Source organism: Anolis carolinensis, chromosome 3 (genome assembly GCF_035594765.1).
Source record: "Anolis carolinensis isolate JA03-04 chromosome 3, rAnoCar3.1.pri, whole genome shotgun sequence".
In the NCBI taxonomy this organism is placed as follows: domain Eukaryota; kingdom Metazoa; phylum Chordata; class Lepidosauria; order Squamata; family Dactyloidae; genus Anolis; species Anolis carolinensis.
In genome coordinates, this window is record NC_085843.1 from 9,119 (window position 1) to 81,207 (window position 72,089).

At 43.5% G+C, this 72,089-nt stretch overlaps 4 protein-coding genes across 11 annotated transcripts; 2 read left to right on the plus strand and 2 right to left on the minus strand.

Moving 5' to 3' along the window:
• Positions 1-699: 699 nt before the first annotated feature.
• LOC100559626 (cytochrome b-c1 complex subunit 9) lies at positions 700-3,619 on the minus strand. The gene is made up of 2 exons (XM_003230396.4): positions 3,441-3,619; positions 700-843 (listed from the first exon to the last, which is right to left on the minus strand). The coding sequence occupies exons 1-2, from the start codon at positions 3,579-3,581 to the stop codon at positions 796-798; spliced, it is 189 nt and encodes a 62-aa protein (XP_003230444.1). The 5' UTR covers positions 3,582-3,619; the 3' UTR covers positions 700-795.
• A 221-nt stretch (positions 3,620-3,840) lies between these two features.
• On the plus strand, positions 3,841-6,221 carry zmat5 (zinc finger matrin-type 5). Its single transcript, XM_062974349.1, has 4 exons — positions 3,841-4,200; positions 4,689-4,751; positions 5,057-5,258; positions 5,916-6,221. The coding sequence occupies exons 1-4, from the start codon at positions 4,074-4,076 to the stop codon at positions 6,058-6,060; spliced, it is 537 nt and encodes a 178-aa protein (XP_062830419.1). The 5' UTR covers positions 3,841-4,073; the 3' UTR covers positions 6,061-6,221.
• Positions 6,222-10,131: 3,910 nt separating this feature from the next.
• Positions 10,132-33,939, minus strand: LOC100562466 (zinc finger protein 135). Of its 6 annotated transcripts, XR_010004919.1 has the most exons (4): positions 33,773-33,939; positions 32,911-33,078; positions 18,184-22,766; positions 10,132-18,119 (listed from the first exon to the last, which is right to left on the minus strand). XR_010004919.1 is itself a non-coding variant. In XM_062977033.1 (3 exons), the coding sequence occupies exon 3, from the start codon at positions 22,685-22,687 to the stop codon at positions 21,323-21,325; it is 1,365 nt and encodes a 454-aa protein (XP_062833103.1). In that variant the 5' UTR covers positions 22,688-22,766; positions 32,919-33,078; positions 33,773-33,939; the 3' UTR covers positions 10,132-21,322. The 6 variants fall into 6 exon arrangements, 5 of the variants coding, with proteins under 5 accessions (XP_062833103.1, XP_062833105.1, XP_062833102.1 ...); XM_062977033.1 differs by having other exon boundaries at positions 10,132-22,766; positions 32,919-33,078; XM_062977035.1 differs by having other exon boundaries at positions 10,132-22,766; positions 32,915-33,078.
• An 8,746-nt stretch (positions 33,940-42,685) lies between these two features.
• Positions 42,686-56,851, plus strand: LOC103281686 (zinc finger protein 420). Of its 3 annotated transcripts, none has more exons than XM_062977018.1 (3): positions 42,686-42,782; positions 43,380-43,450; positions 52,716-56,851. In XM_062977018.1, the coding sequence occupies exon 3, from the start codon at positions 53,005-53,007 to the stop codon at positions 54,748-54,750; it is 1,746 nt and encodes a 581-aa protein (XP_062833088.1). In that variant the 5' UTR covers positions 42,686-42,782; positions 43,380-43,450; positions 52,716-53,004; the 3' UTR covers positions 54,751-56,851. The 3 variants fall into 3 exon arrangements, with proteins under 3 accessions (XP_062833088.1, XP_062833089.1, XP_008121955.1); XM_062977019.1 differs by having other exon boundaries at positions 43,380-43,446; XM_008123748.3 differs by lacking the exon at positions 43,380-43,450.
• The last annotated feature ends 15,238 nt before the right edge of the window (positions 56,852-72,089 follow it).

Sequence of the window (72,089 nt, forward strand, 5' to 3'; positions counted from 1 at the left end):
CAGAGAGCACCACAACCCCCATGAATGACACACCGGGACCAAACTTGGCACACACAATGCCTATGACCCAGTCTACGTCCCAGTGAAGTCTGGAGGAGGACGGACCACAGATTATGGGATTTGCAGTACCATCAATCACTTGTAAACATCATTGCAACCTTCACAAATGACGGACCGGGACCTAACTTGGCACACAGACTCCCCAAGACCCAGTCTACGTCCCGGTGAAGTTTGGAGGGGGACGGACCATGGATGATGGGACTTGTAGTACCTTCACTCACTTCCTGAGACCACTGTGACTCCCACCGATGACTAATCAGTACCAAACTTGACACACACCGCCCCCATGACACACTCTCTCCCCCAGACTGTGGTGGAGGCTCCTTCTTTGGAAGCTTTTAAACAGAGGCTGGATGGCCATCTGTCGGGGGTGCTTTGAATGCGATTTCCTGCTTCTTGGCGGGGGGTTGGACTGGATGGCCCATGAGGTCTCTTCCAACTCTACTATTCTATGATTCTACTCCCTGAAGTGGTTTGGAAGAGTTTGGACCATGGATGATGGGACCTGCAGTACCTTCACTCCCTTCCAGAGAGCACCACGACCCTCACGAATGACGGACCGGGACCAGACTTGGGACACATAACCCTCATGACCCACTCTATGTCCTATCCAAGTTTCAAGAAGAACGTCTGCCATACTAGAGAGCAGGAAAGTGACATTTTATTGTTCACAGAGAGAGAGAGAGAGGGGACTCCTTTCTCTTCAGGTCCCGCCGTCTTGGGCGTCGTCCTCCATCACTCCTCAGGCGTCTCGTACTGGTGCTTGATGTGCTTCCACAGCTTCTGAAACACAACCGGGAACACACACAACAGCAGGTCAGTGTCATAATGACAAAGCCACAGACTCACGTATCAAGAGAGCTGGGCGGCCTTCCTCACAGCCCGGCCCGGGATATATCATTATATGTAATACATAATATGGTGATAGTAATAATAAAAAAGTATATTAATAATATAATTATATAAAATAATATACGATTAACAATAATAATACAATGGTATTATAATATATGAATAATATAGTAATAATATAATAGTATACTAATAATATCTATATATATAAAAGAGTGATGGCATCACGGCGACCCACAAAACAACTAAACTACAAGCCCCCCAACCTCAAAATTTGACAACACAACCCATCATCCACACCTCTAGGTTGATACAACAAAAAGCAAATAAAAATAAAGTCCTAATTAGAGGGAGAGAAATCATTGTTTTCATCCAGTTGCTGCCACTTAGAAGGCTAAGCTCTGCCCACTTGGTCTCCTAGCAGCCCAGTGTTAATAAAATAATAAAAAATAAAATAAATACAAATAATACAATAAAAATAATATAAAAACACTAAAAAAATTAATACAATAAAATACTATAACAAAATAACTAAAAACAATACGACAAAATAATAAAATATACTAAATAAAAAAGATACCGTATTTTTCGCTTTATAAGACGCACCTTTTTCCCCCCCGAAATAGAGGGAAAAAGTCAGTGCGTCTTATAAACGCAATATCTACATTCACCATACAATGCAGTTTGAAACTGCATTAGAGAGCAGTGTAGAGTGTGTGTCCCCCCTCCCCGAAACATTCCAAACAACGCGGGGAAAGCCAGTTCCTCCCTCATATCTCGCTGTCAAGAGGTCTCGAGCCCCCTCCCTCTTCCTCCTCCCCCTCCCCCTTTCCCTTATCGACGTGTGGAGACAGACTGGCCCTCTCGAAGGCTGGAGGAGGAGGCTGGGCCCTTCCTGGAGGCCTTTCCGTGCCTGAGGCGCCTGCGGGGAAGGGAAGAGGGAGGGAAGGAAGGAGTGGGGAGGCATGCCCGGCACGTCCCCAGCGCTGGCAGCAGGCGAAGCGGCTCGCCCTTGCGCCTCCTTGTAACACAACAAGCGACACCATGGCCGCAGACCCCCGAAAGCGGCGCCCCTGTGGAGGCTCCTTCTGCAGGAGGAGGCAAGATGGCTACCTTCTTGTGGCTCTGCCCGCCCAGGACGGAGCCCGGCCTCGCTAGGCGCCCTCTCCGCGTGGGACGGACGGGCAGCAGGACCGCTGGTGGGTGCCCTTCTCCCCCCTCAGATGTTATTTTATTAAAATGTTCTAGGTCATCTTTTAGTTCAAATTATTTTTCCCCATTTTCCTCCTCTGAAAACTAGGTGCGTCTTACCATCAGGTGCGTCTTATAAAGCGAAAAATACGGTAAGTTACAATAAAATTAATTTTAAAAAATACAAATAACGTCAAATAAAAATTCCACAACAACTTTTAACCAATACCACCACCACTTTGCTACAGCAACGCGTGGCCGGGCACAGCTAGTAATAATATAAAATAATATAGATAACAAAAATACAATGGAAGTATGATATAAAATAAAGCAATAATATATTATTAATATAATAATAATCCAGCAATAATATACTAATAGTATACTAATAATATAATATAAAAGAATAAAGAAATAACAATAATAATATAGCAACAATACAATAATAGTATACTGATAATATAATAATATAAAATAATATACAAGTAACAATAATACAATGGTATTATAATATAATAATTATATGGTAACAATATAATAAAATATACTAATAATATAATAATATAAAATAATATACAAATAACAATAATAAAATAGTATGATATAAAATAATGCAACAATATTTTAATAATATAATAATAATATAGCAATAATACAATAATGCTATACTAATAATATAATAATATAAAATAATATATAAATAGCAATAATAATACAATGGTAGTATGATATAAAATAATGCAACAATATATTAATAATAACAATATAGTAATAATACAATATACGGTAATAGTATACCAATAATATAAAATAAAATAATATACGAATAACATAACATAATAGTCCTATAATACAATATAATAATACAAAAATAATATAATATGCTAACGATAAAATAATAGAAAATAAAATGTTATATGAATAACATAACATAATAGTCCTACAATATAATAATACAATAATAATCATATAATATGGTATGATATAGTAATATAGTATAAAATAAAATAATATATGAATAAAATAACATAATAGTATTATAATGCAATATAATAATACTATAATATATAGTAATGATACAATAATATAATATAATATATGAATGACAGTATGTCGTATAATATAAAATGATAATACAATAATAACAAGGCAGAAAATAATATTATATAAATAACAATACAATAATATCACAATAAAATAACGTGATTCCCGCGAGGCCGTGGCCGGGTGAAAGCCGGGTGACCTTCCCCCTGTCCCGGCCTGTGATTCACGCGAGGCCCAGGCTCAACCCGAGGCCTAGGCCCGAAAAGCCGCGCCCTCGCGTAGCTGCGGCTCACCCCTCTGTTGAGGTGCTCGAAGAGCGCGTCCGCGCCCTGGTCGAAGGCCCGCTCGAAGACCAAGGCGCCCACGACGACCGAGAGCGCGAAGGTCGACGTCCGTCGGAAGAGCAGGTTATAGACTTGCCGGCCCAGCGCCATTTTGGATTTCTGTACTGCGCATGCTCGGGGAGAGGACTCAATGTCCTCCTTTCGCGCAATGCATCCTGGGTGGCGTAGTTTCCGCCCCGCTCTCGCTCCGCGCACACTGCCTAGCCGCGGTCAACAAATTGACTACACTTCCCAGGAAGGCTTGCGCTGTTGGGCCCCTCCTCTCTCACGTGCCTCTTTCGCCCAATTAGAAGTAGAAGCCTCCCTTTCGCGCTATGCATCCTGGGTGGCGTAGTCTCCGTCCCGCTCACATTGCCTATTTGCTGTCAACAAATTGACTACGCTTCCCAGGAAGCCTTGCGCGGTTAGGAGCCGCCCCTCCCGCGTTCCTCCTTCGCGATGCGCACTGGGAAATGCAGTCCGCCCTCCATTGCGGCTCATTGTACAGCTCCCTCACGGGACTACATTTCCCAGAAAGCTTTGCGAAGCGGTTCGGTTTGTATAGCTAAGGAAGGCCGAGCAGCGGTTTGAACGGAAAGCAAGATGGGGAAGCGGTACTTCTGCGACTACTGCGAGCGCTCCTTCCAGGACAACCTCCACAACCGGAAAAAACACCTCAACGGCGTCCAACACATCCGGGCCAGGAAGGCCTGGTATGACCGCTTCCGGGGTGAGAGAGCGAGAGGGGCGAAAGGAGCCGCTCTAGGAAGGGCTCCGGGGTCCTCCAATCCCACTCTATGGTACCCTCCTAGCAATAGAAGGAATAATATAAAGATATATTACAATTATAATATAATATTACTTTATAACATAATAATAATATATTGTAATATTGATATAATAATATTATAATAGCGATAATATGATAATATATGAATATAATAATAATATAAAATAAAATAATATTATAGTGTATAAAATAATATAATATAAAATATTTATAATATAATAGAATAATAATAATACTATGCTATATTAATGCAATAATATAATAGAGATAATGTAATATATGAATATAATAATAATATGAAATTGGTAATTATAATATAATAATAATAATAATAATGGTAGTGATAATAATGAGCATATTTGTCCTTGCCTTGGAACACACAATATGTTAATTTATTTAAATTAAGCTGCCCTTCTCTATTTGCATAGATGCAGCTGCCGTCCTGCAGGAAGAACAGAACAAGAAGCCCTGCAGGAAGTTCCTACAAACAGGTAGAGATTAAGCCATCCTCTCTTTCTATGTATATCTTTCTGAATATATTTTTCTGAATATTTTTCTAAATATATTTTTGGTAATATTTTTCTGAATATATTTTTCTGAATATTTTTACACATTATTTTGGTAATATCTTTATGAATATTTGTATGTATAATTTTGATAATATTTTTCTAAATATATTTTTCTGAATATCTTTACTTATTTTTGGGTTATATATATACATATATGAATATTTTAACATATATTTTGCATATATTTTTATGAATATATTTTTATGAATATCCGCTCCGCCTGGCAGGCCAGTGCGACTTCGGCCCCAATTGCCGCTTCTCTCACTTCTCGGAGGCCGACCTGCAGGCGCTGGAGGACCGCGCACGGGCGGAAGAGAGGCGGGCTGCGGGCCGACCGAGTGAGGATACCGAGAGGCCCCGGCCGCCGGGCTGCCTCGAGGACTGGCTGGAGAAGCGGGCCAAGCGGCTACGGGCCACCGAGAGCAACAGGTACAGAATCGCCATTTTGGGGGCCTCCAGGGCTGTGGGCCACGCTTCCCAACCCCTGGGAAGGGGATTTTTCTAAATATATTTTTGTGAATATGTTTACATATATTTTTGTGAATATTTTTGAAATATATTTTTGTAATATTTTTATGAATATTTTAACATATTTTTGTGAATATTTTTCTAAATATATTTTTGTGAATATTCTTACATACATTTTTCTCAATAGTTTTCTAAATATTTTTATTCTTTTTGTGAATATTTTTACATATTTGTGTGCATATTTTTCTAAATATATTTTTGTGAATATTTTTACATATATTTTTGTGATTATTTTTCTAAATATATTTAATGGATGTTATATATTTATGTGAATATTTTTTTTCAGAATATATTTACATATATTTTTGTGACTATTTTTCTAAATAATTTTTATGAATATTTATATATTTTATGAATATATTTACATATATTTTTCTAAACCTATTTTTATGAATATTTTAAATATCTTTTTATGAATATTTTACAAATATTTTTATATTTTTCTAAATATATTTTCTGACTATTTTACATGTTTGTATGAATATGTTTGCATATACTTTTACATACATTTTTGTGAATCTTTTCTAAATGTATTTCTTCTCCCCTCCTTCCACGCAGCTCCCTCCCGGAGGAAGAGGAGGAGGAGGAGGCCCCGCCCCCCCACCGCCCCCCGGGATGGCCCCCCGAACACGGCCTGCCCCCCTCGCTGAGAGCGCCCCCTCCTGGCGGGTGGGCCCTCCCCCGGGACCTCCACTGGGGATGACTCGCAATAGATCTCCCAGCTCGTTTCGCTGTTGATACATCGGACATTAATCATTTATTATCCCTTCCAATCAATTGATCAATCAGTCGATCGGTTTTTGGTCTCGGATCCATGCATCTCAATGGCAGAGAATAAACTTTCCTCCTCTCAATGGAGAAAAATGTGTGGGTGTCAATTCAGAAGGCAGCCTATCGTTGGTATTGAACTGTCAATCAATCGATGGATTGATCAATCAATTGGTTAATCAGAACCAGACGGGTCAAATTAACTGATATTAACTTAATTAAAAAGGCAAAGTATTAAAATGGATAGCGTCAATATTACACCATCAATTGATTGATTGATCGATCAATAGGTTAATCAGAGCCTACGGGAGGCATGGCTTAGAGGGGTGGGGCGTGGCTCCTGTTCAAGAGGGCAGGGCTGAGCCTCTCTAGTCCAAGATGCAGGGCTGCGAGGGGAGGTGGGCGGGGCCACAAATGGGCAGCCAGGACTGGGGTGGGCGGAGCTACAAGCTCTGAGGCAGGGCTGAGCTTCTATCCCTGTCCTGCGGTGCCTGCCAGGACACAGGGGGCGGGGCTAGAGGAGGGGGCGGGGCCTCTTCCCAAGTGCCTGATGGGCTTAACCTCTATGCCCTGCCCTCGTTCTAAGAAGCGCCTCAGGGAGGTAAACAGGCCCAGCCCTGTCTCGGGCTCTTGGGAAGAGGCCCCGCCCACTCCTCTAGCTCCACCCCCGTGTCCTAACAGGCACCTCAGGGGCTCAGCCCTGTCTCGGGCTCTTGGGAAGAGGCCCCGCCCACTCCTCTAGCTCCGCCCCCATGTCCTAACAGGCACCTCAGGGGCTCAGCCCTGTCTCGGGCTCTTGGGAAGAGGCCCCGCCCACTCCTCTAGCTCCGCCCCCGTGTCCTAACAGGCACCTCAGGGGCTCAGCCCTGTCTCGGGCTCTTGGGAAGAGGCCCCGCCCACTCCTCTAGCTCCGCCCCCGTGTCCTAACAGGCACCTCAGGGGCTCAGCCCTGTCTCAGGCTCTTGGAAAGAGGCCCCGCCCCCACCCCAGCCCCGCCTGTTAGTCCTAAAAGGCCTCTCAGGAGAGGTATAGAGGCTCAGCCCTGTCTCGGGCTCTTGGGAAGAGGCCCCACCCACTCCTCTAGCTCCGCCCCCGTGTCCTAACAGGCACCTCAGGGGCTCAGCCCTGTCTCGGGCTCTTGGGAAGAGGCCCCGCCCACTCCTCTAGCTCCGCCCCCGTGTCCTAACAGGCACCTCAGGGGCTCAGCCCTGTCTCGGGCTCTTGGGAAGAGGCCCCACCCACTCCTCTAGCTCCGCCCCCGTGTCCTAACAGGCACCTCAGGGGCTCAGCCCTGTCTCAGGCTCTTGGGAAGAGGCCCCGCCCCCACCCCAGCCCCGCCTGTTAGTCCTAAAAGGCCTCTCAGGAGAGGTATAGAGGCTCAGCCCTGTCTCGGGCTCTTGGGAAGAGGCCCCGCCCACTCCTCTAGCTCCGCCCCCGTGTCCTAACAGGCACCTCAGGGGCTCAGCCCTGTCTCACGCTCTTGGGAAGAGGCCCCGCCCCCACCCCAGCCCCGCCTGTTAGGCCTAAAAGGCCTCTCAGGAGAGGTATAGAGGCTCAGCCCTGTCTCGGGCTCTTGGGAAGAGGCCCCGCCCACTCCTCTAGCTCCGCCCCCGTGTCCTAACAGGCACCTCAGGGGCTCAGCCCTGTCTCGGGCTCTTGGGAAGAGGCCCCGCCCACTCCTCTAGCTCCGCCCCCGTGTCCTAACAGGCACCTCAGGGGCTCAGCCCTGTCTCGGGCTCTTGGGAAGAGGCCCCGCCCACTCCTCTAGCTCCGCCCCCGTGTCCTAACAGGCACCTCAGGGGCTCAGCCCTGTCTCGGGCTCTTGGGAAGAGGCCCCACCCACTCCTCTAGCTCCGCCCCCGTGTCCTAACAGGCACCTCAGGGGCTCAGCCCTGTCTCAGGCTCTTGGGAAGAGGCCCCGCCCCCACCCCAGCCCCGCCTGTTAGTCCTAAAAGGCCTCTCAGGAGAGGTATAGAGGCTCAGCCCTGTCTCGGGCTCTTGGGAAGAGGCCCCGCCCACTCCTCTAGCTCCGCCCCCGTGTCCTAACAGGCACCTCAGGGGCTCAGCCCTGTCTCACGCTCTTGGGAAGAGGCCCCGCCCCCACCCCAGCCCCGCCTGTTAGGCCTAAAAGGCCTCTCAGGAGAGGTATAGAGGCTCAGCCCTGTCTCGGGCTCTTGGGAAGAGGCCCCGCCCACTCCTCTAGCTCCGCCCCCGTGTCCTAACAGGCACCTCAGGGGCTCAGCCCTGTCTCAGGCTCTTGGGAAGAGGCCCCGCCCCCACCCCAGCCCCGCCTGTTAGTCCTAAAAGGCCTCTCAGGAGAGGTATAGAGGCTCAGCCCTGTCTCGGGCTCTTGGGAAGAGGCCCCGCCCACTCTAGCTCCGCCCCCGTGTCCTAACAGGCACCTCAGGGGCTCAGCCCTGTGACAGGCTCTTGGGAAGAGGCCCCGCCCCCACCCCAGCCCCGCCTGTTAGTCCTAAAAGGCCTCTCAGGAGAGGTATAGAGGCTCAGCCCTGTCTCGGGCTCTTGGGAAGAGGCCCCGCCCACTCCTCTAGCTCCACCCCCGTGTCCTAACAGGCACCTCAGGGGCTCAGCCCTGTCTCGGGCTCTTGGGAAGAGGCCCCGCCCACTCCTCTAGCTCCACCCCCGTGTCCTAACAGGCACCTCAGGGGCTCAGCCCTGTCTCAGGCTCTTGGGAAGAGGCCCCGCCCCCATGTCTAATAGGTGCCATCACCGCCCCCCTGGATCGCTGCAGTGCCCACCGGGGGGCAGTAGTGCCCACTTTGGGAATGGCTGGTGTCTGCTGTGGCAAAGCAGGATTCTGGTCACTTCTGGGGCCTCCTTGTTTGTTAGCCAAAGTAACTGTAGGTTGTTGTCAAGGGTGCCGGTGCCTGACCAAACCACAACTCCCCTGAGTCCATAGCATTGAGGCACGGCAGTTCAAGTGGTGTCAAACTGCATTTATTCTACAGTATAGACGCTCATCCTCACTCATCTAGGATCCTGTTCTTGAGGAAAATGTTTCCTATTTGACAGACAAGATACTCTCGGCGTCATAAATACTGTGGCCTGATCTAGTTTGCGTTTGCCTGAAAAAAACATACCCAATTACAGTATTATAGTGAAGACAGATGCGTGTGCATTTCAGTAAAATAAGCAAGACTCTGGTGAGTTTGCCGTTTTGTTCTCGTGTGTCTTTTCTGCCGCAATCACTTTCCTTCCCCAGGTACACACTCATCGATTTCACATGCAATGCTATGGAATCCTGGGAGTTGTAGTTTGATGAGGCACCATGCTCTCTGGCGGAGAAGGCTAAAGACCTGGCAAAACTACAACTCCCATGTTATTGCATAGAATCTGTTTGTCTAATGTTGTTTGTGTAAAAGTTCTGATTCGCCTAGATCAGGGGTCCCCAAACTAAGGCCCGGGGGCCGGATGCGGCCCTCCGAGGTCATTGACCTGGCCCCCGCCCTCAGTTTTATAATATAATCTATTGTATATACATATAATATTGATAATAATATTATAATGTAATACAATATAACACTAATAATAATACCATACAATAATACTAATTATATGTTCTATATTACATATAATATTACTAATAATATTACAATATAGTGGTATAGTTCAACATAGTAATATATAATGCTAATATTGTGCTATGCTAATAATATAATATATTGTATGTACATATAATTTGTAAGCCACTCTGAGTCCCCTTTGGGGTGAGAAGAGTGTGATACAAATGTAGTAAATAAATGCAGTAAATAATAAATAAATAAATTTTAGACTTAGGCTCACCCAAAGTCTGAAATGACTTGAAGGCACACAACAACAACAACCCTAATTAACTTGACTATCTCATTGGTCAGAAGCAGGACCACACTTTGAAATCCTGATAGGTTTATGTTGGTTAAAATTGCTTTTATTTTTAAATATTGTATTGTTCTTTCATTGTTCTTGTTGTTGTTGTTTTTGCACTACAAATAAGACATATGCAGTGTGCAGCGGAATTTGTTTGTATTTTTTTTCAAATGATAATCCGGCCCCTCAACAGTCTGAAGGATTGTGGACCCCTGGCCTAGAGCATCGTGGAGGGAGGGCGATTAATAAGTAATTAAATGATGATGAATGATGATGATGATATACCCTTCACACTGAAATTGCCATACAAAGAACTTATGCTTTAAAGTTATTGGAAAGTTATTCATAACACAGCAGTCCAGACGACTGTCCAGCATTCCTATGAAACAAAACTCTTGTCAATGTAAATTTAATATTTTTCTTCCAGCATCGAGTCCAATATTTCCGAGCCTTTCTTCAAAGACACGACAATACGATAAAAATATCCCAGTGCTGTGCTCTCATTTTTAGCATTAACGAGCATTGCCTTCTTGTGTCTTAGAGCAGAGGCTTCCAAACGGTGTGCCGTGACGCACAAGCATGCCGGTTGTCATCCACAGGCGCATCCCATGAACAACGCTTCCTGCCCCCAGTTGAAGGGGCCTCAAAGGGCATCCAGTCCATCCCCAGTCAGTCAGTCAGTCAGTCAGTCAGGAAGACACAGTCGAAGCATCCACGGAGGGCTATCCAGCCTCTGTTTAGAAACATTCAGAGAGGTTTAATCATCACAGAGGGGGATGCTGGTGTGTTCCAAGTGCAGCTTCTGTTATTACTTCTGTTACTTCCACAAATTGTTGATTAAGTTGCAGTATTTATTTATTTATTTATTTCAAATATTTCTATCCCGCCCTTCTCACCCGGAGGGACTCGGGCCGCGTACAATTGGCAACAATTCGATGCCGATACATCATTAAAAACAACAACATATAAAAAATACAACCAATTCAATACAGTATAAAATATAAAACATAAAACGTGTTTAAAATCCGTTTGTCCAATATCCTCCAACTTTATCCATTTAACAATCTGGGTCGTCTTTATCATTTATTCATTAAAAGCCTGGGCACAAAGCCATGTTTTTAAGGCTTTTCTAAAACTCAAAAGGGTTGGGGCTTGCCATATATCTCTGGGGAGGGTGTTCCATAGCCGGGGAGCCACCACCGAGAAGGCCCTGTCCCTCGTTCCCACCAGCCGTGCCTGTGAGGCAGGCGGGACCAAGAGCAGGGCCTCTCCAGATGACCTCAGGGATCTTCCTGGCTCATAGGAGGAGATACGTTCGGACAAGTAGATTGGGCCAGAACCGTTTAGGGCTTTATAGGTCAAAACCAGCACTTTGAATTGGGCTCGGTAGCATATCGGCAGCCAGTGGAGCTGGCTTAGCAGGGGGGTGGTACGCACCCTATAAGCCGCCCCAGTTATTAGTCTGGCTGCCGCCCGTTGTACTAGTTGGAGCTTCCGGGCCGTCTTCAGAGGCAACCCCACGTAGAGAGCGTTGCAGTAGTCCAAACGAGCTGTAACGAGAGCGTGGACCACCGTGGCCAAGTCAGACCTCCCAAGGAACGGGCGCAGCTGGCGCACAAGTCTTAGTTGTGCGAAGGCTCCCCTGGCCACTGCCGAGACCTGAGGCTCCAGGCTCAGCGATGAGTCCAGGAGAAGAACCCCCAGACTGCGCACCTGTGTCTTCAGGGGGAGTGCGACCCCGTCCAACACAGGCTGTAACTCTATTCCCTGTTCAGCCTTACGACTGACCAGGAGGACCTCTGTCTTGTCTGGATTCAATTTCAATTTGTTAGCCCTCATCCAGTCCGACACAGCGGCCAGACACTGGTTCAGGACCTGAACAGCCTCCTGAGTGACAGGTGGGAAGGAGTGACAGAGCTGGACATCATCTGCGTACAGATGACACCGCACCCCGGAACTCCGGATGATCTCTCCCAGCGGCTTCATGTATATGTTGAACAACATGGGGGACAGTACTGACCCCTGCAGGATCCCACAAGTCAATGGTTGTGGGGCCAAGCAGGTGTCCCCCAAGGACACCATCTGGGACCGACCCTCCAGGAAGGACCGGAGCCACTGCAGAACAGTACCTCCGAGACCCATCCCGGCAAGGCGCCCCAGAAGGATACCGTGATCAACGGTATCGAAGGCCGCTGAGAGGTCCAGCAGAACCAGCAGGGACACACTCCCCCTGTCCAGCTCGCGGTGTAGTAACAATCTATCTATCTATATATATATAAAAGAGTGATGGCATCAGGGCAGTGGACAAAACAACAAAAGTACAGGCCCCCCAACCTCAAAATTTGACAACACAACCCATCATCCATGCCTCCAGGTTGATACAACAAAAAGAAAAGAAAAATAAAGTCCTAATTAGAGGGAGAGCAATAATTTTTCTTATCCAATTGCTGACAGTTTAGAGGGCTAATCTCTGCCTACTTGGTTGCCTAGCAACCAGCCAAGGGACAGCCAGGCTTCAGTTAGGGGACAGGCAAATTTAGGCCTCACTTAGGCTTCTTCCACAGATTATCTGATTTTAACTGGATTATATGGCAGTGTAGACTCAAGGCCCTTCTATACAGCTCTATAACCCATTTATAATCTTACATTATCTGCTTTGCACTGGATTATCTTGACTCCACACTGCCATATAATCCACTTCAGTGTGCATTTTATACAGCTGTGAAGAAGGGGCCTCATATAATCCAGTTCTAAGCAGATAATTTAAGATTATCAATATACAGTAGAGTCTCACTTATCCAACATAAACAGGCCGGCAGGATAAGTGAATATGTTGGATAATAAGAAGGGATTCAGGAAAAGCCGATTAAACATCAAATTAGGTAATCGTTTTACAAATTAAGCACCAAAACATCATATTATACAACAAATTTGACAGAAAAAGTAGTTCCATGCGCAGTAATGCTATGTAGTAATTACAGTAGAGTCTCACTTATCCAACACTCGCTTATCCAATGTTCTGGATTATCCAATGCATTTTTGTAGTCAATGTTTTCAATATATTGTGATATTTTGGTGCTAAATTCATAAATACAGTAATTACTACATAGCATTACTGTGTATTGAACTACTTTTTCTGCCAAATTTGTTGTCTAAGATGATATTTTGGTGCTTCATTTGTAAAATCATAACTTAATTTGATGTTTAATAGGCTCATCCTTAATTCCTCATTATCCAACATATTCGCTTATCCAATATTCTGCCAGCCTGTTTATGTTGGATAAGTGAGACTCTACTGTACTGTATTTACAAATTTACCACTACAATATCACAATGAATTTAAAACACTGACTACAAAAACATTGATTATGAAAAGGCAGACTGCGTTGGATAATCCAGAACATTATATAAGTGAATGTTGGATAAGTGAGATTCTACTTTAATATGAAATAATTACTGGGATAGAATAATGCAGAACAATATAATCTCTAAAACCAGGACAGTAAATAAACAGGGGAATTCCACACAGGAAACAATCAGGGCCAGCTAACACCTCCCAACAAAGTATTCCCATCATCAAAGTCTGGCAAATCCTCTGTTTTCTCAGGGCCACAGACAGTAGACGCACATAAAATATTGCAAACAACACCACTCTGAAAACAAGGGAATTCCAGACAGGAAAGAATCAGGGCCAGCTAACACCTCCCAACAAAAAATTCACTCAGGGAGGAAGCAGCCAGGCTTTAAAGCTGCAAGGCCATTACATCCTAATCATTTTTCCTAATTGCAGCATTCATACTTGACTCCAACAGACAAAAAAAACCAATCAGAAATATTGTATATTCACAACCTTTAGGAAATAATATCCCCTGATGGCGCAGCGTGTTAAAGCGCTGAGCTGCTGAACTTCTGGACTGAAAGGCTGCAGGTTTGAATTGGGGGAGCGGAGAGAGCCCCCACTGTTAGCTCCAGCTTCTGCCAACCCAGAAGTTCAAAAACATGCAAATGTGAGTGCATCAATAGGTACTGCTCTGGCGGGAAGGTAACGCTGCTCTATGCAGTCATCCCACATGACCTTGGAGGAGTCTACGGACAACGCTGGCTCTTCGGCTTAGAAATGGAGATGAGCACCAACACTCTGAGTCAGACATGACTGGACTTAATGTCAGGGGAAAACGTTTACCCTTTACCTTAACTACCACCAATTCCTCAATACTTTATTTCCCATACCACCATATTTTGCCACAGCAACGCGTGGCCGGGCACAGCTAGTATATACATAAAAGAGTGATGGCATCACGGCAGCGGACAAAACAAAAAAACTACAGGCCCCCCAACCTCGAAATTTGACAACACAACCCATCATCCGCGGCTCTAGGTTGATACAACAAAAAAGAAAAAGAAAAATAAAGTCCTAATTAGAGGGAGAGGAATAATAGTTTTTATCCAATTGCTGCCAGTTAGAAGGCTGGCAGCCACTTGGCCTCCTAGCAACCTACTCAGCCCAGGGGACAGGCACAGTTAGGCCTCACTTAGGCCTCTTCCACAGATTATCAGATTTTAACTGGATTATATGGCAGTGTAGACTCAAGGCCCTTCCACACAGCTATATAACCCATTTAGAATCTTATATTATCTGCTTTGAACTGGATTATCTTGACTCCACACTCCCATATAATCCACTCAGTGTGCACACTAAACATAAAGACAACCATACAACAGACATTCAATACCACCACTACCTCAACAATTTCTCACCAACACCACCAGACAACGCCACAGCAACGCGTGGCCGGGCACAGCTAGTATCTATATATATAAAATGATAAAGTTGTTTGCGCAGTGACTATAACAACAAAACTAAACATCCCAGAAATACGAAATTTGGCAACACAATGCAAAAGGCTTGCCTCCAGGTTACAACAACACAACCACACCACAAAACCACAATCCAGACCCACAAAACTCACAACAACGCATCATGCAATAACAACACAACTAAACGCCCCAGAAATACAAAACTTGGCAACACAATGCAAAAGCCTTGCCTCCCAGTTGTAACAACACAACCACACCACAAAACCACACAGGACCCACAAAACTCACAACAACGCATCGTGACTATAACAACACAACTAAACGCCCCGTAAATACAAAACTTGGCAACACAACGCAAAAGCCTTCCCTCCAGGTTGTAACAACACAACCACACCACAAAACCACAATCCAGACCCATAAAACTCACAACAACGCATCGTGACTATAACAACACAACTAAATGTCCCAGAAATACGAAACTTGGCACACAACTAAACGCCCCAGAAATATAAAACTTCGCAACACAGCACAAAAGCCTTGCCTCTCAGTTGTAACAACACAACCACACCACAAAACCACAATCCAGACTCACAAAACTCACAACAATGCATCATGACTATAACAACACAACTAAACGCCCCAGAAATACAAAACTTGGCACACAACTAAACGCCCCAGAAATACAAAACTTGGCAACACAACGCAAAAACCTTGCCTCCCGGTTGTAACAACACAACCATACCACAAAACCACAATCCGGACCCACAAAACTCACAACAATGCATCGTGACTATAACAACACAACTAAACGCCCCAGAAATACAAAACTTGGCACACAACTAAACGCCCCAGAAATACAAAACTTGGCAACACAACGCAAAAACCTTGCCTCCCGGTTGTAACAACACAACCATATCACAAAACCACAATCCGGACCCACAAAACTCACAACAATGCATCGTGACTATAACAACACAACTAAACGCCCCAGAAATACAAAACTTGGCACACAACTAAACGCCCCAGAAATACAAAACTTCACAACACAACACAAAAGCCTTGCCTCTCAGTTGTAACAACACAACCACACCACAAAACCACAATCCAGACCCACAAAACTCACAACAACGCATTGTGACTATAACAAATACAACATTTGACAACACAACTCATCCACCTCCCCAATCCCTACATTTACACTTGGCCTCCAAAAAAACAATTACAATAATAACAATGACAACAACAACAACAACAAGAATCAACACCATCACAGGCAAGAAACAGCCAGGCACTGAGGCTGAGAGGCCAGTCAGTGCTACACTGGGCCTCCAAAAAACAATTCAGTAGCATCTAACTTATCCAACCTTCATAATCACTACAACAACAATAATAATAAACACCTACACAGGCAAAACAAAAAAAGGACTATTGTACCACAATAAAAATATAAACCGCACTCAGCAGAATCAGACATTACAATTAACAACAAACCAAAGACAACAGGGATCTCAAGCAATTATCAATCAACACAAAAATTGAAGAAGGTAACATACTTCAAATACTACTACTAATGTGAGTATAAAGAAGGGTGGAGGTCACAGCATAAATACAACCTAATGTAGACTGACCAACACCACCAGACTAAGCCACAGCAACGCGTGGCCGGGCACAGCTAGTATATATATATATATATATAATGTAATGTACATTTGTAGGACTGAGTAAACAACAAAACCACTGGGCCAAATCACACCAAATTTGGATACAATACACCAACACATACGAGGTATGTCCTTCACTCAACCCCGCCCCCCCCAAAAAAACAGATTCCCCTAGGTATAACACAGCCAGGCATTGAAGCTGCATGGCTATTCAGTGCAATTCAACCAGACAAAAGATTAACCTTGGGAGAAGGCGGCCAGGCTTTGAAGCAGTGATACTATTCTGTACTTTTGAAGCTGGCCAACTAAAGATTCCCCTAGGTAACAAACAGCCAGGCTTTGAAGCAGTGGGGCTTTTCATTACAATTATAGCAGCCCAAAAAACCATTCCCCTAGAACGCAAGTACACAGCCTTCCAAGCATCAAGCCTATTCCGTTGTGTTCCAGCTCATCAAACAAGGATTCCCATAAGAAGAAAACGGCCAGGCTTTGAGGCTGCAAGGCTATTCAATGCTATTCCACCTGGCCAACAAAGGATTCTCCTAAGTCACAGCAACATCTGGCCGGGCACAGCTAGTTACTACTAAAATTGATTAGGAAATAAAACCAGATGATAATTATGTTTGTAATGAACCACATGGAGCAGCTATAGAGGAAACTACACAAGAATTGTTTATACAGTAAGTCTTACATGAAACCCATCTCTATATATTATTATATCATATTATATTACACTATATTGAAAATCTGACATGGGGTTGGTTTAACCTCCAGTTTGCTAGTTAAACTGATTCATCATGTCACGAAAGGATGCATGTCTAAAAAGTGTGTCCTCAACATGAAATGTTTGGAAAGCTCTGCCTTAAAGAGATTCTCTAGGGCAGTGGTTCTCAACCTGTGGGTTCCTCCCCAGTTGTTTTGGTCCTCAACTCCCAGAAATCCTAACAGCTGGTAAACTGGCTGGGATTTCTGGGAGTTGAGGCCAAAGCATCTGGGGACCCACAGGTTGAGAACCACTGCTCTAGGGTTAAATACCACTGTTCTCTCCAGCGTGGATTCTATTATGTCTACAGAGCTGGGAACTCTGTGCATAGCTTTTCCCATACTCTAGGCTGTCAAGGTAATTATTATTATTATTATTATTATTATTATTATTATTATTATTATAATTTTATTCTTATACCCCGCCTCCATCTCCCCGCAGGGACTCGGGGTGGTTAAATGTAGTGAAATGTTTAATCTATTGTTTCTATGTAAGTTTGCTTCAGTTAGCAATGTAGTACTGAAGTAGTTAATCGCATAGAGCAATGATTTACAGCCTAGAGAGAAAGGAATGCTACTTCCACTGTTGCAAACGTAGAAGGAAGATATGTCACAGACAATGGAATTTGGGAGGAATTATTCTTCACTGATAAGAGTTCTTTTCTGTCACTATATTACCCACAACCACAGGGAACTGCCAAAAGGCTAAATGGAGGGCTGCACAAACACAGCAAGGACCAATTACCGAGAGCACAATAATCCCAAATAAACAGCTCAAGGGGAGGTCACATGTCTTTACATTAATGCAGAGCATGGGAAATAAGCAAGACGAACTCCAGCTTTTAGCACAGCACCACACGTACGATGTCATAGGCATCACTGAAACCTGGTGGGATGACTCCCATCACTGGAATGTAGCCATTGAGGGCTATAACCTCTTTCACTGAAACCTGGTGGGATGACTCCCATCACTGGAATGTAGCCATTGAGGGCTATAACCTCTTTCACAGAAATAGAACAAAGGGGAGAGGAGGGGGAGTAGCTTTATATGTCAAAAACAGTTATGTTGCAAAAGAAATGCAGGACTGTAATCTGGGAAACCAGCTTGAAAGCATCTGGATAAGAATCAAGGGAACCAGGACTCAAAAAGATCTCGTCGTGGGTGTCTACTACAGACCTCCGAACCAGGATATAGAACTTGATGAAGCCTTTTGTCAACAGCTGACCAAACAGGCACAAAGAAGAGATGTAGTAGTCATGGGCGACTTCAATTATCCCTGATATCTGCTGGAAAACAAACTCGGCCAAGAGCACAAAGTCCAACAAATTCCTCACTTGCCTTGCAGACAATTTTATGGTCCAGAGGGTAGAGGAGGCAACAAGGGGATCAGCAACTCTTGATCTAATCTTAACAAATGTGGAAGACCTGATCAATACAGTAGAAGTCGTCGGATCCTTAGGGGCAAGTGACCATGTGCTCCTGCAGTTTGTGATACAATGGAAGGCTGAAACTAAGACAAGTCAAACACGCATTCTGGACTTTAAGAGAGCTGACTTCCAAAAAATGAAGGAAATACTGAGCAGCATTCCATGGACGCCAATATTAAAAGACAAGGGAGTTAACGATGGATGGGAGTTTTTTAAAAGTGAAATATTCAAGGCGCAAATGCAAACAGTGCCAACAAAGAAAAAAAATATGGCACATGCGAAGAAGCCAGAATGGATGTCCAAAGAACTTCTAACTGAGCTAAAGCTCAAAAGTGACATGCACAAGAAGTGGAAAAGGGGAGAAATCACCAAAGAAGAATTCAAACGTATAGCCAACACCTGTAGGGAAAAGGTTCGCAAGGCTAAAGCGCAAAATGAGCTCAGGCTTGCCAGGGACATAAAAAACAACAAAAAAGGCTTTTTTGCTTACGTTGGTAGAAAAAGGAAAAAAAAGGAGGCGATAGGGCCACTGTGAGGAGAAGATGGGGTGATGGCGACAGGGGACAGGGAAAAGGCAGAACTGCTTAATGCCTTCTTTGCCTCGGTCTTCTCACAAAAAGAAAGCCATCTTCAACCTCAGCAACATGAAATGGACGAAGGATTTGGGGAAATCCAACCCCAAATAGGGAAACAAGTTGTCCAGGAACACCTGGCCACTCTAAACGAATTCAAGTCCCCAGGGCCAGATCAGCTCCATCCAAGAGTACTGAAGGAACTAGCGGAAGTTATTTCAGAACCACTGGCGATCATATTTGAGAGTTCTTGGAGAACGGGAGAAGTCCCAGCAGATTGGAGGAGGGCGAATGTGGTCCCTATCTTCAAGAAGGGAAAAAAGAACGACCCAAACAATTACCGCCAGCCTCACGTCGATACCAGGCAAGATTCTGGAAAAGATCATTAAGGAAGTGGTCTGCGAACACTTAGAAACAAATGCGGTCATTGCTAATAGTCAACACGGATTTACCAAAAACAAGTCATGCCAGACTAATCTGATCGCTTTTTTCAACAGAGTTACGAGTTGGGTCGATACAGGGAATGCTGTGGATGTAGCGTACCTGGATTTCAGTAAGGCCTTCGACAAAGTCCCCCACGACCTTCTGGCAAACAAACTAGTAAAATGTGGGCTAGACAAAACTACGGTTAGGTGGATCTGTAATTGGCTAAGCGAACGAACCCAAAGGGTGCTCACCAATGCGTCGTCTTCATCATGGAAAGAAGTGACAAGTGGAGTGCCGCAGGGCTCCGTCCTGGGCCCGGTTCTGTTCAACATCTTTATTAACGACGTAGACGAAGGGTTAGAAGACACGATCATCAAGTTTGCAGACGACACAAAACTGGGAGGGATAGCTAACACTCCAGAAGACAGGAGCAGAATTCAAAACGATCTTGACAGACTAGAGAGATGGGCCAAAACTAACAAAATGAAGTTCAACAGGGACAAATGCAAGATACTTCACTTTGGCAGAAAAAATGGAAATCAAAGATACAGAATGGGGGACAAGGCCTGGCTAGACAGCAGTGTGTGCGAAAAAGACCTTGGAGTCCTTGTGGGGAACAAGTTAAACATGAGCCAGAAATGTGATGCGGCTGCTAAAAAAGCCAATGGGATTCTGGCCTCATCAATAGGGGAATAGCGTCTAGATCCAGGGAAGTCCTGCTCCCCTTATTCTATTCTGCCTTGGTCAGACCACACCTGGAATCACACTGTGTCCAATTTTGGGCACCACAGTTGAAGGGAGATGTTGACAAGCTGGAAAGCGTCCAGAGGAGGGCGACTAAAATGATTAAGGGTCTGGAGAACAAGCCCTATGAGGAGCGGCTTAAAGAGCTGGGCATGTTTAGCCTGCAGAAGAGAAGGCTGAGAGGAGACATGATAGCCATGTACAAATATGTGAGGGGAAGTCATAGGGAGGAGGGAGCAAGCTTGTTTTCTGCTGCCCTGCAGACTAGGACGCAAGGGAACAATGGCTTCAAACTACAGGAAAGGAGATTCCACCTGAACATCAGGAAGAACTTCCTCACGGTGAGGGCTGTTCGGCAGTGGAACTCTCTCCCCAGGGCCGTGGTGGAGGCTCCTTCTTTGGAGGCTTTTAAACAGAGGCTGGATGGCCATCTGTCGGGGGTGCTATGAATGCGATTTCCTGCTTCTTGGCAGGGGGTTGGACTGGATGGCCCATGAGGTCTCTTCCAACTCTACTATTCTATGATTCTATGACCATTAATGTAGCTGTCGGAGAAACATGTGTGCAAGGAGCTCTGACTGCTGTCTATGTAAATATCTGTGTAAATAAACTAATTACCGCCGGGATCGGCTGACAGCTATGCAGTTTTGTTTGTGCTACTAAGCAGATGCTGAGTGGTCGAGTGGAGGGGACAATTGAGACAGATGGCTGTTAGTATCTCAATTTATCCACCTTAGATCCATCACCCACATCAACATAGGCTTTTGGAGCCTGCCAGAAGCAACTCCGGTTGCTCCTGACACACACACACACAAAAAATCAACATAGGCATATATAGGGTTTCTCTCCAATATGAATCCTTCAATGTGAACATAGGCTTAAACGATGAGTGAAGCTATTCCACACTCCGGGCTTCTCCCTAGGTGTGAATCTTTTCATGTTGCTGCAGAGTAGCCTTCCGAGTGAAGCACTTTCCACACTCCAGGCATTTAAAGGGTTTCTCCCCAGTGTGAGTCCTTTGATGTCTCTGTAGGTGTGCACACAAAGTGAAGCTCTTTCCACACTCCAGGCATTTATAGGGTTTTTCCCCAGTGTGAATCCTTTGGTGTGAACGAAGACCTGAATTATGAGCGAAGCTCTGTCCACACTCCAGGCATTTATAGGGTTTCTCTCCAGTGTGAGTCCTTTGATGTGAATGTAAATTTGCACTGACAGTGAAGCACTTTCCACACTCCAGGCATGTATAGGGTTTATACCCAGTGTGAGTCCTTTGATGTGAACGTAGTCCTGAACTATGAGTAAAGCTCTGTCCACAATCCATGCATTTAAATGGTTTCTCTCCAGTGTGAGTCCTTTGATGTGACTGTAGGTGTACGATCTGAGTGAAGCTCTTTCCACACTCCGTGCATGTGTAGGGTTTCTCCCCAGTGTGAGTCCTTCGATGTAAACGTAGACTGGATCTATCACTAAAGCTACGTTCACATTCTAGGCATTTATAGGGTTTCTCCCCAGTGTGAGTCCTTTGATGTAAACTTAGACTTCCATTATTACTGAAGACCTTTCCACACACTATGCATTCATAGGGCTTCTCCCCAGTGTGAATCCTTTCATGTTGCTGTAGATGATCCCTCCGAGTGAAACTCTTTCCACACTCCAGGCATGTATAGGGTTTCTCCCCAGTGTGAGTCTTTTTATGTGAATGTAGATTTGAACTGTCAGTAAAGCTCCGTCCACACTCCAGGCATTTATAGGGTTTTTCCCCAGTGTGAATCCTTTGATGTGCATGTAGATTTGAACTCTGGCTGAAGCTCTTTCCACACTCCAAGCACGTATAGGGTTTCTCTCCTGTGTGAGTCCTTTGATGTGTATGTAGATTTACTATCTGAGTAAAGCTCCTTCCACACTTCTTGCATGTGTAGGGTTTCTCCCCAGTGTGAGTCCGTTGATGTGAACGTAGACTTCCATTCTCAGTGAAGCTCTGTCCGCACTCCAGGCATTTATAAGGTTTCTCCCCAATGTGAGTCCTTTGATGTCTGCATAGATCTCCACTTTTAATGAAGCTCTTTCCACACTTTATGCATTCATAGGGCTTCTCTCCAGTGTGAATCCTTTCATGTTGCTGCAGATGATCCCTTCGAGCAAAACTCTTTCCACACTCTAGGCATTTATGTGCTTTCTCCTTCATGTCAACAGTGATAGGAGTGCTTAATTGCAATACGGATACTTGACTCTTCTTTTTGTCCTTTCTTATCTGTAAGTGAGGTGAAGAATTCAGCAAGATCATCAGTTGAGAGGATTTCTTCTTCCTATATTATTCTTTCCTTTCTTCATCCAGGAAGTGGCTCTACAGAATCCTCCTTTCCCTGGTCAAGAAAGAAGCAAAAGATCAGGGATGTAAGCCAGAAATCTTCTTTATCTCCAAGAATTTCCCGCTTTCCCTTCATGGGTCATGTGGAAAGTGGACATACAGTAGAGTCTCACTTATCTAAATCTATATCCATAATAAAAGTGAAAACCCGTATGTGTGTATGTGGCATGGGTGTCCGCTCACACAGACAGCCTCCAGCCTCCACAGACAGGCTCTAGTTCCCAGTGCTGAAGAGCCACCAAGTCACTCTTTTCCACTGACATTGCAGGTTACAGTGAGCGCCATGAACATGCAGCTCAACTCCTGCCAATGTCCTTCCCAAAAACTAAGGCCCACCACCCAAGGAATGCTTTCATTTGGGGACCATTTCATCCCAGATTTTGCATTGTCCTCCACCACAGGCAGGCATCCCAGGGTTCTCCATTGGTGTGGAATTGGCATGGCCCCACCCACTTCCCTTTCCTTTCAAATATGTCTGCATAACAAGCAGAGCAGAGGATGAGTTTGGGGGATTGACTCCACATGGTGGAAGCTGTCGTTCACCCTGCATCAAGTGATTCCTATTGACTCCTACTGGGGAATGGAGAGGAGTTGTAGTTCACCTACACCCAGAACACTATGAACCCAAACAATGATGGGTCTGGACCAAACTTGCACTGCATCCCTGATATGCCCAGATTTGAATATTGGTGGGTTTGGAGGGAAATTGGCCTGGACATTTGGGAGTCCACTGCCTATATCTCAGGCCCGCCTTGTGGGAACAAGGGAGAGGGCCTTTTCTGCTGTGGCCCCCCGTTTGTGGAACTCACTGCGCATTGAAATCAGGCAAGCCCCCACCCTTTTCGCCTTTAGGAAACATTTAAAAACATGGCTCTTCCGGTGTGCTTTCGGAGAGTAACTGTTCCTTTGTTACTCCCCCAAACATTTATCCTCTAGAATGTTTCACTAACTGATGCCCTGTCCCCCGAGGTTTTTATTCTTATCCCTTTCTCACCCCGAGTTTTAACTTAATGTTTATGTGGCCCGCCCTTGTTATATTGCTTTCTTGACTTTGTGTTGTACTGTACATTATTATCTATTGTATTGTTTAATTGTATTATATGTTGTTTTTATATTTTGTTATATTGTATTGTCCTGGCCATGGCCCCATGTAAGCCGCCCCAAGTCCCCGTTGGGGAGATGGTGGCGGGGTATAAATAAAGTATTATTATTATTATTATTATTATTATTGGGATTTATAGTTCACCTGCAATGAATGAGCATTCCGAACCCCACCGGTGATGGACCAGGACCACACTTGGCACACAGAGCCCCCATAACCAATAGAACATGTTGGACAAGTTTGGGGGAAAGGGAGTTATGGTTCACCTGCATCCAGAGAAACTGACCCACACCAAAAATGGACCAGGACCACACTTCGCACAGAGAAACCTCATGACGAACATACTGCGGGGGTTTGTGGAAATGGGCTTTGATTTTGGGAGTTGTAGTTCACCCACATCCAAAGAGCACTGAACCCAGCCAACGACAGATCTGGACCACACTTGGTACAAATACCCAAAATGGCCAACTTTCAATACTGGCAGGGTTTGGGGAGGATTGAACCACGATTCTGGGAATTGTAGTTCACCCACTCCAAACAGAATGCCTAACATTCAAAAACAATTCATGCCTTTTTCAAATAACCGGGTCCCCAAGCTAGTCCAAGATAAACGGGCCAGTAGAACATTTGATAAGCAAAAATGTTGGATAATAAGGAGGGATTAATAAAAAAAGCCTATTAAACAAAAATTACATTATGGTTTTACAAATTAAGCACCAAAACATGTTTTACAAGAAATTGACAGAAAAAGCAGTTCAATACACAGTAATGTTATGTAGGAATTACTGTATTTACGAATTTAGCACCAAAACATTGCAACATTGTCCAGGCTGCCTTCATTCCCAGAAAGAGGGTCCAGAGCAGCGTTTCTCAACCTGGGGGTCAAGACCCCTGGGGGTCGGGAGGGCGAGTCAGAGGCGTCACCAAAGACTCTCCAGAGGTAGGTGAACTGCATCTCCCAGTATTTTCTGTTGGTTGTGGGAGTTCTGTGTGATAAGTTTGGTTCAATTCCATCATTGATGGAGTTCAGATTATAGGTGAACTATAAATCCCAGCAACTACAACTCCCAAATGTCACGGTCTATTCCCCCCCCCCCCCCAAATCCCCCCGTGTTCACATTTGGGCACACTGAATATTCCTGCCAAGTTTGATCCAGATCCATCATTGTTTGAGTCCACAGCGGTCTCTGGATATAGGTGAACTACAACTCCCAAACCCAAGGTCAATGCCTACCAAACCCTTCCAACAGTTTTTTCTGTCAATCATGGGGGCTCTGTGTGCCAAGTTTAGTTCAATTACATCGTTGGCGGAGCTCAGCGTGCTCTCTGATTGTAGGTGAACTACAAATCCCAGCAACTACAACTCCCAAATGACAAAATCAATCACTTCCCCAACCCCACCAGTATTCAAATTTGTGGAGAAGTTATAGTTATTGTGTTTAATTTTGACTATTGGAGAATGTATTTGTGTTCATTTGACACTGGCTGAAACAGAAGCCATTTTGTTTCATTCCAGAGTAGTGCGGTTACCTAGGAAACGAAGCTGGCTAGCTCATGAGAGGGAGAAGTGGGCGGAGCCAAGGAAGACAGGAAAAAAGAGCAGTTTTAAAAAGAGAAGCCTGAGAGGAGAGGAGAGTGTGAGGTGTGTGTGCGTGGCTGGAGGCTGTTCAGTCAGAAAGCGCTGAAGAGACAGGCCTGGCCAAGAAATCTTTAGTCAGGGAAGACTAAAGGGAGCCTAATTGAGATCCCTAGTTAAGAAAAGACGAGTGATCAGGGATTTGATCGGTATTGGATCAAATTAAAGGCTATTGTAGTTGAACATTGTTCACTCGGCTGAGGTTAGAGTTCGCTACAATTTATAACATCAGGAGGAGAGTGAGATAAGATTTACACCAGAGACTACTGTTGGATAGTTATAAGAGTTATTAAACCACTAGTTTGTTTAAAGTTCCATAAGAAAATCAATCAACCTGCAACCATAAGCTTTGTACCAATAAACTTGTTATTGTGTTGTCGAAGGCTTTCATGGCCAGGATCACAGGGTTGTTGTGTGTCTTTCGGGCTGTGTGGCCATGTTCCAGAAGCATTCTCTCCTGACATTTCGCCCACATCTATGGCAGGCATCCTCAGAGGTTGTGAGGAAGATGCCTGCCATAGATGTGGGTGAAACGTCAGGAGAGAATGCTTCTGGAACATGGCCACACAGCCCGAAAGACACACAACAACCCTGTGAAACTTGTTATTATTTGTTAACAACTGACTCATTTCATCTTGTCTGCGTTTGTGGAGCCAGATTTCATCAGTAATAATTTAAAAGGCTCACGTTGGTGGCAGTTACTTTAATAAATCACCTAATTGGGGAAGAGTAAGGGTCACATTTACCTCAGGAAAGGGAACCACCACACAGAAATCCCTAATCTCCTGAGACAGAGGCTGGGATCTTGGAATAAAGATCACCCCCTGTAATCCTTCCCCTCATATAAAGGTGATAGATGTATAAAGGAGAGGGATCAAAAGACTCAAAAACTATTCAGCATCATTTACCATTTCCCTCACCTCACACCATTATATTACATTTTGGTGGCAGCGGCGGAATTCAAAAGGATTCCATCCCTGTCACATCATCTATCAATCACACATCTCTGTTCAGGGTGTATTGGGTATTTGTGCCAGATTTGGTCCAGTGAATGGAAATACACCCCCTGCCTATCAGATATCGACAGTATGATTAATAACAGGAGCAAAATGAGAGTTACTGTTGGGTTATCTAGCAATCCTGCAGGCATTTTCAATGTGGGATGGTTTGTGTAGTTAGCTTGTTTGTCCCTTAGTAACCTGAGCCAAAGCTGCATTCCAGAGTTTATGGCACCAATTTAGGGGTTTGCATGTGAAGTGGGCAAAATACTTTTATTCCTTTACTTTTGTGGTCTCTGATGCTTACTTTATGCGCAGGACTCTTTAAAGGGAAATGGAGGCTGGCTATTGGGTTTTCTTTACCTTTGCTCACATAAACCCTGGCCTTCTCTGGTTTTGCTATTCTTCTCCAATACCTAACCATATTGGTATCAAAATCCTGACAGGTTATGACCATATTCCTAATTTGTAAAATCATAACCTAATTTGATATTTAATAGGCTTTTCCTTAATCCCTCCTTATTATCCAAGATATTCACTTATCCAAGGTTCTGCCGGCCCGTTTAGCTTGGATAAGTGAGACTCTATTGTATTATACATTATTATACTGTGTTATTATTAGTCTTACATTGTATTGTATTATATTACTATTAATATTATATGTATATACTGTGTATTATTAGCACAGTGTTCTATATTAGTGTTCTATATTATTATATTGTACTATACCACTATACTGCAACATGATTAGTAATTTTACATGTAATATATAATATACAATTAGCCTATTATTGCATGTTATTACAGTAGAGTCACACTTATCCAACATAAACGGGCCAGCAGAATGTTGGATAAGCGAATATGTTGGATAATAAGAAGGGATTAGGGAAAAGCCTATTAAACATCAAATTACATTATGATTTTACAAATTAAGCACCAAAACATCATGTTTTACAACAAATTTGACAGAAAAAGCAGTTCAATACACAGCAATGTTATGTAGTAATTACTGTATTTACGAATTTAGCACCAAAACATCACAGTGTATTGAAAAGATTGGTTACAAAAGCATTTACTAAAAGGCAGGCTGCGTTGGATAATCCAGAACATTGGATAAGCGAATGTTGGATAAGTGAGACTTTACTGTATATGGTACTATATTATTATACCACAATATATAATAATAATAATAATAATAATAATAATAATAATAATAATAATAACTTTATTTTTATACCCCGCCTCTATCTCCACAAAGGGGACTCAGGGCGGCTTACATGGGGCCAAGCCCGAATAAAAACAATAGCAATATAAAACACAACAATAGACAAAAAACATGCACAATTATAAAAATTTAAACATTAGCCAGTAAAAACAAATGACAAGAGCTAATAAAAACATGGATTCAAATGGAGAGGTTGTAAAAGTAGACTGGGTAAGGTGCACCATATAAATATTGTAAACACGAGGTGACTGATAAAGTGCTGCAAATTCTTGGAAGTGCAAATTGGGATGGGAATAGACCCTGTGTCTATATCAAGTTGACATGGGTAAAAAGTGTGAACCGGTACAGGAATGGTCACAGATACAGATTGCTTTAACTAAAGGCCTGAGTAAAGAGCCAGGTTTTCAAGCTCTTTCTGAATGCTACCAGGGTGGGGGCTTGCCTGATTTCCCTGGGGAGCGAGTTCCAGAGCCGGGGGGCAACCAGTATATTATACTATACCAGTATATTATATTATACTAGCTGTGCCCGGCCACGCGTTGCTGTGGCGAAGAATGGTGGTATGGGAAATAAAGTATTGAGGAATTGGTGGTAGTTAAGGTAAAGGGTAAACGTTTTCCCCTGACGTTAAGTCCAGTCATGTCTGATTCTGGGGGTTGGTGCTCATCTCCATTTCTAAGCCGAAGAGCCGGCGTTGTCCGTAGACTCCTCCAAGGTCATGTGGGATGACTGCATGGAGCGGCGTTACCTTCCCACCGGAGCAGTACCTATTGATGCACTCACATTTACATGTTTTTGAACTTCTGGGTTGGCAGAAGCTGGGGCTAACAGTGGGGGCTCTGTCAGTTCCCCCAATTCAAACCTGTGGCCTTTCGGTCCAGAAGTTCAGCAGCTCAGCGCTTTAACATGCTGTGCCATCAGGAGACATTATTTCCTAAAGGTTGTGAATATACAATATTTCTGATTGTTTTGGTTTTTTTTGTTTTGTTTGTTGGAGGCAAGTATGAATGCTGCAATTAGGAAAAATGATTAGGATGTAATGGCCTTGCAGATTTAAAGCCTAGCTGTTTCCTCCCTGAGTGATTTTTTTGTTGGGAGGTGTTAGCTGGCCCTGATTGTTTCCTGTCTGGAATTACCTTGTTTTCAGAGTGGTGTTGTTTGCAATATTTTATATGCTTCTACTGTCTGTGGCCCTGAGAAAACAGAGGATTGGCCAGGCTTTGATGATGGGAATCCTTTGTTGGGAGGTGTTAGCTGGCCCTGATTGTGTGGAATTCCCCTATTTTCAGAGTGTTGTTCTTTATTTAGTGTTCTGATTTTAGAGATTGTATTGTTCTGTTTTATTATACCACATTAATTTTTATATATTCTGATTTTAGTGTTTTTGAATACTTGGAGCCAGATTGTATTCATTTTCACGGTTGACCGCAACACAATAATAATAATAATAATAATAATAATAATAATAATAATAATAATAGTAAGGATAGTAATGATAGTAATAATAATGACTTTGGTAATACATAGTGCTTCACTGCCTTCTCAGCTTCCTTTCTGGAAGAATCCTTTCTTGGGAGGTGTTAGCTGGCCCTGATTGTTTCCTTTGTGGAATTTCCAATTTCCTTGCTTTATTTACTTTCTTTATTTCTTTATTACTGTCCTGGTTTTAGAAATTATATTGTTCTGCATTATTCTATCCTAGAAATTATTTCATATCAAAGTAGAATCTCACTTATCCAACATTCGCTTATACAATGTTCTGGATTATCCAACACAGTCTGCCTTTTCATAATCAATGTTTTTGTAGTCAGTGTTTCAAATTCATTGTGATATTTTACTGGTAAATTTGTAAATACAGTACAGTAGAGTCTCACTTATCCAACATAAGTGGGCTGGCAAAATGTTGGATAACCGAATATGTTGGATAATAAGGAGGCGTTAAGGAAAAGCCTATTAAATATCAAATTAGGTTATGATTTTACAAATGAAACACCAAAACATCATGTTAGACAACAAATTTGGCAGAAAAAGTAGTTCAATACGCAGTAATGCTATGTAGTAATTACTGTATTTATTAATTTAGCACCAAAATATCACGATATATTGAAAACATTGACTACAAAAATGCGTTGGATAATCCAGAACGTTGGATAAGCGAGTGTTGGATAAGTGAGACTCTACTGTAATTACTACATAGCATTACTGCGCATGGAACTACCTTTTCTGTCAAATTTGTTGTATAATATGATGTTTTGGTGCTTAATTTGTATAACGATTACCTAATTTGATGTTTAATCAGCTTTTCCTGAATCCCTTCTTATTATCCAATATATTTACTTATCCTGCCGGCCTGTTTATGTTGGATAAGTGAGAGTCTACTGTATATTGATCATCTTATATTATCTGCTTAGAACTGGATTATATGAGGCCCCTTCTTCACAGTTGTATAAAATGCACACTGAAGTGGATTATATGGCAGTGTGGAGTCAAGATAATCCAGTGCAAAGCAGATAATATAAGATTATAAATGGGTTATATAGCTGTGTGGAAGGACCTTGAGTCTACACTGCCATATAATCCAGTTAAAATCAGATAATCTGTGGAAGAAGCCTAAGTGAGGCCTAAATTTGCCTGTCCCCTAACTGAAACCTGGCTGTCCCTTGGTTGCTAGGCAACGAAGTGGGCAGAGATTAGCCCTCTAAACTGGCAGCAATTGGATAAAAACAATTATTGCTCTCCCTCTAATTAGGACTTTATTTTTCTTTTCTTTTTGTTGTATCAACCTAGAGGCGTGGATGATGGGTTGTGTTGTCAAATTTCGAGGTTGGGGGGCCTGTAGTTTTGTTGTTTTGTCCACTGCCCTGATGCCATCACTCTTTTATAAATATAGATTATATTATATTATATATACTATACCAGTATATTATACTATTAGTATTATATACAATATTATACAATATCATTACAGTCGAGTCTCACTTATCCAAGACTCACTTATCCAAGGTTCTGGATTATCCAAGGCATTTTTGTAGTTAATGTTTTCAATATACAGTAGAGGCTCACTTATCCAAGCTAAACGGGCCAGCAGAAGCTTGGATAAGCGAATATCTTTGATAATAAGGAGGGATTAAGGAAAAACCTATTAAACATAAAATTAGGTTATGATTTTTCAAATTAAGCACCAAAACATCATGTTAGACAACAAATTGGACAGAAAAAGTAGTTCAATACGCAGTAATGTTATGTTGTAATTACTGTATTTACGAATTTACCACCAAAATATCATGATATATTGAAACATTGACTACAAAAATGGCTTGGATAATCCAGAAACTTGGATAAGCGAGGCTTGGATAAGTGAGACTCTACTGTATTGTGATATTTTGGTGCTAAATTTGTAAATACAGTAATTACAACATAGGCTTTTCCTTAATCCCTCCGGGCCTCTCGGGGATGGCTTGCAACAAACGCATTAATACATATACGTACCTTTCTGTTTAATTGCATTAATTTTTTTTAAAAAAATTAATTTCCAGGGGGCGCTGAGTTATATTTTTTCTGGAAAGGGGGCGGTAGGCCAAATAAGTTTAGGATCCACTGATTTAAACTGTTTTGTTTATTCACATCATGATCTGATCCCCAGGCTCAATACCATAGAGTCTCACTTATCCAAGATAAACGGGCCGGCAGGACCTTGGATAAGCGAAAATGTTGGATAATAAGGAGGGATTAAGAAAAAGTTTATTTATTTATTTTTTTCAATTATTTATACCCCGCCCTTCTCACCCGAGGGGACTCAGGGCGGCTTACAATTGATAATTGATGCCGTTACACCGTTAGACAATGAACTAAAACGTTAAAACAGTCATAAAAGACAATATACAGTAGAGTCTCACTTATCCAACATAAATGGGCCGGCAGATCGTTGGATAAGCGAATATGTTGGAGATATATATATATATATATATATATATATTTCGTGTCAAAAGCACTGCATAATAAATACATTTTTAAATGATGGGGAAAAAAAAGGAAATCACAAGCAACTAAATAGTTTTAGACCAAAAGCGGGCAACAGCAACTGCATTGTCCGTAGCTTTAAACAACAACTCCTCCGTGCAATATGTTGGATAATAAGGAGAGATTAAGAAAAAAGCCTATTAAACATCAAAATAGGTTATGATTTTACAAATTAAGCACCAAAACATCATGTTAGACAACAAATTTGACAAAAAAGCAGTTCATTACACATTAATGCTATGTAGTAATTACTGTATTTACAAATTTAGCACCAAAATATCACAATGCATTGAAAACATTGACTACAAAAATGCGTTGGATAATCCAGAACGTTGGATAAGTGACTCTACAGTACCAAGAAATGCAGACTTCAAGGCTACCGCACATACACAGATACAAGCAAAGAGAATAACTGATTCATAAGAGAGAAGGGAATAAATATAGAAAAAGGAAGAAAAGAATGGAGGGAGAGAGAGATTGAAGAAAAGAATGAATGATAAAAGGAAGAAGGAGGAGCTCCTTCTCATTACTGGAGCATCACGTTGATTTCATTGGGTCGAACACAAATACAGCAGAGTCTCACTTATCTAAGCTTCACTTACCCACGGTTCTGAATTATCCAACGCAGTCTGCCTTTTAGTAGTCAATGTTTTTGTAGTCAGTGTTTAAAACAATGCAAAGTGCTTTTGCCATTCATCCACCAGACCTTACACAATTCCAACGTCGTAAATTAGTTACATTTTCCTCCCCACTTTTATAAGTGGTACCTTATTTCCTACTTGATAGATGCAACTATCTTTCGGCTTGCTAAGTCAGCAATGAGCAGGGGCTATTTTTTTTTAATTGACGGGTGCTTATCCCACCACGGGCTGGCCTCGAACTCATGACGTCATGGTCAGAGTTGTGGTTTCCTCCATCCCAGTGGTCTTTTTTTTCTTTTTTCTTTGCAGACTCATATGTTATTTGAGTGATTATATTCCTTCTGCTTATGTGATTGTTTTAGTCAATTGTTATGTTTTGTTTTTGTTTTTAATTCTTATAGCGTTTTATAGTGTTTTCAGTGTTTTATTGTACAATGTTTTATGCTGATTTTATATTGGAAACCGCCCTGAGTCCCTTTCGGGAGAGAGGGCGGTATACAAATAAACTTTTACTTACTTACTTACTTGAACCCGGGCGGGCGGCCACCTGCATTCAGCTTAATCTGACCTGTGGCAGGGAGTTCCGCCGATCTGAAGGAGCCACGCAGAGATCAACCCGGCCATGCCTGCAGGCCCCAGCAGCAACTGGAGGTGTATTTTCTGCTCCTTCCCTGTGCCTTTCACACTTTTAAACATAAAATTACATGATGATTTTACAAATTAAGCATTATTATTATTATTATTATTATTAAACTTTATTTGTACCCCGCTAGCATCTCCCGAAGGACTCGATGCGGCTTACAAAGGCCAAGGCCTCAACACACAATATAACAATACAAAACAAAAAGCAAATTAAAAACAATTAAAACAGTATAAACCACAAGCAATAACAATACGCTAAAACACAATAGGACTGGGCCGGGCCAGAGTAATGGGTACAAGATTAAAAGTGCTGAAGTGACAGGTGATATATAAGGCTTCTAGGGCAAGTGCAGAGTGCGAGATGCGATCTTAGTTCTAATAAAGTGCTGATGGGACTTGGTGTTGGAGAGTTCCTATTAATCTGGGAAGGCACATTGGAACAGCCATTATGTAGTCATTACTGTAAGTACGAATTTAGCACCAAAAGATGGCAACACTGACTACAGAAACAATGACTACTGAAAGGCAGACTGCGTTGGATAATCCAGAACCTTGGAGAAGTGAAGGTTGGATAAGCGAGACCCTAACCCTGCCCCCCCCCCCCCCGCCCGCTCAGTATACAGGCCCACACACGCCAATCAAGGCATCTCCGGGCCTTTCCCCGTGACTGACACGACTGTGAGAGGAAAGCGGGAGGCAGTGGGAAGGGAGGGAAGGAGGGAGGGAGGGAGACTGACCTCGCCCTCGCTCTCTTTCTCGCTCTTTCTCGCTCTCTTCTCGCCTCACAAAGGAAAAAATGGCGGCGGGAGGGAAGGAGGGCGGGGCGGGCTCTGCTGAGGCCCAACCGAGAAGCCCCGCCCCTTCCGGCTCCTTCCCGGACACGCCCCTCGCCCCCCATTGGCTGCCTGCCAGCCTGCCACTCACTCGCTCTGGGGCGCATCTAGAGATAAAATCGCAGAATCACAGAGTTGTAGAGGCCTTGAGGGCCACCCGGTCCCACCCGCTTCTGCCTTCAGAGCCACCCAGGCTCCGCTTCCCAGGAAGGAGCCTCCACGGGACCCGTCTGTCGGGGGGCCTTGGACGTCATTTTCCTGCTTCTTGGCCGAGGGCGTCGGACTGGAGGGCCCGTGAGATGATTCTGTGGCGCAGGCGGGAGAGCAAGCCAGCTGCAATTAACTGCAATGAATCACCCTGACCAGGAGGTCATGAGTTCGAGGCCAGCTAGGAGCCCGCGTTTGTCTTGTCTTTGTTCTATGTCAAGGCATTGAATGTTTGCCTATATGTGTCATGTGATCCGCCCAGAGTCCCCTTCGGGGTGAGAAAGCAGGGCGGAATAGAAATGCTGTACATAAATAAATAAATTCTATACATGGAGCGAGAGCTGCCGGATGTCCAAGCTGGGTTCAGAAAAGGCCGAGGAACCAGAGACCCAATGGCCAACATCTGGATGCTGGATCACGGAGGAAGAAAAACATCTACCTCTGCTTTATTGGCTATTCCAAAGCCATCGACTGCATAGATCAGGGGTCCCCAAACTTTTAAAGTGGAGGGCCGATTCATGGTCCCTCAGATGGTTGAGGGGCCGAATTATCACTGGAAAAAAAAACCCGAACAAATTCCTATGCTCACTGCACGTCTTATTTGTAGTGTAAAAAAACAAAACCCAGCAACAATTACTTATTTATTTATTTACTACATTTATACCCCACCCTCTCCCATCCCAAAGGGGACTCAGAGCGGCTTACAAGTTGTATGTTCATACAATATATTATATTATTAGCATAGCACAATATTAGCATTATATATTACTATATTGTACTATACCATTATACCGTAATATTATTAGTAATATTACATTTAATATATAATATATAATTAATATTACTAGCTGTGCCCGGCCACGCGTTGCTGTGGCAAAGTGGTGGTGGTATTGGTTAAAAATTGTTGTGTAATTTTTATTTGACATTATTTGCATTTTTTTAATTAATTTTATTGTAAGTTATATTTTATTTATTATATTTTATTATTTTCTTGTATTATTTTTAGTTATTTTCTGTTATTATAGTATTTTATTGTATTAATTTTTAGTGTTTTTTATTATTTTTATTGGGTTGCTAGGAGACCAAGTTGGAGGAGCTTAGCCTTCTAACTGGCAGCAATTGGATAAAAGCAATTATTCCTCTCTCTCAAATTAGGACTTTATTTTTCTTTTTGTTGTATCAACCTAGAGGCGTGGATGATGGGTTGTGTTGTCAAATTTCGAGGTTGGGGGGCCTGTAGTTTTGTTGTTTTGTGGGTCGCCGTGATGCCATCACTCTTTTATATAAATAATAATAATAATAATAATAATAATAATAAAACTTTATTTATACCCCGCCACCATCTCCCCAATGGGGACTTGGGGCGGCTTACATGGGGCCATGCCCAAAACAATACAATGTAAACAGCATATAAAAGAACAGCACAACACAATACAATAAACAATACAGTAAATAATATCCATTACAAAATAAAACAAGGAGACAATAAAAACAAGGGCAGACCACATGAACATTAAGTTAAAACTCGGGGTGAGAAAGACATAAAAATAAAAACCACAGCGAACAGGGTCATAAGGGAGTGGGGTATTCTGGAGGATAGATATTAGGGGGAGCAACGGAAAAGAAATATATATAGATTATATTATACATTATTATATATTATTATTATTATTATTATTATTATTATTATTAGCCGCCCTGAGTCCCCTATTGGGTGAGAAGGGCGGGGTAGAAATACTGTAATAAATAAATAAATAAATATTATATTAATATTATATTATCAATATTATATGTATACACAATATATTATATGATTACCAGATCATTCTTTCGGGCTGTGTGGCCATGTTCCAGAACCATTCTCTCCTGACGTTTCGCCCACATCTATGGCAGGCATCCTCAGAGGTTGTGAGGTATGGATAAACCCTTCCTTACTTAGTTTATCCATACCTCACAAGCTCTGAGGATGCCTGCCATAGATGTGGGCGAAACGTCAGGAGAGAATGCTTCTGGAACATGGCCACACAGCCTGAAAGACATACAACAACCCTACTATATTATTCTATTCTATTACGCTATTAATATATTTTACATGATTCTATTCCATTATTTCTATATTATGATTATATTATTCTACATTATATTCCATTCTATTATTATTCTAGTCTGTTACGGGTTTCTAGAAAAACAAACTGCGTGCAGTCCTGTCCAGACTTATCCAGTCCTTTGTTGTATCCACAATGAGCAAAAGAAAAACAAGCCACGAAAATGGAAGAGAAAATCAAAATTTACTCTTAAGTAGCAGAGTCAAAAATCATAATAAAACTTCCAGCAACAAAAACTCACATAAAGTCTCTTGCATTAAATTCATGCATCTTCATAGTAGGCTCTCAGCAAGCATTCAGTAAATCCCCCAGTAAGTCCCCAAAAGACATTGCAAACATTTCCCAGATATACCCCATTCAGGGAATGGCTCAAGCCTGTTAGCCCTGATTGTTCCAATGACTCAACCATGAGTTGTAATTAACCAGGTGTTTTTCTCTTAACACACACTTACACAAGTAGTGATCCCACAGAAACTTAGTCACATACATGCATATACAGTAATACCCCTCCTTGTGTTAGGAGGAAAAACATAGTACATTTTACATAGTACATTCAAAAATTCCTAAATCATTTAAGACCTGTTCATGTTTCTGAACACTTAGTGGCTTTGTCAATATATTAGCCAGATTTAGAGATGTGTTACAATACATTAAATCAATCTCACCATTCTTTACTGCATCTCTTACACAACTGTATTTTATATCGACATGCTTGCTTCTTTGTTTTACTCTGGCTTGTGTTGCCATCAAAATGCATGTTTGGTTATCTTCATATATTTTTGTAGGATCTTCAACAGGTATTTGCAAATCTTTCAATAATTGTTTTATCACACAGATTTCTGTATAAGCTAAGCTGAGAGCACCAAATTCAGCTTCACTGGAACTTAAAGCAACAAACCCCTGCTTTTTGGATTTCCAATCTATGACTGTATTAGAAAATTTAACTAAAACTCCAGTTGTTGATTTCCTATCTGCACTATTTCCAAAATCACTGTCTGCATATACTTCTAAAGACAGTGAGTCATCCGGACTTAAAACTAAACAAAAATCTTGAGTTTGTTTTAAATATCTTGCCACTCTCTTAAGTCCATTCCATGCTGAAATGGATGGATTGCTTGCATATCTACTTAAGAAATTTACAGCAAATGCTATGTCTGCTCTTGTGTAATTGCTTATGTATAACAACTGCCCAATAATGCTTTTATACAAAATCTTTTCTTCAGAATTTTCTACTTCATTTGTAAAACCTAAAATCATGGGTGACTGAACCCCTTTACAATCTTTCATGTTTAGCTTTTCCAAAATCTGCAATATTTTTCCTTTTTGACTCAACATAAAACCTTGTTCAGTTCTCATAATTTGTACTCCAAGAAAATACTGTATTGGACCTAGGTTTCTCAGTTTGAAATGTTTGCCTAGTTCTTCTGCAAACTGATCAATTTCTGATTGAATCTCAGCTGCAAAACATAAGTCATCTACATATACAAAAAGTATTTGATAATCGTGCTGTATATTTCTTATATACACACATGGGTCTGCTCGGCTTCTCTGAAAACCCATTTTGGTCAAAGCATCATTCAAACAATCATTCCAGGCAAGCCCCGCCTGTTTAAGACCATAAAGTGCCCGGTTCAATTTGAAAACTGTGTCACAGACAGAACGCCACCAAATAAAGTTCAACACAGTTTATTAAAGGAACAGCACTAAAAATGCCCGTAAGAAACAAAGGACTAGGCAAACACTTGCCTTCAATGTGAAAAGATACAAAAAAGACTCCGCTGGTACTAAAAGTGGTTCAAAAGATAAACCGGATTAAACAGAAGTTTAATCCGGGTTAAACCAAAAATGCTTACTTCAGCCTGGCAATTTAAACAAACAAAAGTTGATAAACAAAGGTTCAATGAAACACAAATAACTGGCAGCAGATTCCTCTCTGCTACTCAAAAGCTACAATTGAGTAACTAAGGTTGTTACTCCTCCGTGCAACGAGCGAAATCCGGATCCAGGCACATCAATCAGGGTAGTAACGGTCAGCAGGGTCCCAATCCGGTCCGAGGTCAAAAGCCAGGTACAGATGTCTTTAGTTCACAAGTTCCACCGATAGCCGCAGAAGGGAAGTCCGGGATCGTAGTCAGTCAGTCAGTCCAGCGTCAATCCAGAGTAGGCAGTTAATGTCCATCAAAAAGACGACGGAGGTCCAAGCTATCGAGATTAAACACAAGTTGCACAGGAAAAGCCCACACAGTTCCTCCCGCCGTCTATGCCCAATGTCCTTGGTAACTTACGTATTCAGCAAACGAATCACACCCGTCTTCAGGAATTTCCCAACAAGAGCCCAAGCGTTCGTCCAGATTACCTTGCCCAACGCAATTAGCCATTGATTCTAGACCCCATTTTATGCCAGTTCATAACTCCTCATCGCTGTCAGCTGCTATCCTAATTCCAGGTGCCTCCTCATCATCATCCTCATCAGAGCTAAAACACCTTTGACTACGCCCCACAGCATCCCCAGCTGTGGATCCCGTTCCATCCCTCCAGCCCGTCAACGGGTCCGATCCTGCAACCCGCCAGTCGCCTCCCACACTATCATTGCCGGTGACACCCAAATCCTCCCTCACACGAGTCCATTCCATGTCATCCTCCTCTGAGCTAACCATCTCTTCCTCCATTCTCTCGGTAAAACCCTCAAAGGAGTCTTCGTCTGTTGGTTCTGCAAATAAGTCCCGGAGCCGTTTCCTTTCTTGCTCCTCAAGAGAGTCTGACTCCCGAGGAGTCTTACGACCTCGTCTCCCAGTATCGGAGCCATAAGGCTCAACCATAACAACTGTGTTGGTATTTCTGCACTTAGAACCTGGTGGAGGTATTATATATAAGTTTTCCTTTAAATTAGCATTCAGATATGCTGTGCTTATATCAAAATGATATGTTTTTAAATTTAGACACGCTGCAAGACTTAAAATTAATCTTACAGAACTGGGGCTCACAGTGGGTGAGTACACCTCTGTATAATCTATGTCCCTGATCTGTGTAAACCCTCTAGCTACAAGACGCGCTTTGTAGCGTACCTTACCATCAGAATCAATTTTCTGCTTGAAAACCCATCTTGTATCAATAGGATTACTTCCTTCTGGTAAAGTTGCAGGTTCATATACATTTAACCTTTCCATACTTTTTAATTCTTCATTTATAGCCTCTAACCATTTTTCTTTCTCCCCTTGTGGCAAACTCTCTATTTCCTCAAAAGTCTGAGGTTCATGGTTGACCAAACATACTCTCACATTTTGAATTTTAAATCTGTCAGGTTTCTTCCTGGTTCTTTCACTCCTTCTGAGACCTATGTCCTGGCTAGTACTTGGCATGGCATCTTGTTGCTCATTTACTTCTGGTCTTATATCTACTTCTTCAGGTTCACTTACTTCTATCTTGGGATGCCTAGTTCTGACTAGCTCAGGCTGAGTAACTTGACTACTTGAGGGTTGGTGACTAGCAGATGTTGGCTTTACAATACTACCCTGCTCTGATTGTTTACCTTGCTCACGAGTTTTCTCATTTGAAATAGGAAGGAAAACTTCATGATTAGCATGTATTTTATCCCAGTTTTGGCTATGAGCAAAATTTGCAGATCTAGATATTACAATTTTACCATCTTTGTCTAAAAACCGCCTAGCTTTGGCTCCTTGAGCATACCCAACCATGGTTAACCTCCTGGCTTTGTCTTGTCCTTTCTTTCTCATTGCTTTGGGTACAAAAACCCATGCCTGTGTTCCAAAAGTTCGTAAATGCCCTAATGGAGGTTTCTTACCATATAACATAAAATAAGGTGTGTTCTGAATAGGCTCACACCTATTTATAAGATAACATGCAGTTAACATTCCTTCTCCCCAAAGATTTTGTGGTAACCCTGAATCTTCTAACAATGAATCTTTCACTGTTTGTATTTTCCTTACAAACCTTTCTATTTTTCCATTTTCTGCACTCTGATAAGCACATGTAAGTCGGTGCTTTATCCCCTCCTGCTTTAGAAAATGTTCCAAATTGTGTGAGGTAAATTCTCCTCCTCTATCTGTTTGTAGAGCTTTTACTCCAGCTCCAAACTGCCTCTTAACATATGCCACCCAATTTTTAAAAATTTCAAAAACCTCACTCTTTTGTTTTAACAGAAAACTCCATGCAAAATTTGAATAATCATCTAAAATACACAAAACATAAATTGCTCCACCTTTACTCGGCTGAAAAGGACCAATTAAATCAGCATGCACTAATTGAAAAGCTTCTTCTGAGTTTCTTAAGCTTTTCTTACTAATTGGAGCTGACTGTGCTTTTGTTTTCTTACATACATTGCAATCCAGAAACTTCTTGCAATCTTTCAAAATAATGCCTTCACTGAAATCTTGCATTTTATATAATACTTTGAAACTTGGGTGACCTAGTGCTCTATGTAAATCATGAATGCAACCTTGATGTAATGGAGCATTCTTACTAATCACATTTACCTCATTTGTATTACCTCTTGGGGTTAAGACATACAAATCTCCCTGTAATACCCCAATTCCACATAACTTATTCCCTTTCAGAATCCTGACCTTGCCTCCAAAAAAGTTCACTGCATACCCTTCTTTATCTAGTTTCCCAACAGATAAAAGATTATAGTCAATTTCTGGAACTAAAAATACATTTCTTAATGTTCTCCCCAAATGTTTAACAAAAACTTCCCCTTGACCTTGAACTGGATAAAGCTTTCCATCTGCAAGGGTAACATTTGAGCATTCAGGATCTACAGGATTCTGAATTAAATTTTTGTTGTTCACTATGTGCTGGGAACACCCAGAGTCCACATAAAATATGTCCTCATCTGCTGGACTTCTTTGGGACTTTACAATTCTTACATGCGAGGAACCCCTCCTTTGGTTCACCTTCTTCCCTTGCTTCCCTTGTTGCTTTGGACAGCTTCTCTTTAAGTGGTTTGGAGACCCACAGTTGAAACACCTTTTCACCACACAGACTCTCTCTGTCTCTTCCTCGTGTGTAACTCCAGCTGGCTGCTTCTCCTGGGAACGTCCTGCCGTGTTTGCAGACTCCAGGCCACGATCTCTCCTTCTCTCCCAATCTGCCAAAAGTCTCGCACAAATGTATTGCAGGTTTAATTGTGATTGTGGGAGCGACTCTAGGGAATTCACTATTCCGTCAAAAGATTCATCCATTGAGGACAACACAATAAAACATTTGTTTGCCTCTGTAAGTTTAAAGTCTCTCTCCTCTAGCTGCAAAAACAAACTCTGCAATGTCTGCAAATGGTCCTTGAGACTTTCATTTCTCTTCAGTCTATTTCTATATAGTCGTCTCGCTAGTACAGCCACTGTTGCTGCTGAGTCTGAAGCATGCACCTCTCTCAGTCTTACCCAAATCGTGTTGGCAGTAGGCAGGCTGCATATATGGACGAGCTGGTCATCGTCAACACCCAGGATAAGCGTTGCTTTGGCCCTTTCCTGTGCCCTTTGTTGCTCTGCTGTAGCTGGTTGTTGGACTGGGTTCTCTGTACATTCCCATAAGGATTCCCTCCTTAAATAACTTTCCATTCTTACTTTCCAAATGGAATAGTTATTGCCATTAAGCCTGGCCATTGGGAAAGCTGCAAGATTCACCCCAGGATCCATCTTCCTTGTTTGCAAGTAAATTCAAAATGCAAAACCAAACAATTTCTTCTTGCTACAGTCTTTTGTGGATTACTTCTGGAACTGGTCTGCAACTGGACCTGAGACTGGGCCCATAACCTGTTACGGGTTTGTAGAAAAACAAACTGCGTGCAGTCCTGTCCAGACTTATCCAGTCCTTTGTTGTATCCACAATGAGCAAAAGAAAAACAAGCCACGAAAATGGAAGAGAAAATCAAAATTTACTCTTAAGTAGCAGAGTCAAAAATCATAATAAAACTTCCAGCAACAAAAACTCACATAAAGTCTCTTGCATTAAATTCATGCATCTTCATAGTAGGCTCTCAGCAAGCATTCAGTAAGTCCCCAAAAGACATTGCAAACATTTCCCAGATATACCCCATTCAGGGAGTGGCTCAAGCCTGTTAGCCCTGATTGTTCCAATGACTCAACCATGAGTTGTAATTAACCAGGTGTTTTTCTCTTAACACACACTTACACAAGTAGTGATCCCACAGAAACTTAGTCACATACATGCATATACAGTAATATAGTCTTATTATTCTATTTTGTTATTATACTATTATTCTGTATTTATTACATTATTATATTATTTATTATATTACTATATTCTATTATTCTATTATTATTCTACATTATATTATTTTATTCTATTATTATTCTAGTCTTATTCTTCTATTTTATTATTCTATTATTATTCTATATTCATTCTATTCTCTTCTCTGATGGAGAAGGAGGGAGCAAGGGAGGGCGGAAGTCCCGCCTCCTGCCTTCGGGCGCCATCTTGGGGCCGGGCGGACGTCCAGCGAGAGCGCCAGGCCTCCACTTCCTAGAGAGCCGAGTGCCAGGCTCACTTCCGGAGCGGGGAGGGCCATTTCCGGGAGTGCGAAGCCGCGTTTCTCGATGGCGGTGGAGAGGAGGAAGGCGGAGGTGAGGCGGCCCGGCTGAAGAGATCTCATTATATATATACTAATTTCACAAATGCAATGAGTTAAATTAGTGCAATGAGCCAACAATAGGAAACGACTTCACCCTGCTGACCGGATTCGGGACGGCGGGTCTGAGGTGTTTCGAGGCCAGGCCTGGGCCTACTTCTGCACTTCAACTCCCAGAGTTCCTCACAGCCTGCTGGTTGTTAGGACTTCTGGGAATTGAAGTCCAAAACATCTGATGGGAGCCTGCAAAAGCACCTCTCTCTCCATAAACAGGCATATCCAACATATTCGCTTATCCAACGTTCTGCTGGCCTATGTTGGATAAGTGAGACTCTACTGTATTTTTATAAAAAGGTTGATCTTGGATTTTTAAAAAAAATAATGTGTCCTACTGTTCACAAACTGACACGAGGCTCTTTGACCAAGCCTTCGAAAATCTAGTGCAAAAATTTGATACGAAAGATGTGTAATCGACCTATGGAACGGCCCTGGACTACGCCTATGGATCATGTTATTTAGCTTCGTGTATGGATTCAAATGCTATTAATTGTTTTAATAGTGTGGTTGTTTTTATTGTACTCTGTTTTTAAAGGCGTTGCCTATGTTGTGAAGCCACCTTGAGTCCCCTCCAGAGTTGAGAAAGGCGGGATAAAAGTGCTGTAAGTAAGTAAATAAATAAATAAATGATATTATACTGTACTCATAAAATAATATATTTTGTATACATATAATATTGATAATGATATTATAATTTAATACAATATAATGCTAATACACTATTATAATCTTATAATTATATTACATGTAATATTACAAATAATATTGCAGTATAGTGGTATAGTACAATATAGTAATATATGATTATTATTTTTTTGGTGTGTGTCGGGAGTTGCTTCTGGAGTGAGAGTAATATATGATGCTAATATTGTGCTATGCTAATAATATAATATATTGTATGTACATACAACTTGTAAGCCACCCTGAGTCCCCTTCAGGGTGAGAAGGGTGGGATATAAATACCATAAATAAATAAGTCTGGAGGGCCGAGGTTTGTCCATGCATGTTTTATACAATTGATTATAGAGTGGAGATAACTGATTTTAGTGCTTATGTATTTATAGTTTATTTTATGTCCCGGTATTGAATGTTTGCCCTATATATGTTGTGCTCTGCCCTGAGTCTCCTTTGGGGTGAGATGGGTGGAATGTTAATGCTTTAAATAAATAAATAATAAAGAATATAATACAAATAATGAAATAGCATTATTATAATCGCCATAAAGGTAATCATAAATGACATAAAATAGTAATAACAAATGACATAATAATAATAATAACAATAACATAAATCAATGATATAATAATAATAACAATAATGACAAAATAACAAATGATAAAATATAATAATAATACTATAACAATAATGCAATAAAATAATAATAATATAATAATTATATTATTATTATTATACAAAAATTAAAATGGGTTAGGGTTAGGGCGCGGCTGGTGGGGACGAGGGACAGGGCCTACTCGGTGGTGGCTCCTCGGCTGTGGAACTCCCTCCCCAGCGATATCCGGAAAACCCCATCCCTCCTGGGATTTAGAAGAAAACTAAAAATTTGGCTCTGCGCCCAGGCAGTCAGCGAATAAGCTCATTGGCTGATGTAATCGGGTCGCAAATCTGTAATTGTAGCAGTATTGAATGACTGAGGGTGGTGCAATATCGCTGCCTTGCAGCGTTTTAATTTTTGTATATTTTTATCATGTTTTAATTGTTTTGTTTTATAGTATATTTGTTGATGGCCCTCGTGGCAGAATGTAAGCCGCTCTGAGTCCCCTCGGGGAGAAGGGCAGGGTATAAATGCATGTAATAAATAAATAAATAATAATAAACTAAAACTATAATTAAATATAACAATAATAAAGTAATGAATAACAGTAATGAACTAATAATACAGAATCATACAATCGTAGAGTTGGAAGGGACCTCATGGGCCATCCATTCCAACCCCATTCTGACAAGAAACATGAAAATGCATTCAAAGCACCCCCGACAGATGGCCATCCAGCCTCGGCTTCAAAGCCTCCAAAGAAGGAGTCCCCACCATACTCCAGGGCAGTGAGTTCCACTTTGTTCCATAAAATAACAAATAACAATCATAAATGACATGAAATAACAATAAAATATAATAGCAATAATACATCACATAAAGTTATAATAAAACAATGAGAAATAACAAAATAATACAATAAAATAATATATTAAAATAACAACATGAACATGTGGCCCAAACCCCGCCAATGTGCTCCCCAAACACTAGGGCTCACCACCCAAGGAATGCTTTCATTCGGGGACAATTTCATCCTAGATTGTCTGTGTTTCCTCCACTAAAGACACAAGTTTGGTCCAGATCCAACGTTGGCTAGGTGCAGTGCTCTCTGGATGCCGGTGAACTTCAACTCCCAGATGGCAAGGTCATCACCCCCAAACCCTGCCTGTATTCACAGTTGGCCATAGAATCATAGAATAGTAGAGTTGGAAGAGACCACATGGGCCATCCAGTCCAACCCCCTGCTAAGAAGCCATGTTGTGTGTGTTCGCTAAGTTTGGTCCCGGTCCATTGTTGGTGGGGAGTTGCAGCTCCACTGGATGCGGGTGAACTACAACTCTCTGAAATCATTTCCCCCCAGTCCCCTCCAGTATGTTTTGTTGGTCATGGGGGTTCTGTGATCAAAGTTTGGTCCAGGAAGTGGATGAAGGTATTGCAAATCCATAATCCACCTTGATTTATAGCCATTGTAGGTATTGGGATTTATAGTTCACTTGCAAACAAAGAGCACTCTGGACGCCACGAATGATGACTCTGGACCTAACTTAGCACACAGAACCACCACGACCAACTGAAAATACTGGAGGATTTTCGGGGTGAACTGACCTTCATTTCTGGAAGTTGAAGTTCATTTACATCCAGACACACTGTGACCACCGATGATGGATCTGGACCAAACCTTGCACACAGAACCCATATGACCAAGTGAACCTACTGGGGGGATTTGAGGGGACTGACCCATCATGGTGGGAGCTGTAGTTTATCCTGCAGGTAGACATCACAATGAACCCCACCAATGAGGCATCTAGACCGAACTTGCCCAACATGACTAACTTAACTACTTATGGAGTTTCAGGGGGTTAATCTCGCATGATGTGAGTTGTTATATTGAGGCATCAGTAGGTTAAAGGTTTTTGAATATTTACCGTATTTCAAAGAAAAACCGTAAACTTGCTCTGTAAGTGGAAAAGTAGGTTCAACAAAAACAATACGGTATTAACAAGGACTTAACAACAACAACAACAACTTCATTTGTACCCTGCCCTATCTCCCCATGAGAAAACAGGCCAGCTTCCAATATAGTAACAGGCAAACATTCAATGCCTATATAAACAATGCAGAGCTAGTTATAGATCTATAATTATATATACTAATTTCACATATGCATTTCCCCCTGAAACATTTGCATATCCTTTCTCTTTATATGTGCATTTCCCTCCTGCAATATCTGCAAGCCCTATATATTTATGTTTATATCTATCTAGAAATCTGTGTGTGTGTGTTTGTGTACTTCCCCTGCAATATTTGCAAGCCCTATGTTCATATATATCTATCTACACATCCCTCTCTCTATAGATAGTTATATCTGTATAGGATTTGCAAAGACTTGCAAACATGTGAGGTGAAAATTCATATGTAAAATAATGTATGCGCATAGATACAGATATGGAGGTACATGGAAATCTCTAGCTATCTATATGTATATAGGATTTGCAAAGACTTGCAATCATATGAGGGGAAAATTCATATATAAAATTAATGTATATAGATAGATAGATACAAATATAAAGGTGCATAGGGATTGCAAAGGCTTGCAGGGGGAAATGCCTATATATCTGTAGCAGAGATTAACAAATATTTCAGGGGAAAATGCTTTTATAAGATTAGTGTGTGTGTGTATGTATATATTCTTCCTGACTTGCAAGGGCGTTGGATAATCCAGAACTTTGGATAAGCGAATGTTGGATAAGTGGGACTCTACTGTACTTATGGATAGCGGGTTGTATCAGAGAAAACATGTATAAAATGTTCTATAGAAGTTATATAACTCCTTAATTAATGGTTTGGTGGTAAAAAAGTTTTGGAAAAGTGACTGAAGAAGCCAACAGAATGATTACTAAGAAGATTAAGAAAAACCCCCAAAAATGTGCTTATTGGGTTTGTTTCAGGAGAGAATTGGCAAAGATGGTGTAGAAATTTGCCAAATGTTTTGTCGAAGGCTTTCATGGCCGGCATCACCAGGTTGTTGTATGTTTTCCGGGCTGTATGGCCATGTTTATATATCTCTGGAAATTCCTGGGTGGTGGGAAGAACTCTAGTCTGTTGGAGGCCAGTGTGAATGTTGTAATTAATCACCTTTGTTAGCATTTAATTACCTTCCCAGCCTCACATCCTGGCCTGGGGAAATCCTTTGTTCAGGGTCGTTAGCTGCCCCTGATTGATTCCTGTCTTGAATTCTTCTGTTTTCAGAGTGCTGCTCCTTATTTACTGTTCTGATTTTGGAGTTTTTAAAATAGTGGTAGCCAGATTTTGTTCATTTTCGTGGTTTCCTCCTTTCTGTTGACGTTGTCTGCATACTTGTGGATTTCAATGCTTCTCTGTGTAGTCTGACATGATAGTTGTTGAATTGGTCGAGCATTTCTGTGTTCTCAAACAATATCCTGTGTCCAGGTTGGTTCATAAAGTGCTCTGCTATGGCTGATTTCTCTGCTTGAGTGAGTCTGCAGGGCCTTTCATGTTCTTTGACTCGTATTTGGGCAATTCTGCTGCGTTTGGTGGTCCACACCTGCATGGTATCCGGTAGACTCCTGCAGAGGTGAGAGGATCCCTCTCGTCCTTCGCTGAAGGTCAAGAAATTTGCCAAAATTTGCGTATTTTAATTGTTTTGTAAACCACCTCAAGCCATGAGGAGAGTTGGGTGAGAAATAAAAGTATTATTATTATTATTATTATTATTATTATTATTATTATCATCATCATCGTTTTGTGGCAGTGAGAATCATAATAGCAAAAGTAGTTGAGTATATCCAAATGGCCAAGATCTCCATGAGGGGAGGAAACAAGGAAGCATTCTCTAGAAAACGGAGACGGGCTTTTTCCGTATTTGAAAAAGGAGACAAAATAAGATTATGAAATAGCCAAGCGGGCTTTATTAGTGTAAAGATAAGGACATATTTGTGTTAGATACTAGTCCCCTATAGCAAGATGTCGGAAGTCATGGGTGGGATTGGGGAAATAATACTTGTATTTTGATTGTTGAATTCCAGATATTGTATTTATCTTTTAAAAATATAATAATAATTTAATAAAAATATAACATTACTAGCTTTGCCTGGCCATGTGTTGCTGTGGCTTATGGGTATCATTTGTTGACCAGGTGGGATAGCAGTGAATAGCCTTGCAGCTTCAAAGTCTGGCCGTTTTCTGGAATAGCTGGAGTGGCACCCTCAATCAAAGAGCCGCTTTGAAGCCTGGCTGCTTCCTTTGTAGGGGAATCCTTGTTTGGCCAGATTGAATTGCACAGAATAGTCTTGCAGCTTAAAAGCCTGGCTGCTTTCTACATACGGCATCCTTGCTAGGCCAGGTTGAATGGGACAGAGTAGCCTCATGGCTACAAATCCTGGGGGTTTCCCACTTAGGGGAAGTCTTGGTTGGCCAGGTTGAATAGCACTGAATAGCCTTGCTGCTTGCAAGCCTGGCCGCTTTCTCCCTTGCGGAATCCTTGGTTGGCCAGTTTGAATAGCAATTAATAGTCTTGGTGCGGCAGGTATGAATGTTGCAATTAGCCACCTTGATTAGCATTTAATGGCCTTGCAGCTTCAAAGCCTGGCTGCTTCCTGCCTGGGGGATTCCTTTGTTGGGAGGTGTTAGCTGGCCCTGATTGTTTCCTTTTTGGAATTCCCAATTTCTTTGCTTTCAGAGTGTTGCTCTTTATTTACTGTCCTGATTTTAGATATTATATTGTTCTGTATTATTATACCACAGTAATTATTACATATTATATATATAATCTTATCATACCTGCTTAGAACTGGATTATATGAGGTCCCTTCTACACAGCTACATAAAATGCACACTGAAGTGGATTATATGGCAGTGTGGACTCAAGATAATTCAGTTCAAAGCAGGTACTTTGGATTATCTGCTTTGGCATTCTGGGTAATATAGCTGTGTGGAAGGGCCCTGAGTCTACACTGCCATATAATCCAGTTCAAATCGGATAATCTTTATTTTATAGGCAGTGTGGATGAGGCCTAAGTGCACGCTGCCTCTGCCCTGGGTGCCATTTTGGTTGAGGGAGTTGCTAGGATACGAAGGGGGCGGGGCCTAAAGGCAGCCGGGGGGGGGGGGGGCTAAAGGCAGCAGAGCCTACCTTTCTAACTGGAGTTAGGGGGAGAAAGGCTCTTCCTTATCCTTTGTAATTTGGACTATTTTTAAGGGTTTTTTTATTGAAATACATAAACATGATGACTATGTCTTTTGTGGCCAAATTTGGTGTGATTGAGTTCAGTGGTTTTACTCCATAATAAAAGGTCACATTACATTTTTATATAGAGAGATAAATAAATAGTATTATAATTTAATATAATTTAATATTTTAATATATAATGATGATATTATATAATAAGGGGGTTATGTTCCAAGACCACCCACAATTAGTGAAATTCCGCGAAGTAGGGGGACTATATTTATTTCAATATTTACACATTATATTAGTAGTTAGGTGGCCTTTTTCCCCTTTGCAAGCCTTCTTCCTCTCCGGCGCCTGCCAGTTTCCCTTTTGTGCATGCACCCTCCTCTCATCGGCATCCAGAGTGGCTAATGATAATAAGATATTGCAATATAATATTAATTTGATTGACACTCTGTAGCTTGAGGTCAAGAGTTCTTTCTTTAGAAAGGTTGGATTACACTCTTAACACATTGAGAGAGGGATATACATTATAATCATAATGTATATCCTATCATAATCATAATTATATTCCTCAACCTTTTATATTGGTCGCACTTCTCCTGGTTACTTGACATTAGCTCAGGGCTCCTCTCATCCCAAATTGACCTCAAACGAATCTGTGGCACTTTATCTATGTTTCTGAGTCTGCTACTTATAACGTGCACTTTGTTATTCTACCATGACAACCTCACTGTTTTTAATTCTATGTTTTTAGTAAGTGTGTTTCATTTTTTTGGTTAATGTTTAAATATTATAATTGATATGTTATTGTTTATTGATGTGCTGTACCTTTGTTTTGTATTTGATATTTCTGTGAGCCGCCCCGAGTCCCCTCCGGGGGAGATGGTGGCGGGATATAAATAAAATTATTATTATTATTATTATTATTATTATTAAGTTGGCCATCTTGGATATCAGTAGAATGAATGGTACATTGAGAGGGTGGCCATCTTGGATATTGGGAGAAGGGATTCATTAAGAAGTTGGCCATCTTGGAGATTGGCCGGAAGAATATATTGAGGGCAGCCATCTTGGATATTAAGAAAGGGTAGCCATTTCAGATACTGAGAGGGAGGGATACATTAATAAGTCGGCCAACCAGGCATTTGGCCCATCATAGGAATATTTAATTGTGTACGCCGCCCTGAGTCCTTTCGGGCTCAGGGAAATAAATAAATAAATAAATATTTAAAGTGAAAGTTGCAAGTGCAGTGACCCAGGACCGTTTACGGACAACGGCTATGCCTTTGTGTGATATATAGTGATATATTTTATGTGTTGTGTTTAAAAATGTTTAATGTTTTTTTCAGAGGAGGGTTGATTTTTGTCAGGACCCAGGCTGCAGAACACCAATAACCATGCGCAGAGACCAGAAACTATCTAATATCTTTATTAAGGAAATATATAAAGTCAATAAAAACAAGTGTAGAATATAGTTCAGAAGTAGACCTTTCAGGAAAGGTCAAATATAGTCCAGGAAAATAATGTCCAATATGTGATATTAAAGTCCAAAGTTATAATCCAATAACCGAAACACACACTTTGCCAAGCAAAGTGTGGGGAAATGACAGGGTCCTTTAGTCCAATGGAGCTTGACAAACAAGGCTGGAAGTAAACTAGATTCTTGGCAAACAAGGCTTGATACGTGGCAACAAGAGGCAAGAAGCAAGAGCAAGGTCCGTGGCAAGGTCCGTGGAAACAAGGAAGCTTGATGCTAGAACAAGGTCCATGAAACAAGGCTTGGAACTTGGTCCTGGAGGCAAGGGACTGGAGTAGCGTAGTCCACACACGATCTCACTCCACAAGGTGACGAATTGACTCCGCAAGGATTTCTTTGCGGGTAAACGCCTATATAGGATCTTGTTTTCCCGCCAAGGAACACTTTCCCTGGGGAACAAGAAACGAAACCCATACTGTGTCCAGATGCATGACTCCTTAAGATTTCCCAAGGGAAACAGGCTTAATCAGCTAATTGTCTGGCAGCAATCCTGGCGCTTCTGCGATTCGCCTCCCTAGCGCCTCTATCTTGATTATAATAATCCCGGCGAGAAAATGGGGGAGATTTCTGCTCAAGGCTTGTTTGGCTGACTTCTTGTGGGCAAACATCTTGCAGGTGCGAGGGCTCCGTTTCTGGCTGAAACGGTGGGAAACCCAAGTTTTCCTCTTCATCTGCCACAATAGTACTAGGAACGGGACTACATGGCCCATGAGTCATCACAATTTTGATGTTTTATACTGTTTTTTATCAAGGGCATTGAATTGTTGCCAACACTCTGAACTACTCTGAGTCCCCTTCTGGGTTGAGAAGGATCATAGAATCATAGAATAGTAGATTTGGAAGAGACCTCATGGGCCATCCAGTCCAACCCCCTGCCAAGAAGCAGGAAATCGCATTCAAAGCACCCCCGACAGATGGCCATCCAGCCTCTGCTTAAAAGCCTCCAAGGAAGGAGCCTCCACCACAGTCCGCGGCAGAGAGTTCCACCGCCGAACAGCCCTTCTCACAGTGAGGAAGTTCTTCCTGATGTTCAGGTGGAATCTCCTTTCCTGTAGTTTGAAGCCATTGTTCCCTTGCGTCCTAGTCTGCAGGGCAGCAGAAAACAAGCTTGCTCCCTCCTCCCTATGACTTCCCTTCACGTATTTGTACATGGCTATCATGTCTCCTCTCAGCCTTCTCTTCTGCAGGCTAAACATGCCCAGCTCTTTAAGCCGCTCCTCATAGGGCTTGTTCTCCAGACCCTTAATCATTTTAGTCGCCCTCCTCTGGACGCTTTCCAGCTTGTCAACATCTCCCTTCAACTGTGGTGCCCAAAATTGTACACAGTGTGATTCCAGGTGTGGTCTGACCAAGGCAAAATAGAATAAGGGGGAGCATAACTTCCCTGGATCTAGACGCTATTCCCCTATTGATGAGGCCAGAATCCCATTGGCTTTTTTAGCAGCATTTATCACATTGTTGGCTCATGTTTAACTTGTTGTCCACGAGGACTCCAAGGTCTTTTTCGCACACACTGCTGTCAAGCCAGGCGTCCCCCATTCTGTATCTTTGATTTCCATTTTTTCTGCCGAAGTGAACTATCTTGCATTTGTGTATACATATAATATTGATAATTACCCCCCAAATAAATAAATAAATAAATAAATAAATAAGCTTGGATATTAGTAGAAGGAAGGATTCATTGAGGTCAGCCATCTTGAATATTGGGAGAATGATACCTTAATAAGTCTGCCATCTTGGATACTGGGAAAGGACAGCCATCTTGGATATTGGGAAAATCAAAATGGAGAGGCTAACCATCTTTAATATTGAGAGAGGAAGGGATAGATTAATAAGTCTTGTTTTACTCTCATTTGTCTGGTGGCAGGTAACCTCTGAACAAACCTTGAGAAGACCCTGTGAGAGCTTTGCCCTAGAGATGCCTTAGGACTGAAATGAAGTGTCACTGCACTGGCAAGAACAAGGAATAAGTACGAGAAACATATTTCAAGTGAAATACTTGGAGGAAAGTGAGCATTTTGCTGTTAAAAGAGGGGCTTTGGAAAAAGACCAGAAGGCTACGAAAATACAAAGACAGAGAAGGCCAAATCCTGTGCTGTTCAGGAGTTATTACCTATGAACTTCTGCCATAATATTTTAAACATAAATTTAAAAGAATGGAAAATCTTCATCCCTGTTCCACATCACATAAAAGGGAGAAGGTACATAAGTGTATGGACTGTGGGAAATGTTTCATGGGGAAAAGTTCTCTTACTAAACATCAACGAACTCACACAGGGGAGAAGCCATATCAATGCATGGAATGTGGAAAGAGCTTCAGTCAGAATGCACATCTGCATTTGCATCAAAGGACCCACACAGGGGAGAAGCCATATCAATGCATGGAATGTGGAAAGAGCTTCAGTCGGGGTGACAAATTGTATATTCATCAGAGGATCCACACAGGAGAGAAGCCATATCAGTGCATAGAATGTGGAAAGAGCTTCAGTGACAGTGGATACCTCCATTGCCATGCAAGGACTCACACAGGGGAGAAGCCATATAAATGCATTGAATGTGGAAAGAGCTTCACTTGGCGTGTACAGCTGCGTTCGCATCAAAGGACTCACACAGGAGAGGAACCACATCAATGCATGGAATGTGGAAAGAGCTTCAGTCAGAGTGGAGAGCTGCGTTCCCATCAAAAGATCCACACAGGGGAGAAGCTACATCAATGCGCTGAATGTGGAAAGAGCTTCATTCGCAGTGGGCAGCTACAGTCCCATCAAAGGACCCACACAGGGGAGAAGCCATATCAATGCATGGAATGCGGAAAGAGCTTCAGTCAGAGTGGAGCGCTGCGTTCCCATCAAAGGATCCACACAGGGGAGAAGCCATATCAATGCATTGAATGTGGGAAGTGCTTCAGTCGGAGTGACAGTCTGCATTCACATGAAAGGACCCACACAGGGGAGAAGCCATATCAATGCATGCAATGTGGAAAACGCTTCAGTTGGAGTGTACAGCTGCTTTCCCATCAAAAGACCCACACAGGGAAGATGCCATATCAATGCATTGAATGTGGAAAGAGCTTCAGTCGGAGTGGAGAGCTGTGCTCCCATCAAAAGACCCACACAGGGGAGAAGCCTTATCATTGCATGGAATGTGGAAAGAGCTTCAGTCAGAGTGGAGCTCTGCATTCCCATCAAAGGACCCACACAGGGGAGAAGCCACATCAATGCATGGAATGTGGAAAGAGATTCATTCAGAAGTCAAATCTGCGTACCCATCAAAGGATGCACACAGGGGAAAAGCCACATCAATGCACGGAATGTGGAAAGAGCTTCCGTGACAGTGGATCTCTGCATTCCCATCACAGGACCCACACAGGGGAGAAGCCATATCAATGCATTGAATGTGGAAAGAGCTTCCGTTGGCGTGGACACCTGCGTACCCATCAACGGACTCACACAGGGCAGAAGCCACATCAGTGCATGGAATGTGGAAAGAGCTTCATTCAGAGTGGAGAGCTGCGTTCCCATCAAAGGACCCACACAGGGGAGAAGGCATATCAATGCATTGAATGTGGAAAGAGTTTCAGTTGGCATGGACAACTGCGTTCCCATGCAAGGACCCACACAGGGGCGAAGCCATATCAATGCATGGAATGTGGAAAGAGTTTCAGTCAGAGTGGACAGCTGTGTTCGCATCAAGGGACCCACACAGCGGAGAAGCCACATCAATGCATTGAATGTGGAAAGAGCTTCAGTCGGAGTGACTTTCTGCGTTCCCATGCAAGGATCCACACAGGAGAGAAGCCATATCAATGCACTGAATGTGGAAAGAGCTTCAGTTGGAGAGGACAGCTGCGTTCCCATCAAAGGACTCACACACAGCTAGAGGAGGAGACCTGCCTTTCCTAGTTCTGCTTTAAAAAAATCCCCCAAAGATCCCTGCTCTCCATAGTAAGATAAAGAATGGGAGAGTGAAAGCAAAGAGGAAGGTCACCGCCTTGTTTTTTATTTGTCATAGACAGCAGTCTGTGTGGCCTGGGGCTTGATTGCTGCTGGGGAAGGTATCCCACAGAAGAGGACTCTGTTAAGGTATACAGAAAACGGGGTGAGTTTTTGCAAGGATCAACACCAAGATTAAGATAGAAGGATGCCCCTGGTGGCACAGTGCATTAAAGCGCTAAATGCAACAGTTTATGGGACCAGCCCTAGTACCGCAGAGACTGTAGCAAAGGAAATTTATTTTGCCTTCAGTATTGCTTTGTGGTTGAACTCTGGAAGATGGAGCCGTGAGTGAATTTGGCAGCATTCCCAATTGTCAGGTTGAATGGCAGTAACTACTCCACATGGAAGGTGTAGATGGAGAGTTACTCAAGGAGGGAATCTTTATGGGACTTTGCTGTGAACCCACTGCCACAGCATGCGACAGAGCAGCAAAGAGCTCCGGAGAAGGCCCAGGCAACACTTATCCTTGGAGTGGACAATGAGCAATTAGTCCACATCTCCAGTTTTCCATTGCAAATGCTATATGGGTGCAGCTGAAGGAGGTACATGTCTCGGACTCTGCAACAACCGTAGCTGCGCTAGCTATGGTAGGAGGCAGTACATGAAGTGTCTGCAGAAGGGGGAGGAATTAAGGCAGGGGTCCTCAAACTTTTTAAGCAGAGGACCGGTCCACAATTCTTCAGACTGCTGAGGAGCTAAATTATTGTTTGGAAAAAAATACAAATAAATTCCTATGCACACTGCACATGTCTTAATTGTAGTGCAAAAAACAAGGCTGTACATGAAGTGTCTGCAGAAGGGGGAGGAATTAAAGGACCATTTACAAACTGCAAAGCTTCTTTGTTGAGCTCGAGCAAAGAGACTTCAGACTCACTGAAGTAAATAAATGCATTATTGTGCTGTCTTCAATGGACAGCATAATTGTGAATTCTTTGGAGTAACTCCCACAAGCATAGTTGAATTTGCAATACATCTCTGTGAGTCTGCTGGCAGACTGGGAGAGGCGGAGAGATCAGCATTTGGAGACTACAACACAACAGGACATGCCCAACACAGACAGCCAGCTGGGGAAGCAGCAGAATAAAAAGAGTTTGTGCAGTGAGAAGGTGTTTTGTTTGTGATTTCCCAAAACACATGAAAAGGGACTGTCTAAGATGGCAAGACAACCAGAAGAAGCTGCATCAGAAGAGGGGCTCCTCATGTGAGGGTTGTAAAGACACAAGGACTTATTTTATGTTGACTGGATGTGCACAACATATTGTGAACGACAGGACTCAATTTCAAAAACTTAGTCTGATAGTCTGAATGTGAAGTATTATCAATGAAGTAGTCCAGCCTTTGATTGTACTTGATCTCAATGGGGATTCTGGGCCTGTTAGGTAGCCCAATAATGACATTGGGGATTCTGGGTCTGCAGACCAACAGAAGGATCAGAGGATTTTAAGCCCTGGGAATGGGAGCGCTCTGTCCAAGGGAGGCCACATTCCGGAAAGGCAGTTCCCTAGAGATGCAAGGTCAGAGACAGAATTGAGCTCAGAGGAGGAAAATGCAAGGCCAGGGGTTAATATGCGACAGCTAGGTAGGAGATTGATGTTCCATCAACATAGAGCTTCTTGTGAGAAAGTACGAAGGTCAAGCTGCTTATTATCCAAGAAGCCCGTATCAGCTTTTAAAGGGAAACTGCACGTTTTTCTGTCTATTTTAGAGACAACAGCAAATGGGTTCCTTAGTCTAGGCAACCTTGGTGTTAGAGCATAGAACTTCGGCTAAGTTTTCCAAGGGGTTTTTAATTCCAGGTTTTGTTGTGTTCATGTTTCATGTCTCAAGTTTTTAAGGACTGTTCCTATGTTGCATGTTTTTGGGTGTATCCTGCTTTTGTATTCCTGGTTTTTTGATGGATATCGTGTACTTTGAACTCTGAGGATTATTCCTGTTTTTGAACATTTATTCTTATACTATTTTCCTGAATTGCTTCTTATCTATAAACATAATAAAAGTGAAAAATGTGTATGTGGAGTATGTGTCCACTTACAGAGACAGCTTCCCTCTTCCAAACAGCTATAGTTCCCACTGAGCAGGAGACACCCGTGGCCCTTCCTCCACTGACATGCAGGTTATAGTGTGCGCCATGAACATGTACCCTAACCCTGCCCGTGTCCCCCACAAACGCCATCCTGCCCCCCACCTAAGTGAAGGTGTTCATACTGGGACTATTTCACCCTAGATATTCTGTTTTTCCTCCAGAATGGACATTCCAGGGCTCCTTAATTTGCATGACCCCACCCACTGCCTCTCCCTTAACCCTTTCCTACCCCTTCCTACGGCACACAGTTAACAGAGGAATTGATCAGCAACTGAACAAGAGGTTTGGGGAGAATTCACCACGATCTACAAGAGTTGTACTTGACCTGCTACCAGAGAGTACTGTTAACCCAACAAAGTATGGATCTGGATCAAACTTGCCATGGATAATGGGATTTGCAGGACCTTCACTGATACTGTGACCCCCACCAACAATGGACTGCAACCAAACTTATCACAGAGAAGCCCCATGATCAACTGAACACACTGCAAGGGTTAATGGGAATTGATCTTGACTTTGGGAGTTGTAGTTCATCTGCATACAGATTAAAATAGATAGATAGATAGATAGGTAGGTAGGTAGGTAGGTAGGTAGGTAGATAGCACTAGACCCAGCTGATGTCAGATCTGGACCAAACTTGGCACACAGACCCAACATGGCAAATTGTACATAGAGGCCTGGTTTGGAAGTGATTGACCTGAGATCTGGGAGTTGTAGTTCACTCTTATCCAGACAGCACTGAACCCAGCCAACGATGGATCTGGACCAAACTTCAGTTTGGTGAAGGTATTACCTAACATCCCAAAACAAACAATGCCTTCTAATAAACCGGGCACCGCCGGATCCCCAAGCTAGTATATATATATATATATACTTCAATAAACTGCTTTGCTATTTCACCTTGGACTAGATTGTGTAGTAAGTATAGAAATGTATCCCAGCCTTGGAGTGCAACAACCAAGCTCAAGGGCAAGAGGAAGTTTTTGTTAATAATTTGGGGGATACTTTAGGAAATGAAATTTGATAAGAGAGGGGTCTGACATTAATTTTTCAGGGAGCAAGGTGAAAATCCTGAAAGGGAATACACTGTATGGAGCAGGGAGAATGAAGGATTATTTATATGTGCTAGAACCAAGGAATGTTAATGAAGCCAATGCAATCAGCAAAAATACTCCTTTACACCATGGATGTATCCAAGAATAGTATAGGGTATTGGGTCACCCAGGTCTTAAGTGTTAGACAAACTGCAGGAATGCAGTGAGAGTTTGAATTTTAAAAACTGCAATCATTTCTTGCTTCTCGGCAGGGGGTTGGACTGGATGGCCCATGAGGTCTCTTCCAACTCTGTGATTCTATCAGCCCTGGCCTAAAACCAGACTGCGATGGATCCAGATAATCAATGTCCTCCAAGAAACCCTGGAGCTGAGAGGCCACCATGCGCTCCTGAACCTTGCCAAAAAGGGGAGATTGGAAATCTTGCCTGGTATCGATGTGAGGCTGACCGGACCCAAACAATTACCGTCCGGTCAGCCTCACATCAATACCAGGCAAGATTCTGGAAAAGATCATTAAGGAAGTGGTCTGCGAACACTTAGAAACAAATGCGGTCATTGCTAATAGTCAACACGGATTTACCAAAAACAAGTCATGCCAGACTAATCTGATCTCTTTTTTCGACAGAGTTACGAGTTGGGTCGTTGGGTCGATACAGGGAATGCTGTGGATGTAGCGTACCTGGATTTCAGTAAGGCCTTCGACAAAGTCCCCCACGACCTTCTGGCAAACAAACTAGTAAAATGTGGGCTAGACAAAACTACGGTTAGGTGGATCTGTAATTGGCTAAGCGAACGAACCCAAAGGGTGCTCACCAATGCGTCGTCTTCATCATGGAAAGAAGTGACAAGTGGAGTGCCACAAGCAGGGCTCTGTCCTGGGCCCGGTTCTGTTCAACATCTTTATTAACGACTTAGACGAAGGGTTAGAAGGCACGATCATCAAGTTTGCAGACGACACCAAACTGGGAGGGAGAGCCAACACTCCAGAAGACAGGAGCAGAATTCAAAACAATCTTGACAGACTAGAGAGATGGGCCAAAACTAACAAAATGAAGTTCAACAGGGATAAATGCAAGATACTTCACTTCGGCAGAAAAAATGGAAATCAAAGGTACAGAATGGGGGAAGATGCCTGGCTTGACAGCAGGACGTGTGAAAAAGACCTTGGAGTCCTTGTGGGGAGGAAGGTGAACATGAGCCAACAATGTGATGCAGCAGCTAAGCAATTCTGGCCTCATCAATAGGGGAATAGCGTCTAGATCCAGGGAAGTCCTGCTCCCCATTATTCTCTTCTGCCTTGGTCAGACCACACCTGGAATCACACTGCGTCCAATTCTGGGCACCACAGTTGAAGGGAGATGTTGACAAGCTGGAAAACGTCCAGAGGAGGGCAACTAAAATGATTAAGGGTCTGGAGAACAAGCCCTATGAGGAGAGGCTTAAAGAGCTGGGCATGTTTAGCCTGCAGAAGAGAAGGCTGAGGGGAGACATGATAGCCATGGACAAATACGTGAAGGGAAGTCATAGGGAGGGAGCTTGTTTTCTGCTGCCCTGCAGACTAGGACGCAAGGGGACAATGGCTTCAAACTACAGGAAAGGAGATTCCGTCTGAACATCAGGAAGAACTTCCTCACTGTGAGAAGGGCTGTTCGGCAGTGGAACTCTCTCCCCCGACTGTGGTGGAGGCTCCTTCTTTGGAGGCTTTTAAGCAGAGGCTGGATGGCCATCTGTCGGGGGTGCTTTGAATGCGATGTCCTGCTTCTTGGCAGAATGGGGTTGGACTGGATGGCCCATGAGGTCTCTTCCAACTCTACTATTCTATGATTCTATGAAATTGGCTGGTAGTTCTTGAGTACAGAGAAATCAAGGGACGCCTTCTTCAATTGGTCTTACCATTGCCCTTTTTAGTCTTGATGGTACATGTCCCTGTTCCAAGGAGGCATTTATTATCTTCAGAAACCACATGGCTAATCCCACACTGGCAAGTTTGATAAGCCAGGAAGCGCAAGGATCTAGATCACACGTGGTGGCTCCAAGGTCTTGTCCACATCATCAGGCTGAACAAGCTGAAACGAATCCAATGAAACAGGACAGAAAGATGCCTCAATTACATTCCTTGATGCTGTTCTAAGACGTGTCTAAGTTGGGATGTATTTGAGCGACTTTATCTACAAAATGATGGGCGAACTCACCACATAGAGTTGCCAAATGGTCAGGGGTCTCCTCTCAATCACTAGGATGAAGGAGTTCCCTGACCACTCGAAACATTGCAGACACAATGCAGGCGGTCAAGAAAGCCTTCCTGGCTGCTCTCATTGCCATTGAGTAGGCCTTAAGTGAGGCTCTAGCCCGTGCTCAGTCAGATACATTGCAAGTATTCCGCCAGTGGCACTTTAGCCTCCGTCTCGTCTGCTTCATCACCAGCAGCTCCTCAGTAAACCAACTAGCTGACTTGACTCTGCGGGATGGGAGGGGACGTTCGGGGGCAATTGTGTCTACTGCCCTGGTTGTCTCTGAGTTATAGAGGTTGTCCAGGACATCGACAGGCTCATCTGCCGCCATGACAGGAAAATCCCCAAGAGACATCAGGAATCCATCCAGATCTATAAGTCTCCTGGGGTGGACCATCTTAATGGGCCCCCCACCCCTGTAGAGGTTAGAGGCTGTGGTTAGTTTAAAGCTGATCAGATGATGGTCAATCCATGGCAATGGAACAGTTTTTAGTTCCTCCACACCGACGTTTCCCCCATCCACCCTGAAACCCAGGTCCAAAGTGTGTCCAGCTACATGAGTGGGCCCAGATATCACTTGGGACAGCCCCATGGTTGTCATGGAGGCCATGAAGTCCTGGGCCGCTCCAGACAGGGCAGACGGAGCATGGACATTGAGGTCCCCCAGCACTATAAGCCGCTGAGACTCCAATGCCAGGACCGAGACCCCCCCCCCCCCCCCGCTACTTCAGGTAAGGAGACTGTTGGGCAGTGGGGTCAACGGTACATAAGCAGAATCCCTAATCTGTCCCAGCCACCCACTTTCAGATGGACACCTTCGAACCTAGGCAATTCCTGAACGAGTCACCTAATCAGGGAGATGGACTCTGGCTAAACCACCGCAACCCGGCCTCTTTAGGGATAACAGTATCTCCAAAGGGGATTAGTAGCTGCGAGATGTTAGTGTTGTAATCCCCACGGAGCCATTTGATGGACTCTATCTTAATTTCTGTAGGTGGTTTTATGAGAATTTGTCCTAGAGTTGTTTTAACAGATTTAAGTTGAGTTCACACAGAAGTGAGGAAGCAAGAAGTCAGCTTTGCTTTAGGTAACCCTTGTCTTAGATTGCTTTAAAAAGCCGAGTGTGTGCTTGACTCCTGTAGTTAAGGCTAGCTGGTCTGCTATTGTTTTGAAGGTGAGGCTGTCAGGATGTGCTCGTCTCAGCTACTCCCAACAAGCTGACCCATTCACACCATGCCAGTTAATTGGAATGGGAGTACAGGAATGGCTTTTCTGATCAGGGCCATCTCGTTTGGGAGGGAACCGTGATTTGTTGCTGGCTCCGTCTGGGAATGGATTGTTAGCAGTTAGGTGTAGTGTAGGGGGGGGGGGGTTGTGGTGGTGGTTTTGATATACTAGCGTTTTGGTGGGATTTAGTCAGAACTAGCTTCTTTTCCAACTGGGTAAGACAGATCAATAAAGTGCTTCCAAGGGTTTGCCTGTGTGAGCCTGCTTTGTATCCGAGAACTTCCAAGAACTGACATTAAGTGTCTAGATCCAGGGAAGTCCTGCTCCCCCTTATTCTCTTCTGCCTTGGTCAGGCCACACCTGGAACCACACTGTGTCCCATTCTGGGCACCACAGTTGAAGGGAGATGTTGACAAGCTGGAAAGCATCCCGAGGCGGGCGAATAAAATGATCAAAATCTGGAGAACAAGCCCTATGAGGAGCGGCTTAAAGAACTGGGCATGTTTAGCCTGCAGAAGTGGAGGCTGAGAGGAGAATGATGAGGGCCATGTACAAATATGTGAGGGGAAGGAAGCTAGGGAGGAGGGAGCAAGTTTTTTCCCCTGCTGCTCTGGAGACTAGGACGCAAGGGAACAATGGCTTCAAACTACAGGAAAGGAAGGAGATTCCACCTGAACATCAGGAAGAACTTCCTCACGGTGAGAAGGGCTGTTCAGCAGTGGAACTCTCTCTCTCCCCCGGACTGTGGTGGAGGCTCCTTCTTTGGAGGCTTTTAAGCAGAGGCTGGATGGCCATCTGTTGGGGGTGCTTTGAATGTGATTTTCCTCCTTTTTGGCAGAGGGTTGGACTGGACGGCCCATGAGGTCTCTTCCAACTCTATGATTCTATGGGGTTGTTGTATGCTTTCCGGGCTGTATGGCCATGTTCCAGAAGTATTCTCTCCTGACGTTTCGCCCACATCTATGGCAGGCATCTTCAGAGGTTATGAGGTATGATTCTATAAACATCCTCCATCTACCTCTATTTAGGCAGCTATCCGATACATCAGTGGTTCCCAAACTTACTTGTCCTGCCGCCCCCTTTCCAGAAGAAATATGACTCAGTGCCCCCTGTAAAGGGGGGCGTGGCTCAGGGGGTGGGCGTGGCTCCTGCTCAAGAGGGCGGGGCTGAGCCTCTCCCGTAGTCCAAGATGCAGGGCTGGGAGGGGGAGGGGGAGGTGTGTGTGTGTGTGATATATCTATATCTATAATAAAAGTGAAATCGGAGTATGTATCAGCGTTTTGATTGGCCTGGCGGAATATGTGCTCGCGTTTTGATTGGCCATGTTACTTTTATGTTTTATTTATATGGTGGATGTTAGCACGTGGCTTAATGACCTTGCAAGCCACTTTGGGTCCATTGCAGAAAGGCGGGGGAGAAATATCAGAATTAAATAAATACATAAATAAATGTCTCAATGGTATGTATGGTTGGAATGACCTTCTGTCGGGAGGGCTTGAATGGACTCTTCCTTTGTGGCAGATGGGGCTGGACTGGATGACCTTCAGAGACCCCTTTCAAATCTAGGACTCTCTCTATCTCCCAATCGTATTTGTGACTGGATGGCCATCTGTCAGGAGGGCTTGGATGGTGTCTTCCTTTGTGGCAGATGGGGCTGGACTGGATGACCTTCAGAGACCCCTTTCAAATCTAGGACTCTCTCTATCTCCCAATCGTATTTGTGACTGGATGGCCATCTGTCAGGAGGGCTTGGATGGTGTCTTCCTTTGTGGCAGATGGGGCTGGACTGGATGACCTTCAGAGACCCCTTTCAAATCTAGGACTCTCTCTATCTCCCAATCGTATTTGTGACTGGATGGCCATCTGTCAGGAGGGCTTGGATGGTGTCTTCCTTTGTGGCAGATGGGGCTGGACTGGATGACCTTCAGAGACCCCTTTCAAATCTAGGACTCTCTCTATCTCCCAATCGTATTTGTGACTGGATGGCCATCTGTCAGGAGGGCTTGGATGGTGTCTTCCTTTGTGGCAGATGGGGCTGGACTGGATGACCTTCAGAGACCCCTTTCAAATCTAGGACTCTCTCTATCTCCCAATCGTATTTGTGACTGGATGGCCATCTGTCAGGAGGGCTTGGATGGTGTCTTCCTTTGTGGCAGATGGGGCTGGACTGGATGACCTTCAGAGACCCCTTTCAAATCTAGGACTCTCTCTATCTCCCAATCGTATTTGTGACTGGATGGCCATCTGTCAGGAGGGCTTGGATGGTGTCTTCCTTTGTGGCAGATGGGGCTGGACTGGATGACCTTCAGAGACCCCTTTCAAATCTAGGACTCTCTCTATCTCCCAATCGTATGTATGACTGGATGGCCATCTGTCAGGAGGGCTTGGATGGTGTCTTCCTTTACAGCAGAAGGGGCTGGACTGGATGACCTTCAGAGACCCCTTTCAAATCTAGGACTCTCTCTATCTCCCAATCGTATTTGTGACTGGATGGCCATCTGTCAGGAGGGCTTGGATGGTGTCTTCCTTTGTGGCAGATGGGGCTGGACTGGATGACCTTCAGAGACCCCTTTCAAATCTAGGACTCTCTCTATCTCCCAATCGTATTTGTGACTGGATGGCCATCTGTCAGGAGGGCTTGGATGGTGTCTTCCTTTGTGGCAGATGGGGCTGGACTGGATGACCTTCAGAGACCCCTTTCAAATCTAGGACTCTCTCTATCTCCCAATCGTATTTGTGACTGGATGGCCATCTGTCAGGAGGGCTTGGATGGTGTCTTCCTTTGTGGCAGATGGGGCTGGACTGGATGACCTTCAGAGACCCCTTTCAAATCTAGGACTCTCTCTATCTCCCAATCGTATGTATGACTGGATGGCCATCTGTCAGGAGGGCTTGGATGGTGTCTTCCTTTACAGCAGAAGGGGCTGGACTGGATGACCTTCAGAGACCCCTTTCAAATCTAGGACTCTCTCTATCTCCCAATCGTATTTGTGACTGGATGGCCATCTGTCAGGAGGGCTTGGATGGTGTCTTCCTTTGTGGCAGATGGGGCTGGACTGGATGACCTTCAGAGACCCCTTTCAAATCTAGGACTCTCTCTATCTCCCAATCGTATTTGTGACTGGATGGCCATCTGTCAGGAGGGCTTGGATGGTGTCTTCCTTTGTGGCAGATGGGGCTGGACTGGATGACCTTCAGAGACCCCTTTCAAATCTAGGACTCTCTCTATCTCCCAATCGTATGTATGACTGGATGGCCATCTGTCAGGAGGGCTTGGATGGTGTCTTCCTTTGTGGCAGATGGGGCTGGACTGGATGACCTTCAGAGACCCCTTTCAAATCTAGGACTCTCTCTATCTCCCAATCGTATGTATGACTGGATGGCCATCTGTCAGGAGGGCTTGGATGGTGTCTTCCTTTGTGGCAGATGGGGCTGGACTGGATGACCTTCAGAGACCCCTTTCAAATCTAGGACTCTCTCTATCTCCCAATCGTATGTATGACTGGATGGCCATCTGTCAGGAGGGCTTGGATGGTGTCTTCCTTTACAGCAGAAGGGGCTGGACTGGATGACCTTCAGAGACCCCTTTCAAATCTAGGACTCTCTCTATCTCCCAATCGTATTTGTGACTGGATGGCCATCTGTCAGGAGGGCTTGAATGGACTCTTCCTTTGTGGCAGATGGGGCTGGACTGGATGACCTTCAGAGACCCCTTTCAAATCTAGGACTCTCTCTATCTCCCAATCGTATTTGTGACTGGATGGCCATCTGTCAGGAGGGCTTGGATGGTGTCTTCCTTTGTGGCAGATGGGGCTGGACTGGATGACCTTCAGAGACCCCTTTCAAATCTAGGACTCTCTCTATCTCCCAATCGTATTTGTGACTGGATGGCCATCTGTCAGGAGGGCTTGGATGGTGTCTTCCTTTGTGGCAGATGGGGCTGGACTGGATGACCTTCAGAGACCCCTTTCAAATCTAGGACTCTCTCTATCTCCCAATCGTATGTATGACTGGATGGCCATCTGTCAGGAGGGCTTGGATGGTGTCTTCCTTTGTGGCAGATGGGGCTGGACTGGATGACCTTCAGAGACCCCTTTCAAATCTAGGACTCTCTCTATCTCCCAATCGTATGTATGACTGGATGGCCATCTGTCAGGAGGGCTTGGATGGTGTCTTCCTTTGTGGCAGATGGGGCTGGACTGGATGACCTTCAGAGACCCCTTTCAAATCTAGGACTCTCTCTATCTCCCAATCGTATTTGTGACTGGATGGCCATCTGTCAGGAGGGCTTGGATGGTGTCTTCCTTTGTGGCAGATGGGGCTGGACTGGATGACCTTCAGAGACCCCTTTCAAATCTAGGACTCTCTCTATCTCCCAATCGTATTTGTGACTGGATGGCCATCTGTCAGGAGGGCTTGGATGGTGTCTTCCTTTACAGCAGAAGGGGCTGGACTGGATGACCTTCAGAGACCCCTTTCAAATCTAGGACTCTCTCTATCTCCCAATCGTATTTGTGACTGGATGGCCATCTGTCAGGAGGGCTTGGATGGTGTCTTCCTCTTTGGCAGAAGGGGGTTCAACTAGATGGCCTTTGGGCACCCCTTCTAACTCTAGGATTCTATGGAAGCCTTTAAACCAGGCACGGGCCAACTTGGGCAGGTGTTTTGGACTCCAACTCCCACAATTCCAGAGAGCCTACCCCATGATGCGCTTTATGTCCTGGTGCCGTTTGCGGGATGATGGACCATGGGTGATGGGATATGTAGTACTTTCAATCACTACGATTCCCACAGGCCACTGCGATGCCCACCAGTGACGGAACTGGACCAAACTTGGCACACAGATGGGACATGTAGTACCTTCACTCTCTTCTTGAGACCACAGCAACTGCTACAAATGACAGAACTGAACCAAATCTGGTATATATATCCCAAATGACACACTTTATATGTTGCAGCAGTTTGGGGGAGGACAGACCAAGGACGATGGGAGTTGCAGTACCTTCATCCAATTCACCTCCCGCAGGCCACTGTGATTCCCATGAATGACAAAACTGTACCAAACTTGATACACAGGTGCAATGTGGCCCCCTTTACGTCCTGATCCAGTTTGGTGCAGCATGGGCCATGGATGATGGGATTTGCAGTACCCTTATCCGATTCACCTCCCACGGACCACTGTGATACCCATGAAAGACAAAACTGTACCATACTTGACACACAGGTGCAATGTCACACAATTTATGTCCTGGTGTTGTTTGCAGAAGAATGCACCAAGGATGATGGGATTTCCAGTACTTTCATCCAATTCACCTCCCACAGACCACTGTGATGCCCATGAATGATGAAACTGTACCAAACCTGACATATAGGTGCAATGTGGCCCACTTTACATCCTCCTATCATTTGAGGAAACAACAGACCATGGATGATGGGATTGACAGTATCTTCACTCACTTCCCCAGACCACTGCGACCCCCACCAATGTCTGATCAAGACCAAACTTGACACATCGAGTCTCCATGACCTGCTTTACATTCTGGAGCTGTTTGGAGGGGGATCGACCATGGACTTGCATATGGGAATTGTAGTTCACCCATACCAACTAAAGCCAACTGACACTGGATCGAGACTAAACTTGGAACAAAGGCAAACAATTCCGTTCTCAAATAACCCGGGCACCGCCGGGACCCCAAGCTAGTATATATATATATATATATATATATATATATATATATATATACACACACACACACACACACACACACACACACACATACAGTAGAGTCTCACTTATCCAACATAAACTGGCCGGCAGAATGTTGGATATGCAAATATGTTGGATAATAAGGAGGCATTAAGGAAAAGCCTATTAAACATCAAATTAGGTTATGATTTTACAAATGAAGCACCAAAACATCATGCTAGACAACAAATTTGGCAGAAAAAGTAGTTCAATACGCAGTAATGCTATGTAGTAATTACTGTATTTATGAATTTAGCACCAAAATATCTCGATGTATTGAAAACATTGACCCCAAAAATGTGTTGGATAATCCAGAACGTTGGATAAGTGAGACTCTACTGTATATATACACACATATATGGCACTTATGGTCCCTGCATATGTGTTTGTGTGTGTGTATATATATATATATCTTATATATACATAGACATACACACTATGTGGAAAATATGTGGCCAGAACCTTCCTGGGAGCAAGGCCTAATAATAATAATAATAATAATAATAATAATAATAATAATAATAAATCATCCCAACAAAGGATTCTCCCAGGCAGGAAGCAGTCAAGCTTTGAAGTTGAAAGGCTATTCAATGCTAATCAACATTGAATCTGTATGACCAACAGAAAATACTGGAGGGGTTGGGGGGTTGCTCTTGATTTTGGGAAGTGGCAGCTCACCTACATCCAGAGAGCACTCTGAACCCAAATAATGATGGATCCGAACCAAACTTGGCATACAGACCCAACTTGGCCACTTTGAACACTTGGGGCGGGGGTTGGGGATGAGTGAGCTCTGATTCTGGGAGCTGCAGTTCACCCACATCCTTATGCATTTTCTAATGGGAGCATTCATAAAAAAGAGAAATCTGGTTTTTCTAATAAATAGTGTTTGTTGGAAACGACAACCTTGATGTTACTTGGGCTCCTTCCCAAGATCCCAGACTATCTGCTCTGAACCCAGACCCGGCCTGTCGCGGGCTCAAGCCCCCCTCCCTCCCTCCCTCCTTGGCCGAGGCGTCTTCTGTTAATGTGGGATTTGTGTATTGATAGTGTTTAAATGAAATTTGTGTCTTGTCTGTACTGCATACTGATTGCATCATCCAGAGTGTAACATAGTCTGGAAAGAGTTAATTACTGAGAAGCTGTGGTGTCCTTGATGTGTGGCTGGAACTGGGGAGTGTCCAGACACAAGTGTGTGTGCATTGCTGATTGCATCAGATCTGATCTGCTCTGTTCTGAGTTGAGTCGAGTTCTGTCTGTCTAGGTGTTAAGTCCTGTGTCCATTGTCTGCAAGCCTGTTTGTCTTGATTATTACTGAAGTCAGTAAAACTTTGTATATAGTTTTACCAACGTCTCTGATGACTCTTGGTTCTGCGTTCCACAGATTCCATCCAACTACTGCTGCGCTGCAAAATACTCTGACAATTGGTTATGGGCCCAGACTGACATTGCACTATATTCCTCTGCCCCAAAGCATCTTAGAATATAACATTGTATTTTAGTTCTAGTGGTCCCTCCAGGCCATCCTCTCCTCCATCCCAGTGGTCTTTTTTCTTTTTAAATTCATATGTTATTTGAGTGATTATATTCCTTCTGTTTATGTGATTGTTTTAGTCAATTGTTAGGTTTTGTTTTTGTTTTTAATTCTTATAGCGTTTTATAGTATCTTCAGTCTTTTACTGTACAATGTTTTATGCTGATTTTATATTGGAAACCGCCTTGAGTCCCTTTCGGGAGAGAGGGTGGTATACAAATAAACTTTTACTTACTTACTTCCTTACTGACCAGTTCCTAGACTGGACCAGAGCACAGACTGGACCTGGAGTTTGGAGTGGAAGAAATGTTGGAGCTGTGAGTGTGACCAGAGACGGGACCCGCTGTTCTGGTGAGCAAAACACTCTGACATCTTCTTCCTCCCCCCCGACAGTGACTCCGCGGCAGCAGCATGCACCTCAGGATCAGGGAGAAGCGGGCGGCGGAGGACCCCGGCCGGGCCAGGCTGCAGGTGATGCAGAAGACGCCTCGGCCTCCTCCGCGTGCACGCTCCCTCCTTCGCCAGGCCAGACCCGGGCCTGCCAAGACCTGCCTTGCCGAAGGAGCCCAGGCACGGAGGCAGCGGCAGCGGCAGTGGCACAGGGCTTCTTCGCACCTTCCCTGGGGGAGCCTCCCAGCCCCCCTCCGAAGCAAGGAATGGGGGAGCGAGCGAAGAAGCCCCGCCCACCGCCTCTTCGCCTCCTCCTCCGCCCGGCGGGCTGTGTGGGGCCGGGGAGGGGGGGCTGGTTGAACCGCACCTGCCTGGGGCGCCTGCCAGGACACGGGGGGGGGGGGGAGGGGCAGTAGCGGCCACTTTGGGAATCACTGCGATACGTCAAAGGCCAACTTGTTTACTTGGAGGATTCTGTGCTGTGAAAGCTTTCTGTGTTGGCTGCTTGATTCCCATCTCTTTTCTTTGGTAGCCTCCTGAGTAGTCTCCAATCTACTTACTTACTTACTTAGGCAATCCCTCGTAGTTCAAGGATGATGGTCCGTCTCTGGTGTCTTGGGGGTGTGTCCGTAGGTGGCTGAAGAGACCGATTCTTGACCCGCATGTTCTCCCTTCCGCACTGAGGACATCAGTTTCCAGGTGGAAGGCGGTCCTGGTCAGGGTTAGCTTGACGCTCTTTCCTCTTGGCACGTTTCTCCCTTAAGCCCTCCATTCATGCCTCTTCGAACTCCGCAGCACTGCTGGTCACAGCTGACCTCCAATCAGAGTGCTCAAGGGCCAGGGCTTCCCAGTTCTCTCTCAGTGTCTATGCCACAGTTTTTAAGGTTGGCTTTGAGCCCATCTTTAAATCTCTTTTCCTGCCCACCAACATTCCGCTTCCCGTTCTTGAGTTCGGAGTAGAGTAACTGCTTTGGGAGACGGTGATCTTTGGGCATCCGGACAACGTGGCCTTCAGTCCCACGGAGTTGATGGCGTAGGAGCATGGCTTCAATGCTGGTGGTCTTTGCTTCTTCCATCACGCTGACATTTGTCCGCCTGTCTTCTCAAGAGATTTGCAGGATTTTCCTGAGGCAACGCTGATGGAAACGCTCCAGGAGTTGGGGTGACGTCTGTCCCCAATCTATCCAATATTCACCCGTAATCTTGGGGCCCATCTTGAGTTCTCCTTCCCCCTTCTTCAATCACGTTGTTATTTCCCTGCACCCTCCCGCCCTCTTGGAATCTCTCGCCTCTCTCTCCCACCCCATCAATGGTTTGGCAGGAGACCTTCCCCTCCCCTCCCTTGCACGTGCACAATTTGCAAGTTGGATCATTTGCAGCTAGAGACACACCTGCGAAACATGAGGCACAAGGTCTGGCCCAACCGTTCACACGTTTGAGAGTTCAAGGTTCATATGTGTGGCGTGATCATCCGTAGCCCACAATAAGGGAGAACGACTAGGGTCTTAATCGTTGTTCAGCTATCAAACGTGAAACAGAGCTTTCAGGCCAGACTAGAGACCTGGGGGAATGAATGGTCACAGTAACCGGTGAAGATGGCGATACCAAAAAGGCTCCACGAAACTCCAGCTCAGAATGGAGAAGCAGGGATTGCTGACAATTCGCCCTGCCCCACCCCCCAAAATCAGCCCTGGGAGGGCGGGGTATAGGCCTCATTTCCCCCCAGTATCCCAGTACCCTTGCTTCCTCTCTAGGTCTCCTTTTCCCGTCTTTCTTTTCTACCCTTCTTAGTAAAACCTTCCTATAACTCTCTCTACCTGTCTTCACTCTGCCTCTTAACTTCTTATCAACTGCCCTCCTTTTTCTTCCACTTCACTCCACTCACCACCTTCCTTTTTCTCCAACGTCCTTACCGCCTATTTAACCTCCTTACTCCATTTCTTTCTACCTTCCAGATCTTCCTTGCCTCTTTCTCTCTACCTCACTATCTCACACTTTCTCCAATCTTACTGAAGGGACCATAACCCAGAAAATAGTAGACTTTTGCATATACAGCTTGGCCTCTGCTTATACCATACTAGCTTTTATATAGACAATAAGCTCTTTGTATGAACCAAAGTAACAAAGGACCTGTGCCCCTCCCTTTCTATTGAGCTGGTACCTTTCTCCAGAAAGTTCCAAGGACAGAAGCTAGTTCGAGAAAACAAGTGAGATCACAGACACCACTCTGTGCCAAAGAGGTGGGGAGATGAAGAAGACCCTCAGTAATTGGTCAAGTTTAGATAAGCTGAGATATATATTCTTTGTTTACTATTCCACGCTTCACGGCGGCCATTTGCATGGTATGGACCCATTGGAGTGGGTGTGTACGGCTGTTCCGCCTTCTCATAGCTATAATAATAATAATAAACAATCTTACAAAAAACAAATCTCGGCTATCAAACATCTAAGAATTCTCACAAAATTTCGCATCTGATGTACATGGATGACCTGAAGCTGTATGGAAAAACGGAAACTGAAATCCAGTCTCTGACCAACACTGTCCGAATTTTTAGCACTGATATCAACATGGAGTTTGGTTTGGACAAATGTTCGACAGTGGCATTGAAGAAGGGTAAAATAATTGAAAGTGAGGGCACCAATATGCCCAATGGCCAAACAATAAGGTGTCACCAGCCAGAGGCCTATAAATATCTGGGCATATTACAGCTGGACAACATCAAGCATGAACATGTGAAAACTGTGGTCAGTAAAGAATACACACAAAGGGTCAGAAAAATTCTCAAAAGCAAGCTCAATGGAGGCAACACCATCAAGGCCATAAACACCTGGGCCATACCTGTCATAAGATATACTGCTGGCATTATAAACTGGACACAGGTGGACCTTGACAATTTGGACAGAAAAACAAGAAAACTCATGACCATTCATCATTCACTGCACCCTCGCAGTGATGTTGACCGGCTATATCTGCCTAGAA

Excerpts from the sequence above, each read along its gene's own strand:
- LOC100559626 (XM_003230396.4), bottom strand. The coding sequence starts at position 3,581 with ATGGCGCTGGGCCGGCAAGTCTATAACCTGCTCTTCCGACGGACGTCG. Across the intron at positions 844-3,440 it reads TCGAGCACCTCAACAGAGGG|AAGCTGTGGAAGCACATCAA; the intron begins GTGAGCCGCAGC and ends GTTGTGTTTCAG.
- zmat5 (XM_062974349.1), top strand. The coding sequence starts at position 4,074 with ATGGGGAAGCGGTACTTCTGCGACTACTGCGAGCGCTCCTTCCAGGAC. Across the intron at positions 4,201-4,688 it reads CTGGTATGACCGCTTCCGGG|ATGCAGCTGCCGTCCTGCAG; the intron begins GTGAGAGAGCGA and ends CTATTTGCATAG. Across the intron at positions 5,259-5,915 it reads CGGGCCACCGAGAGCAACAG|CTCCCTCCCGGAGGAAGAGG; the intron begins GTACAGAATCGC and ends CCTTCCACGCAG.
- LOC100562466 (XM_062977036.1), bottom strand. The coding sequence starts at position 22,687 with ATGATCTTGCTGAATTCTTCACCTCACTTACAGATAAGAAAGGACAAA.
- LOC103281686 (XM_062977018.1), top strand. The coding sequence starts at position 53,005 with ATGGAAAATCTTCATCCCTGTTCCACATCACATAAAAGGGAGAAGGTA.